The sequence below is a fragment of the Pygocentrus nattereri genome, chromosome 23, assembly GCF_015220715.1.
Source record: "Pygocentrus nattereri isolate fPygNat1 chromosome 23, fPygNat1.pri, whole genome shotgun sequence".
NCBI lineage: Eukaryota > Metazoa > Chordata > Actinopteri > Characiformes > Serrasalmidae > Pygocentrus > Pygocentrus nattereri.
In genome coordinates, this window is record NC_051233.1 from 21,179,140 (window position 1) to 21,240,087 (window position 60,948).

General features: G+C 39.1%; 2 protein-coding genes across 2 annotated transcripts; both read right to left on the bottom strand.

Moving 5' to 3' along the window:
• Nucleotides 1-3,077: 3,077 nt before the first annotated feature.
• LOC108427257 (gamma-crystallin M2-like) lies at nt 3,078-3,905 on the bottom strand. Its single transcript, XM_017697264.1, has 3 exons — nt 3,894-3,905; nt 3,544-3,786; nt 3,078-3,365 (listed from the first exon to the last, which is right to left on the bottom strand). Exons 1-3 carry the CDS (start codon nt 3,903-3,905, stop codon nt 3,078-3,080), a joined length of 543 nt encoding a protein of 180 aa, XP_017552753.1.
• A 38,140-nt stretch (nt 3,906-42,045) lies between these two features.
• enc1 (ectodermal-neural cortex 1) lies at nt 42,046-60,595 on the bottom strand. The gene is made up of 4 exons (XM_017698699.2): nt 60,276-60,595; nt 57,960-58,259; nt 56,269-57,796; nt 42,046-46,365 (listed from the first exon to the last, which is right to left on the bottom strand). The coding sequence occupies exons 2-3, from the start codon at nt 58,251-58,253 to the stop codon at nt 56,315-56,317; spliced, it is 1,776 nt and encodes a 591-aa protein (XP_017554188.1). The 5' UTR covers nt 58,254-58,259; nt 60,276-60,595; the 3' UTR covers nt 42,046-46,365; nt 56,269-56,314.
• Between the last annotated feature and the right edge of the window lie 353 nt (nt 60,596-60,948).

The window sequence follows — 60,948 nt, forward strand, 5'->3', positions numbered from 1 at the left end:
ATCAACTTTATTGATTTTTGTAAATATACACAAATTCCAAATGTGATGCCTGCAACACATTCCAAAAAAGTTGAGACTTGAGCAATATAAGTTTTGGAACTTTTCACAGGTAAATCGGTAACAGGTAATGCTGTCATGATTGGGTTTCTGTGTGTGTGCAGGGTCAAACCAAAAAACAATATTAAATGCTTACTTTCTAATGGAACTGTGGCGTAATTCAGAAAAACTTTTTTCAATAAACACAGTTTGTTGCTTAATGTACAAAGTTAAGACTCTACTATGCAAGGAAGAGGCCATATACTGTAAATTCAACATCCAAAAATTCCACCAACTTTTCTGGGCTAAAGCATACCTGAAATGACTGATGCAAAGTGTATGTGTGTCACGTGAGATGACAAGTTCACCTTTCACCTTTCATTTTTGGAAATAATGGGCATTGTGTTTTTCAGGCTAAAGAGAGAAAAATATGTTCCTGGTTGTTACCAGTGTAAAGTTCATTGACACATTCAAAAACACACTTGATATATGTGTGTTAGTGCCAATAGTATAGAAAGCTTGCACATCTGTGGACATATCATCAATACTGAGAGGTACTTATGCATTTTAAAGTAACATATGCTGCCATCTAGACAACATCATTTTTAGGGACATCCCTGCTTGTAACCAAATTCTTACACAGTGCAGGTTTAAGATGACAAATGATTCCAAATTTTTGAACAGTAGTTTACATTTGTGCCACATTTTTGTCAGTAAAGACTCTCAGCCTGAACTGCAGACTCAAACCAGTCAATACAGACTGCAAAAAATGTTTACATAACCAATTGTGTAATCATGTATTTTTGCAATTATGTTTAAATCACAACTCAAAATGAAAATAATACCTGTACATTTTTAATGGTCCAGAGTAAGTTGTGATTATATCCCACTTTAATTTTTTTTTCTCTCATTCTCAAGCTACTAGCTTTCCAACAGCAACATTTCATGAGGAAATGACACTAATTTCAGTGAAAATCAATAATTCATTAAGGCCATTGTAAGACAGACTTCAGTGGGATAAAAATCTCATGCGAAGCTTCAAGTTCACATTTCTTGAACTTTTACACACAAATTTGCATTGTCAATTAATAGTTTAGTGCTTTGGCCTTATTGACATGAAAGGTACATCCTTTGTATAGCAGCACTGAACATTGAAAATGAGGAAAATTATACCTTTAGCAGCATCCAAGCATAACATTTTCTAAAACATTTTTTTGATCTCATTATGAATTAATATGCCAAAAGGACTCTATATTGTACCTTAGATATTTCTTCTACAGTTGTGTTTTTGTATTGCTTTCTGTATTTGTTTTTACTAGTTGGTAAGTTAGCTAGATAGAACATGTATGATTATTTTCTCAGAGAGATCTGAATGGCAGTTAATTTTTTTTATATGTCAATGTTTGTGAGTAACACAAACCATCAAAATAATGCAATGGTGGGAACGCTCGCTTGTCCATGCTGCAAAACATTGACATAATCATCTCATAAATAGATCATAATAGATTTTGGAAGATTTTAGTTGGAAGTTTGTCATGGAAGTTTTGTCATGAATTGTCATGAAAGATTTTATTTGGTAATATAACAGTATCACCTTACCATTACCGAGAACTGTCAGCACAGATGCCGAAATGTTTGATGTCATGACATTGCTAACAGTAACATAACTCTGTTATAGTACAGCATTGACATGTTTATAGTATTATGTCAATGTTATGCAGTAGGGCTTAAGAAAGAGTTACTGTAATGCCAGTAATTCAGTGTCAGTCTGCTGACCAATAGAAAACCTCAAAAGTCAGCTAAAGTTTGTTGAATGATAGCAATAGCAATGTTATTTCAGATTTGAAAAAGCTACTATAAAACTGAATTTAAATGTCAGCAGACAGCCTTTAGATACCACTTAAAGTGATGCTTAAGTTGAACATCTATCAATCTGCGTTTGCCTTATGGATTGTTCTACCAAACCGGTTCAAAATCAAAACCCATTTTGGACTTCTAACTGACTTAGATTTTAGACTAAAATCATTTTGAGTGACCCTATATGTTTGTTTTATTAAACAAAATAATTGAACATTACATTTTGTCAGTACCAAAACAATCTCAACAGGACAAAAATCTCAAACTTTTTAGTAGTGACAGTTTCTGTAGCTACAATTTTCGCTAATTTTGAGCAGAACTCAGAAACACTAGCCAGTACAAGACAGCAAATGTACACATATAAAATCATAATATTTTTCATTTAAACACAAAGTTAACTTTTTTAATCACAGAATTATTTTGGTATGGACAGTTATTAAGGTCTGACACAACGTTTTTACACACTGATTTTCAGACATTGGGATACATTTACTTCAGAACAATAAATTCTAATGTAATGGTTCATCATGTGGCCATGAGGGACAGGGATGCAGTCCCATTTCTTGCTATAAAATACAGGGGTGTGGCTAAAATAAAGCTTGGCTTATTAAGTAAAACTCTATGTTTCGGTAGTGACATGAAAATGATAGACATTTGTTGTTTTTAGTAGAATTTTTGAAGCTTATTTATTGAAAACATAAACTCATGAGTTATCAAAATCTTTCAGAAAAAAATAAAAAAGACTTACAAACTGATAACAAATGAAACAAAAGGATTATTTTGAAATGTAAGGTTTATGGTTTGTTATAGCCACCTCCCAAATGAATATATACTATAATTTATGAATTTTTATATATTCAGCATATTGCTATCTCAATTAATACCTTTAAAATGATCATAACATGATCCTTGTAAATGTGTAAGATATAGTAATATCTGAAGTAAAGGGTCTCACCAACATCTAAATCATAAATTCACCCAGGATTATTTGTAGTAGTTCAGTTTTTGACTCCATTAAAGATCTTCATCTCTATCATTGACTGGTTCTGCATCCTACACTTTCAGCAATATGTGCTTGGGTAACAAGTCTGTGGTCTTTAGAAAAAAACAAGAACTGCAGTTTATGTATTTTTTTTAAAAAGTTTATTTAAAAGCTGGTTAGTTTCACATCGGTTTAGTTGATTTTAATACCAGGAATCCATGATGCGCCTCATGCTCATGAACCTCATGCCGCTCATGCCACCCATCATATCCCTGAAGCTCCTGTACTCTCCAGGCTTGAAGTACCACATCCTGCCTCTGTAGTTGGGCTGCTCGTACATGAGCCAGTGGCCGTCCATCACGTGGCAGGACATGCAGCCATTGGACCAGTGATAGCGGTCCATGAAGGACTCACAGTCATCGCTCATCTCGTACATCTGGCCCATGAAGTTCTCCCTCTCGTACACCCTCATTCTGTAGGATCCCCTGTGCTGTTTGGGAAATAGAACAGAATATATCACTTTTAGGCCGGTCAGGGTTTGGACAGGCCAGGAATTCTCCTTTGTGTTTACAGTTTTTTTTTAACTGCTAAAATTGAATTGAAGTTCCTAATAAACTGGCAACTGAGTCAAACATGCTGTGATTGAACTGCACAACTAACAGCCGTACCATAGGGATCATGCGGCAAGACCTGATCCAGTTGTTGAATCCCCACATGCTCATGTAATCAGCGTACTCGCCCCTTCTCATGAAGTACTGGTTACCCATGTAGTTGGGGCGGTCATACACCATCCAGCAACCGCTCTCCACCCTACAAGAGTGGCAGCGGCTCATGTAGGAGGACATATCGGAACAATCGCCGCTGCACTCATAAGAGCGGCCCATGAAGTTCCTGTCCTCGTAGAAGGTGACCTGTTTGTGAGAGGATCAAAAAGCAAATTAGGCATGACTGATCCGGCTAATGCTAGCATTATTTTTTCCTCTGAAATATTTGCAGTTCATCTTTTGCTATTGCTTACCTTGCCCATCATTTTGACTGTTGTTGCTTGTCAAAGCAATGCTTGACTGGATGGCTGGATGGTGAGCTGATGTCCTGTCTGGTTGAACCCTGGTATTTATACGAGCCCGGGTCCAAAAGAACATGAGACTCCTATTGTGAAAACTCCTGACTAGCAATCCCTCTGTTACTGACTACAGAGGAAAAGAGAGGCAGGATCCTGCATGCATGTGTGTCAATATGTGCGTGTGCGTGTTTTTCTTTGTCCTGCTTTTTGTTCACTGAACACTGAATGCATAGTAACAGACAAAACTGTCCTTTAGAAGTTACAGAAGACAATCAAAGCTTGGTGTAGTATATTATTTCTGACTCAGAGAAGACAGAAAATTGCAGAAAAATTCATTCAGAAATTCTAAACGCTCCACCAACAGCATATTTGTAAGTAGGAAATGTTTTACACAGATGAATGTTAATTACATATTTAAAATCATTAATGACAGATTTTTTTTATGTAGCAGTTGTTCAGTAAGCTTATTGAGTTAGTAACGTTGGGATTACTGAAGCTTATTAAGCTGCCTGCAAACAAGTAATGTGAGAACTTACTAGTACTTTTGCTGTTAGTTATCTGCTAATTAATCTACTGATTTACTGTTATTAATGTGTTATTACTTTGTTTCAGCAGTAAAATATTAATTTTCAACATTATGTTGTGAACTTACACAACATAATATGAAAAACAAGTAGAGAGCAAATAGCATCTCAATAACTATAGTCTATATATCTACTCATTTTTGTGTTCTTTGAAGTAAAGTGGAAAATAAATACATATTATCAATTAGCATTTATTCCAAATTATTATCCAAAATAATCCAGAAATCTTCAGATATCAAAAGTAATTAAATTTTTTAATGAAATTAAAATATGTCCTTCATGCATGGACCTCATCTAATGAAAGGGATCCAACAGTGGCTTTTCCATTTTATTCCAAGATAATAAGATAATAGTGCATATTTCATTCTATTGCATATATGGAAAGTATCTGCATATCTCTTTGAATGCGCATCCTGTGTTTTAGGCCTAAGTATTATGTCCACTTAAAAAAGATTACTTTAGAAGCAAACCTGCTCTCACATGCCAGTTTTAGCTGTTATATGTCTACCATGCCAATGACTGTGATCCATAGTGTACAGTGGAAGAAAAATGTAGTGTTGGCATTATATTATTTAATGAACAGATAATAAACATCGCAGACACATAAGTACTAGCTAGTTCTTAAATGATTTCTTTATATGAGAGAACACACTCCTAGCAGTTTATTTAGGCAGCAGTTAGCACGCATGTAATGCATAAATAAGCTGTGGACTAAGTACTTAATCAGTGACTAAGTAGTATTTTATACACATAATTAATGGCATAACAAGGCATAATTAATGAATGATTAGTCATATTATTAATAAATGCTTTATTTGTGACCTTTTTGTGGTTACCACCTTTAATTTTAACCGAACAAAAAAAAAATAGTGTCACTACTGAAACACAAGTTTTAGTCCATAGGCAGAGCCTTATTTTAGCAACTCCCCTGTATTTTAGAGCAGGAAGTGAGACTGTAACCCTGTCCCTCATGACCACATGGTGAACATTATTTTGAAACAAATGTGTCTCAAATTCTGAGAATCTGGGCTATAACCTCATCAGTTAAAGGCTGCAATTATGAACATCCAATCACTTTTTCCATATAAGCAGCTAAAACTCAGGGCTTATCCGGATGCTAATAGCAAACTACAAAAACACAACATGTCCTCAGAATTCCATTTTGCAAGGCGAAGCAAAGAGCAAATGTCTAGTGTGACATTAGACAACTGAGTGGCAAGCATCAGGTTATGACATGGAGAGAGTGAGAGTCATACAGACAAACAAAAAGAGAGAGAGGCTTTTTGTCCCTTTTTGCCATGTGGTGGCGACATGCAATGTGACTTTAGACGTTTCGTTGATATTCAAATTGATTTGTATTTGATTTGAATGAAACAGTAAATGCTTAACTTTCAGAAGGCCAGGGAAACATTCCTAGTGCCACTTTGAGTTAATTAATGATGATGTTTAAACTAAGGCTAGCTTTCATTCCCACCATTGCCTAAGCGAAAATAAACACCGTTAAACAAAGTAGTTCTTATCAAAACACACATGTGAGCGAAAGTATTGGAGGTGCTTTGCATTTTACACCTACCTGTTAGAGTTTGAAGTTAGATAAAGGAAAAAAAAATAGTAGTTGCTTTAGGTCTTTGGATGTGCCTGAGAGGAACTGTTCAAACAGTTCTAAACTACAAGATTTAGAGCATTAAAGATCAGAGACCACTATTCACTTTATTAGTTTCCAACCAAAAGTACAATTTTGTTTTTCAGGAGATATTTCTGATGAGATTACATAGAAAAATAGAGAAAACAGGCCTCATAGATACCATACAAGATCTGGTAGACCAGCACAACTGTCTCCATCAGATAAACAGTACATAAAGCTTTCATCTTTGAGAGAGAGGAGAAAATCAAGCTCCACTCTTCAGATCTGAAATAAATCCACAGGTGTTTCTGTCCATCCTTCCACTGTGAGAAGACAAAGGATGTGTAGCCATCAAGAAGTTGTTACTCACAAAAGGAAACAGACAAGGAATATAAATTTGTAAAGCAAAGAATCTGCCAATGTTCTCAGAACAATGGACTGACCACCCCAGAGTCCAGGCCTTAACATCACTGAAGGATTATTTGGATTGTGAGAAGCAGAGAATGCAACCAACTTTCGAAGACTGAACTTTGTGTGAAGAAATATCCTGGTAGATTTCTTTGAAAAGGTTGTGAACTGTAATCTAAAATATATTATATTTTATTGAATATTTTATATTATATTGAAGTTTTTGTATAATTTCTACTTAATGGTCTCAGAGTTTTGCACAGAAAAACTTCATATATATATATGATTTAAATTTTCGCTTATATATATATATATATATATATATATATATATATATATATGTATATATAAAATACACAATAAAAGGTTATAGCTCATAACTGAGATTAAACAAGAAACAGAATGCAGACACTGACAAATATTTCTCTTTACAGACACACAGTACCAGACTTGCGTGTCTGACCTTCTCTTAACAATAAATGTGACCTTGTTTTGATCTTTGAGTAACTTGATCGGACACATATGCTCATTCTGAGATGACGGGCCAGCCAAGGTCAAACTGGGGAGAGACAAGCTGAGCTCTGCAACTCTGCAGATACTTCCTTTCATGGGAAAGTGCATTAATCGTCTTTTAGCCTGTAGAAGTGTGGTGTTTTTTGCTCTCCAAAAGTAATTACAATATTACATGATAGTAACATAGTAATACAATAGTAATACAATGTAATAGTAATATGATAATAGAATTAGTTCCACAATTAAGTGATTTACTTTTGTTTTATATTTTATTTTTTGTTTTTTATTTTCTCTATTCTCTTTTTCGAGTACGTTCTTTAAATGATTTTTTTGTCCTAACATAAGATGAAATGCTAAAACTTTTGAATAAAGTAAAAAGCTATGGTTGAGAAAGGTGACTCAAAATTCCAAGCAGACTTTTTAGTGAAAATGCAACATTATTGTTTCATTTTTGTGAACTTTCACCAGCAGCATGAACTCTGTGACCAATGTCATCTCTACTGTTTGCACGACGCCAGCCAAGATGATGAATTGGCTCAAACAAAGTCCAAACTGGGCTATGGTCATCCAAGTTATAGCCTATGTAGAAGCAAAGTTTCAGCTTGAGAATGAAGCTCTCCATACTACTCTCTATTTTCCCAAATGGAGAGAAGTTGCCTGTGTAGCTGTTTGCCCATTCTGTGAGAAGCAAAGGAGATCTAGACACTGGAGGATATTCTGCCTATTTGTTTTGTGCTTCGTCTTGTGTTGAGTTGCAGCTCCAAAAGCAGTTCTGACTGAGTTGAAGTGTCTCTAAAGGTTTAGCTCCTGAATGAGGCAAAGAAACACCACAGCTTGCCACTTTTATGAAAAGCATAAAGGACCTGTCAACAGATATTTTACCTTTTTTTTCCCCAGCATGACCAACTTGGCACAATTACTAAATACATTATGTCCCACCTGGTGTGTATAATTTTGACATGGAAATATTTTCATGTTATTTCCTCATGCTCAGTGTGTAAAGACCATAGCAGCTTTTATGCTCAAAGTACGTTTTGGTGATTTGTGAAAATAAGGTAACATTCTCTACAGGGAGCAATAAATAGGTCATTTTATACAAATTTTAGTGTACAAGTTATATTTCACATGTTGAGTTTTACATGTTGGAAAAAAATAAACCATATATGAGTGCCAAAACTTTTGCACTGGCCATATTTTGTTATTTTTTTCCCCCAACATGTCAATATTCAGCAAATAAACAGTAATTGTGCATTAAAATGCGCAGAGGTTCTCTGTAGAGGATGTGCTAACTGACTAAATAACACTTTCAATAGGGTTGCCCAAGTTTTTGCAAATGATGTTGTGTGTGTGTGTGTGTGTGTGTGTGTGTGTGTGTGTGTGTGTGTGTGTGTGTGTGTGTGTGTGTGTATGTGTGTGTGTGTGTGTGTGTGTATGTGTGTGTGTGTGTGTGGTAGGGAGGGAATTGATGGAAAGTGGCTGTAGACAGATAAAAGACTGAGGAAGCCTAAAACAGAGACAGAGAGACACAGAAAACACAACAAAGAAGACAAAAACATGGAGCTTTGCTAAAGACTGATAACGTTTCTTAGTGTTACTGTCCGTGGGAAGCATCTATAGCTTGATAGCTTGTCACTGAGCTGCTAGCACAAGGCCGGCAGGATAAGACCAGCAGGAGAGGAATTTCCCTAGAGACAGAGCTGTGGGAGGAGATGGATCCTAATGAGCTGGAATTTCTTAGAGGAACAGCCTTATCTGGTTGGAATGGGCCTCATGCCTGTTAATGGATTTGGGACTGATAATGGATTTGAGTGTGTATGTGTGTGGCGAACACTGCAGCTACACTTGATGAATAGTGGAAAGTCTTAGCTATAGAGAATAGCTATGAGTAACACAGGACCTTCTTTGAATAAGAAATCACAGTGCAACAGTGTGTATTTCGAGACTATGGTGGGGGAAAGGAATTTTCATTTTGAGCAACTTGAAGAAAGCATGCTTACTCCATTAGATGTTTCTAAGACATCTTGGGACAACATGAAATTTGCAATAGTCATTAAAGAGATGATGAAAGTATGGCAAGAACAGGTAGAGCAACTCAAGAAAGCACGATTCTTCAGATAACATGAACATCACCAACACCTATTTATTATTGTTGAAATCTGTGTCCAGCAAATCCAACCAAATGAAGAACTACCAGTTAAACATCACTAGTGGCTGCTAACAGACTCTCTTCAACTGGTTTACACTTTACATTTTCTTTAGAACTGGATTTATTCTGCAGTCACTAGAGTGCCTGAGCAGCTCAGCAGAAATCTGGCTAACAGTCTAACAACCAATGATGAAACTTCAATTTCAAGCCTTCAAAGAAGATTTCAAGAGACATACAACCCCAATTCCAAAAAGCTGGGCTGGAAGTGTTAATAAAACCAAAAGCATTGATTGGTAAACTCTTTTAGACCTGTATTAAATTGAAATCTCCACTATTTTATGCATATGGCTTTTAGAAAGCTTTATAAAATTCAGTTATGTTTTTCAAAATATATGTTCCATTTTCCTAATAAGGTTTTCTACTCTTTCTTCTTTTGTGGAAGAAAAACAAGGACTGAGATTTAAGTTGTGATTAAGCTGTTTTATGTGAAACAATTGAGAAACAAAAGTCAGTGTGCAGAATTGTGTTTGTTCTTTCAGCTTTGGCAAAAAAGGTCAAGACCCTGATATGAAGGAAAGCCAAGCCTAGAAAAAAATAGTCAAGCATAAGTTTTTAACTTCAGAGTTTTCAGTGCAGAAAATGCACGTCATGTGTTTTCACATAGTTATTGGTTGAGTACAAAATCCTATTTCAATGAAGCAACCCTGCTCTCCTCCTCTTCCTCTAGTAAACCCTGCCATTTCCACCCCTGTCAATATCCACCACTTTAGCTCTGCCCATTCATTGTGATTTTATAAAAAGTGTTTAAGCCCAAACTACTTTTTCAATGAGGTTTTTTTTTCAGTACAATGTAGCCAATCAGAACAGAACTTGGTTATGTACTTCAGTACTTAGTGTGTGTTGTGCTGGTACAAGTGGTTCAGACACAGCAGTGCTGCTGTAGTTTTTAAACACTATGTGCCCTCACTGTCCACTCAATTAGACATTCGTACCTTCAGTCCAGCTTGTAGATGTAAAGTCAGAGATGATAGCTCATCTGCTGCTGCACAGTTCGTGCTGGTCATCCTCTAATATTTCATCAGTGGTCACAGGACGCTGTTGGCTGGATATTTTTGGTTGGTGGACTGTTCTCAGTTCAGCAGTGACACTGAGGTGTTTAAAAACTCCAGCAGCACTGCTGTGTCTGATCCACTCAGACCAGCGCAACACACTCTACCACATAACCACCACATCAGTGTTACTGCAGTGCTGCGAATGATCCACCACCCAAATAGTACCTGCTTTGTGAGGGTTCATCGGGGGCCTGACCACTGAAAAACAGGGTAAAAGGCGGCTAACAAAGTATGCAGAGGAACAGATGGACTACAGCCTGTAACTGTTGAACTACAAAGTGCACCTATATAGTGAGTGGAGCTGATAAAATGGACAATGAGCGTAGAAACAAGGAGTTGGTCATCCAGCTACTGACTGCACTGACAGTACTGACTACAGAGTCATAGCTTCTCGTGTTTTACTCTAGTGCACAGTATTTTTTTCTTAGAAAGCCATTCTGGTCTAAAATTACCATTTAATTTGTTGCATAAACATTCTGTAGTATGCATCCCTCAGCCTCGTTGAACAGAACTTATGTCCTTGTATCCTTATGTTTTCATCCGGTAGCATTTTCTCACCGCTGCATACATTACGCTCATATGTCATACAACCACCCCTGATGAATAAGTTATACAAGCATGCCTTACTCTAGATGTATCAATGCTCACGCTTTTAATTTTGGCCAGAGTGAGCCTTTAAGTTTGTCCAACATTCATCATCTACTGATTTCCAAAAGCAAGTGAACCATGTGCCCATACAATTCCACATTCAACTTGCATAAAGAAAAGCTTACTACTTAACCACCGAACATTTGCAAAGTTACATGTAGTTTGTACACATATTGCTAAAAAATGAATGCTGTAAGAACATGAACTTTACTCACTTTATTTCATGAGTACTCATGCATCTTCTTAGCATTGTTTACATACATGTTTTCTCAGATTTTGCAGCTATCTAGCTTGTATGAAATAAGAAGGTGCTTGTTTTTGTGAAACCAGTAACATCTACAAATGTAATTACATAAAGTTAGACCTGTAAGCTTAACATGTTAACGCTGAACACGTTTAATCACATGCATCAGTTTTATATTCTTTATGTCGAACACTTCAGTGTAATGTCACACAAGATATGATAAAAGCCAATAGCCTGGCAGGTCTATGTTAATCTTTCTGCTTAAGCAATATTGGCTCAGTAATAATCATGAACATATCCAGGACTTCATGGGTGCGTATTAGTTAGTATTAGAACACTTCTCAAGAGTTTTATTATTTTTTAATCTCACATTTTATGTCCTCTTGTCTTATGTAAGCAGGTTCTTCCACATTGTCCAAGATAATTAAGCAGTTATTGCAATACTGTGATAAAGCTTCCATCTGGCCACTCTGCTGAAATAGCCAGTCTCACTGTACACTTTGAGAATATAATTACATAGAAGTAATTAACGTAAATCTTCATTACTGGCCTGATGAATATGCATATTTTGTGCAAACTCCACACATAATGATATGTAAGATATAATCACTATAACTAAATTAGAAGTGTTTGATGTGAAGAGCTAGACTTTAGAGATGGGCCTGCACCCTGGACCGAGACAAAAGCTCTTTTTAGGTCTGAGACACAGGGCGTGATTGGGCCAATTCAAAGAGGAAATGGATTTAATTGGTTCTGAGTCAGTCTATTCAGAAAGCAGGACAATCTGTTTCTCTTTCTCTCTCTCTCTCTCTCTCTCTCTCTCTCTCTCTCTCTCTCTCTCTCCCTCTCATGTTTGCCTAATTAAGTTAGTTCAGGGGGATAAAAAGCCTTTCCATTTATTCCATTTCTCTTTCTCTCACTCTCTCTCTCTTTATCTCTCTCAATTTAGCCAAGCATTCGAATAATTCCAAATATAGAAAAAGTGCTACTAAAGTGGGATACAAACATTTATAGATTTATCTATTGTTCATGAAATTTACACACAATGTAAAGGGCAACAGGCGTTTTTAAATTATGATAAGAACTGAAAAATGTCAAAAATGGAGATACAAGGTTTTGCTCCAACAACAGTGGGGATTATTTACTATAAAAACGTTGTCTGTACTAAAGCCCAGCTAGAAGGAAAGGCTACTCATATAGTTAAGGAGACAAAATATGGTCTAAAGTCCCTGCTGATTTCTTAATGTTTGCTGCATGATACTATGCCTTCAATATGCTGGTTAACAGTGAACCTTCATGTTGCTTTTAGTCTGAGTAGGTAACACAATATAACTTTCATTTTACATCTACTCACTAATATAGCCCTCTATGGAGCCTGTAGCCTAAACTGAGCAGCTACTGGAGTTAGACTAAAGCATGCTGGTTAGGCTAGCAACATTATGAGCAGTCCAAGCAAAAAAAAAGAAATATCATTTTCATTTTACAATCTTAATAAACTTAATAAACTCTCTGCTAGCTACATTTTTGCCATAGGGATGTTATGTGTTAGCTTATAGCCTGTGTGCTGCATACCTGAACATCTCAAGAAGTCTGTTACTCTGGTTCGCTGGGCTGAGCAGCGTCTAGTACAGAGATAAACAGAGCAGGCAGTTCAGTCTATGGCCGAGCCACAGTTGTACTGAGGTCAGCTGAGAACCTCTCACTATTCGCTGTGTACTATCATGGCTTTTTGAATCTCATAAAACCCTGAGGAGCTCAGAGTCCTAATGCTATTACGAACATCACATGCGCTGATTACTGAAGTAATTGCAGACAGCAACAGTTAATAAAGGGTGATTGGAGGGTTGAGAAAATAACGTGGAGCTGGGCAGATTTTGACTGGCCATGATTTAGTGACAGTGCTCAGACCGAACAAATCAAATTTCAGTTGTGAAGTCAACTTCTTGTTCGAATTGTCCTGCCACCAGCCCAGTTACCGGCCGAGCTCTGTAGTTCATCTTGCACGGATTGACTGAAAACTGTAGTGAAATTGTAGTGAAAATTATCGCTGTAGCTATATGAAAATTTATAGGTGCTACAGCTAGCTACATTTCATAAACCTGTAGCGGCTTCAGCTACTAGCTACAGAAAAGTGTAGCTAACTACAAAAAGTAGCGCACTACTTAGCTGCTCCCCCATCCCTGATCTTAGTATGATACTGGACCACCATGAGCCACTAGAATAGCTTCAAAGCTCCTTGGCATAGATTCTCCAAGTCTCTGGAACTGTACTGGAGGAATGGAACACTTTCTTCCAAAAGATTTTCTCTCAGTAGTTGATGGTGGTGAAGACCGCTGTCGAAGCACTTCAGTCCAAAATCTCCCATAAGTGTTCAGTTTGGTTGAAACCTGGTGATTATCAGGATAGAGATGTTTCATCATTGTGTAAAGGTGAACAGAGTAAATTTGTATTGATGTTGATGTTAACCAGATATCCCATTGTTTTCAATGGAGCCATGACATCAAATTCTGCCACCACCAGCAGCAACCTTCTGTCAAGAGCTCAGTTTTCACAAATTTTGAGAACATCCAACCAGATGTAAATTTTTCTGGGAGCCATGATGGCCAAACATCTTGTTGAGTATTGAGTATGAGTATTGAGCATCCTCCTGCCTTTGTCCACTGTCAATGAACAGTACTAACACCACACTGCTAAAGCTCTTTTCTAAGAAATCATTCATTTTCACCAGTAATGCTGTCAAAATGCCAACGTTTGCATGGCTTCTTGCCGCCTTCGGTCATGTGGAATGACATTTTTTAATGCCAACATGTGAATGTAGCATTAAATCTAAGGGAACTGACTCACCAAGCTGACCATCAGACTGTCAGTGAGTGTCGGTGGCCAACCGTTACCCCAAGTTTGTGTAGTCCTGCACCTCTGGTTCTAGTCAATCTTGTCAGCTCTGTTTTCAACAAATAAGCATGTAGAATCAACACAAAAAGAGAAAAAAAAGAAAAGCAGAACAAGCACACATCACTGTCAATTACAGAGAGAATAGAGAATTTCTTAACATCAGTGCATCATTGCAAGTAGCATTTGTATACTGGTGAGCATTTTGACTGATTTCATATGTTGGAATTTTGTTGGAATTTTGAAATGAACAGTACCGTTTTCCCAACAACAAACTGTAATGAATAGGATACTCTGACACTTGTACACTGGCATATAATGTTGAACATGTGTCAATGCATTTTATTCCATGGTTTAATATACAAATATTCACGTTTAAATAGTCTTTTTACCCACCCAGCACATAGATTGTGCCTGTAGAAGCAGCTAAAGTGTTTTACTTCCACTTTCACACTTTAGGCTTTGCTTAAACATGAAACTTTGAATCTCATAAGACATTAGAACAGTCTATTCTTTACTTTGTATGCTGTTTTACACACTGCCAGTTCCTGCTATACAGAGTTTCACGCAGATGTATTAAATATGCATGTGTTGGCCTTCAGCTGTAGTCGTTTCGACATGTATAAGTGCCAATTTTTATAGAAGACGAGAGGTAATGGACAGCTGATGGCAGGCAAGCATCAATGTTCCCTACCTGGCACTAGTTCTTCCCCGTCTGCTTAACTTGGTATGGAGATTTATTTTGGTTTTCCTTCATTCAATACTCTGAATTCAATTCGCAAAGCCCTTGCCAACTGTTGATTTGAATCGGGTGTGTTTAACCCCTTAAAATCCCAGGCTTATTACATTCTAAGGCTTATTATTCACTAACTGCAGGCATTTCGGTGCAAACTGGCAAAGTTACTCTTAGGATATCAAAGTGTGTAACAAAACTTTGGGCCATTTAAGGGGTTAATGAGGAAGAACACTGAAGTCTCCAGTATTTTAGGGGCCATTTGGAGTATGACACATGCTCTACGGGACCAAACCATGCCAGCAAAATGCCTCCCTACAACATAGCAGCGCCTCCAGTCCCCCTTACTATAGAAGAGCAACATTCAGGCCTGTATCACTCTCTTGATGTATGTTGCACATGTACTCTCCCACTTGTGGAAAATATAATGGCTTTTTTGAGCATATCACATTTTTCTACAGCTCTGTTGAGCAGTTTCTGTGCTTTTTACACAACCGTAATGTCAAATGTACCCTAATATCCCTCTCTGTGTGGATGGACAGTCCTGCATTGACATTTTCAGTCAAACAAGGAACAGTTGCTATTCTGTTTTTCCTTAGCTCAATCACTAAATGTTCACTTTCAACCAGTCATTTTTTACTGAAGTCTTTCTCATAGACCTAAATGCAGAAGTCATTTTAGTCACTGCTTCAATTGAAACATTGGCCAGTTGAGCCATCTTGATGAACCCTCTTTCAAAATTGGCTAGATTTTGTCACCTTCATCCCAAATTGAGATCAGCTGGGCCTCAGCATTTTTATACATGCTACAAAGCATGATAGGATGACTTGTTGTTTAATTGTATCATGCAGTTGGCCTGTCTGGAAGCATCTGCTCTTGTCATGTTTCTTGACTTTAGTCATTTGTAAATATACAAGCATGGCCATTCTTTGTTGCTGCATTATCAATGGATTATCTTGTTGTGTTTTGTTACTATTTGTACTATCAAACTAATTACTTGATATTCTATTAAACATTTAATGTGATTATTAGGGTTGACTAATTAGATGTTGTCAATTGTTGAGTTGTGGTTTAAGATCATGCCAGAAGCATAGCCTTGTCATAACAGGCATGTTAAAATAAAGGCTTAATTCTAAGGTGTTGCCATGGATACTGGAAGCCTGTGCTAGCATTTCCTCTGCGGTGTTGCTATCAGTGTGTGAAGAGTGGGGGAAGAGGCTTGCATTCACAATCCAACACAATGGGCAGCACTTTGAACACATTTTATAGTGGTCAGAAACTTGTAAATAACTCAAGAAAGAATAAGGTTACATTAAAACCAAGCACACCATTGTTTTTCTTGTGAAATTCTCAGTAAGTTTGATGTGTCACATGACCCTCTTCCCATTGAAAAAACTAAAGTTGGATCCAAAATGGCCAACTTCATAATGTTCACCACCCATCTTGAAAAGTTTTCCCCCTCCCAAATACTAATGTGCCACAAACAGGAATTTAATATCACCAACCATTCCCATTTTATTAGGGTGTATCCATATAAATGACCCACCCTGTATTTATCTTTTTTCTAGTCTTTTTATGTGTTAAAACCAAAAAAAAAAAAAAAAAACTCCAATACTGGAACCACTCCCCAAATTTGAAAGCTTCTTTTTGGATTTGCATCAAATGTATGATAATCTTCTCATTATGTTGGCTTGAAAAAGCCGACTTACTGTTCTTCGTAATCTTCTTATTATTATTATACGCTGCGCTAAATATAAAATGCTACAGTTTTCCAGCTAGAACCATGGAACTTTGCAGGATTGTAGGACCTATCCCTGCGGACTGTGCTTGTGCCTTTCTAAGCGACCTGATGGATGATTTTCGGGAAAATGTTTGTTCAAAGACGATCATTTTTCCCAAAGGGAATGACTGGGCAGAATGTTGGCGACGTGCCACACATGATGTCACAATGGACTCTTCTCACACACACATGCTCACGCACGGTACACAAAGTCTCACATGCTTACAGCCTAATACGCATCAGTATCAGCACAAATAATGACTTTTTAAGAGGGAACTGCTTTTAAGGTGGAATTGCACTTAGGTAACACAAAATGTAAGGTGGAACTCTCTTTAAGGTAGCACCAAATTTAAGGTAACTCAGAATTTTAAGGTAGAACTTCAAAATTATAGATGGAAGAAAATTTAAGGTGGAACTCTTTTTAAGGTAGCACGAAAATTTAGGTGGCATAGACTTTAAGGTGGAACTTCAATTAACATAGCATTAAATTTAAGATGCAACTCTTCTTAAGGTGGCACTAAATTTAAAGTGGCACAGAATTTAAGGTGGAATTCTCTTCAATGTAGCATTAATTAAGTTGGCACAGAATTTAAGGTGGAACTTCATTCACGGTAGCACCTAGCAAATAATTACCACCCACAATAGATACTTTAGCTTCTGCTTAGCAATATTTTGCGAGCATTTTAACAACTATCAACAGTCTTCAACCATTTTAATGTTTTAACATTATTAACTGGCTTTTTCAAGCCAACTTAAAGTTCGTTCATGAACTTTCCCCTTCTGGTTTACTCTTGTTGCTTTTTGAGATTTTTGATGCTGCTTGAGCTGAACTGTCTATCACAATGTTTTAGACTTACAAAAAGGACAAGGGTAAACAACCAATTAGGAGAAAAATCTGTCTCTTCTTCTGACAGAATTCAGAGCTCTGTGGATAGTATTGACAGGTTGCATACTTCAAAGCCTGTACTTAACTTTGCACAAAGCTAAGCAATAGTGGTCTTTCATATTGTGCAGTAAAGATCAGTGGACTGCTTCTGAAGTATTGATACACTGCAATTCTCATATTTCCTTTTGAGAATCCTTTATTGTGTAAACATTTATATACATATGATACCACCAAAACATGCTTGGCATCCAAAGTTTGCTTCTTCACTCTCAGAAAAAAAGGTACTAAATTGTCACTGGGGCAGTACCCCTCTTGTCACTGGGGTGGTAGTCAGGGAGCATAATTGTACCATAATCCATTGAAATGATATTTTCTAAGATGTACTAAATCCACACGACCCGTCTCATCTCCAAGCTTTTTATTATTCTATTTTACAAATGTAGGTTATGCAAAGGTACAAATATGTAATTTTACAATGATATAAACTTATTTAAACTTATTTCACTATTGGTCCTTAAACTCCTGTTGTACCTTTGAGGGAACATTAACATTATTTGTGCCTTGATGAATGAGAAATGTACCTGCACAGTACCTTAATGTCTAACAATGTTTAGTTTTGCCCTGGAGATGCAAGTTTAATATTAACTTGTTATGGAAGCCTTTTAGCATCCTGCAAATTCATCCCTCTGTCATCACACATTTGCTTCAAATTGCTTCAAGTCATTAAATAATCTCAAAAGGTCTTGCTTATATAGTTTCTAATAATGTTTCATATCTATTAAGATGGACAGAAACACACCCAATAGATAAAAACAGTAGTTTTAAGCCTTAATTTTGTCCACAATTCTGGCCATTTCTATAGATGACAGTGTGACAAGAAACCACATAGGCAACTCAATGGGATTTAAGGAAAGTGTTTGATGTATGCAGTCTGCATGACGGTAATTGATGGAAGTAACTAGTCTCCTGGCTCCACTGCAAACCTAAAAAACAAACCTAGAACACCAAACATGTTTTTGCTGATTGAATACATTTGGTATGGAAATGGATGGAAATGTTTCTCTGCGTTCTGGCAAACTTTTATACTAATGCAAAGACTCAAGTATATTTTATTGATATCTGTGTTTACTCATTTTTACTTTAAGAATCAGAAATATTGGCCTTTTTATGGGCACAAGAAGACTTTACAAATTTCACACCAGCCAAAATAAACTATTCTCAAATGATACAGCTGTCAGATGAGGAGAACAACAAGCTAAACAGAACCTGCTGTTACCTAGAGCTGCCTAGAGTTGGAATTGTGTATAGATGCTACCAAGCTGGGAGAGTGAAGGCTTGAAGTCACATTTGGTTGGTATAGTGTAGTGGGTAAAACATCTGCCTTCTATGCTGTAGACTGGGATTCAATCACCCTACGCTATACCAATAAGAGTCCTTGGGCAAGACTCCTAACACTGCCTTCACCTACCTGTGTAAAATGAACAAATGGTAAGCTGTTCTGGATAAGAGTGTCTGCCAAATGCCATAAATGTATTGTAAATGTAAATGTACATCAGGACAGCCACCACATCTTTTCTGACTGACTAGCACTGTGGTAATGGCAGAGAGACAGGACCATTCTTCTCAGTTGGAGAGGATGAGGCTTATGCTTTTATTTATATATATATATGTATATATATATATATATATATATATATATATATATATATATATATATATATATATAATGTTAGATTTCATAAAGCATTATAATAACAGTTCATATGAGCACTGAATGAATGTAATGCACTATAAAAGTATAAATGACTACAATACACTATTACACTGTTATATGGTATATTTTCTGCGCTTCAGCTGAGCAGGACATACATGCAGGGAAGAATTTGGGTAATAATACTCTTGCCTTTAACAGCTATGGGAGAAGATATGTATGTGAGATGTTGTGCTTGTTTATTTACATTTTTTTCTTACAACAAACTATGTACGACTGAATACAGAAATTAGCACGTTGTTCTGTATTACCAGTTAAATCTAATTATCTCACTTCAAATAGAGGCTGTAAACAGCACCTATAATGCTCTACAACATATTCTGTATTAAAATAAAAAAAAGCTTAACATTTAAAAAATGTTTTTAAAAAAAACTTACTTTACTTATAGCCTATAACAGCCTGGCATAATGTTTTATAATGTATTATTAGTGTCTACAGTGTTCTTATGAACTCATATTATAATGTGTTATGGAACCTGACTTTATAAAGACATTTACTCTTGCTTTATTAAGTGTTATGCATGTAAAAATAATAACTAGGAGTAACTATGCAAGCTTATGCCTGGTACTATAAGGTATTATATATGCCACATAATGCCTCATAAGTATATTTATAATGCAGTAGGAATACAGGATTCATAGGAAATGTTACTGAAATTTTCTGTATCTTAACAACATTCTTTCCAATAGTAACCATGTTTTGCCATTTATCAACAAATGTTTTTGGAAATGTTGAAAATAAATACCATTAAATACTGAGAAGATGCTCTTATCCAGAGAGATAAAAAGGTAGAAGAATAAAGCATCCAAGGCATTCCTGCTTAGATAGGGAATCAAACCTAAGCATTTTTTACATAGATCAATGCTACTATCCACTACACTAGCCAACTGCTTTCACCTATCATTTTTACGCAGCTTGGAATGCAGTGCCCTTTAAATGGATTAAATTGATGATGACAAAAAATGTATCTTGTTCAGTGACCAGTTGAGCAAAGTACTATGTGTTTATTAGGCTTTACATCCTTCTATAACATAAGAGTAATTCAGCCAGTTTCTATTGTATTCCATGTAGTCACTAATTAGTAAGCCTTAATGTATAATAAGCCTGGGCTTTTAAGGGGTTAAATGCTGGTTTCACATCATGCACAGTATTTCTATCAATATTTTAGCTTCTGCATTACTTGCTGTTAAATGAAAAGTAAAATTAGTATTCCACACTTATTCCTAGTGTGAAGCACTGTTTGCCAGTGCAGTCTAATCAGCTGTAACTACTCTGAATGGAGGCAGATTTTACTGCTTCTGCTGGTCATGAAGACGTTTAGGAACGCTTCTTTGTACCACAGTCAAAGGAGTCTCTCAAGAGTAGAACTGAGACTCAAAGAGAAAAAGGACAAAGGAGTACAGAGAGAGAGGAAGCAAGATTGATGGAGGAAGAGGCAGAAATATTCCATTCCATTCATTTGTTCCATAGAGACTCAGCTAGTGCTTATTAGCCATTAGCATTATCACATTCTGTCACACACACTGCTGTACTCTTCCAGATTTATTGAATTTTAACAGGGCTATATCCTGTGCTTTTATGATATGGCCTTCACGGGTAAAACACCAAGCTTCTGTTTACCATCCAGCTCTGAACTGCACTGGTGCACTGAGATAAGTGGTTTAAAAGGTTGAGTCATAATTGCCAACACCTGTGAGTAGATATGGTTTCATATAACGCTGAGAGATAACAGAGAAAAAAAAAAAAAAACTTATGTTTGCTCAGTAATCTTAATGGAACACTGTAGGGACAGGTGGAGTGTAAGAGTGTTTTCCTGGGTGAGTGTGTGTACATGTGGAGAGAAAGTTAAGGGAACCTTCCCAGAGAATGCAGTCTCGATTTCCGGAATTTTCAATGCGTAACAGTGGTGAAGTGGATGTCTGGATAGGAGGGTATGTAAGGAATCCGCAGCTCACTTTATTATTAAAGAATCTAGACCCAGTCTAAAAACTTGTGTATAATAAAAGGGTTCACATACATTGGCCTATGCAAGGCTGTATTCTAGTCAGTAAATTTAGCAGAATGGCTAAAGTGAAGTGTCACTTTCATGTGGTCACAAATCAAAAAAGAGAAAAGGGCTGTGCAGTACGACAGTTTTGCTCACATTCCAATTTATCACTGAGGTTAAAAAACCTCAAATGGATGATGAGTTCTCCTTGTCGCCATAATCTGGTGAGGAATTTACATTCATTTTGCGTCTCTTTGCTGGTTGTGGTGTTCAAGGCCATTTTTAACATTACTAATGTTCACATGAGCTGATAAGGTCTTCAAAAAAGAAGCACAGTAAGTCATAGTTTCTTGAATCTGTCGATTTAGTAAGAGGTATGATATGGTGTTGAATGTCCCGCCCATAAATATCTAGAAAAACATATTTTTAATTATGCTGCAAAAGTAAACAAATGTAACATTAGGAGTCTTGCTCAAGGACTCTTATTGGAGGGGTGTTGTGCGCTTGCCAAAGCAGAGAAATCAAACCATGATCTGCTGCATGGAGGGCAGTGGTATTACCCACAAAGGTATAGCTAAAAACAACTATGTATAAGGTAAATTTATTTATTTTACAAAAGTGTATCTGCTCATGTGTCAAATGTCTTAAAATTGATTTATTGGACTGTTATGTGGAAGTTAATGTTATTATAGTCATCAAATGCAACTTTGCATTTTTCCATCCATCCATCCATTTTCTAAGCCGATTCTCCGTCAGGGTCACGGGGGGGTGCTGGTGCCTATCCCAGCAGTCTTCGGGCGGAAGGCAGGATACACCCTGGACAGGTTGCCAGTCCATCGCAGGGCAGACAGACAGACACAGACAGTCACACCCAGGGGTAATTTAGCATGTCCAATTGGGCTGACTGCATGTCTTTGGACTGTGGGAGGAAACCGGAGAACCCATTGGAAACCCACGCAGACACGGGGAGAACATACAAACTCCACACAGAGAGGACCCTGGTCGCCCGGCTGGGGAATCGAACCCAGACCCCCCTTGCTGCGAGGCGACAGCGCTACCCACCACACCTCTGTGCCGCCCATGGTCTGAAAATATATATGTTCACTTTACTGCCATACTAGCTGGATGACATTATAATAGCAAGTTTTATACATTACATTATAGTAGCAAGGACTCTAAACATGAAACATCATAACACATACTACTGTGTAACACATGGAATGTTCTAGTTATTCAGCTCATAGCAGGATGAAGTCTTTGATATTGCAGGTCATGGTCAACGTTAAGGACACGGTGTATAGGCCCCACTACCCTAGTGGAGTATAGCATTAGCAGCGGGCGATACTGATCAAGTTGAATATGTTGCTGTTTTCTGAACATAACATGATATCAGACAACATTTCAGTTAGCATTCAGAAAGTTAATGGTACCACTTCAACTGAAGCCTGCTACATAACAGTAACATAACCATGCTATACTCTTGTCATGGCAAAGGTCATAGGGTTTCTTGTTATAACCGATTTCATTCAGTTACATAAGAGTGTCATTCCACCATTTGCAGTAATCATCATAAAGTTTAATGATCATGATAGCTCATTAGGTTACACTTAACAAGAATGATTATGTGATATAAGCTGTCATGACATCCAACATTATGACATCTGTCAAGACAATCAGTAATGATACAATGATACTATAACAATGGACAAAACTTCACAGTATAGCTTAACACATTTAATCCATCCCTCCATCCATCCATCTATTTTCTAAGCCACTTCTCCGTCAGGGTAGGGGGTGCTGGAGCCTATCCCAGCAGTCTTCGGGCGGAAGGCAGGATACACCCTGGACAGGTCGCCAGTCGATCGCCACACCCAGGGGCAATTTAGCATGTCCATTTGGCCTGACTGCATGTCTTTGGACTGTGGGAGGAAACCGCAGAACCCGGAGGAAACCCACGCAGACACGGCAAGAACATGCAAACTCCACACAGAGAGGACCCTGATCACCCAGCAGGGGAATCGAACCCAGGCCCTCCTCACTGTGAGGCAACAGCGCTACCCACCACACCACCGTGCCGCCCCCTTAACACATTTAATGATAAACAAAAAGACAAAAATTTTCTGTTATTTATGAACAGAATCAAGTGACCTAAGAGAAGTTTTGGGGATGTATTTACAAAAAAAGATTTCTGGGACTGTTGTTCGTTTGTTTGGCCTCTAATTTAAAGCTAAAGTAGCCAAAATTGCACTTCAAACATGCCTTGGCTGATTATGTCTGAAATAAGTGGAAAATAGTGATGATTAGATGTTTTTCACCAACCATTAAACCTTTAAAGTCTGAATTTAACCTTTACTTTTCATAGACAAAGAGGCAATGTACTGTCCATAAGCTTCCATTATGAGTTAGCCTTATAGCTCTAGTGCAGAAGTAAATAAGCAAACTTCAGAAAACAAACATCTTATGTGACTGACTACGTTTAGAATAAGGGGTACAGTCTGTATACATTTGAGTTTTGCTCCAAATTGTCACTTTAAGTGTTTTGATGGTGCTCTTCTATCCACTCGTACAACCAGAGTATATAATAAAAGACAAAATGCTATTTAATCATCTTTAACTAGAGTTATCACCGAATGAATGTCATTAAATGTCATGTACTTGATATCTTAATAAAACTTTTGTTGATGTTTTTTTATTTTCTTTCTTGCAACATTTTGTTGGCTAATTTTACAGTTTAGTTGTGGGAAGAATTATGATTAATTCCACGCTTTGTGTGGGGAAAAATATGAAAATTAATTGGCTGTGATTTGTCAGCTATGCTGCGGCACTGTTACAAATGCAACAGGCATAATTAGTTTTTAAATGAATGCAGCAAACATACATCTGCTGATGCAATGAAGTGTATGCACACTAACACACACACTCACCCACACACACACACCCACCCACACACAAACACACACACACCCACAGACCCTTTGCCCTGCCCTTCCCAAATACACAGCCCACCATTAGGTGGGTAGAAATGTTTCTATATAGCACCACAAAGGATTCCACTATTGATACCAGTCAAAGAAACAGTACCAGATTTTTTTCAGCACTATATAGAACCCTAGAGGGTACAATTATTTTTGGGTAACATGATGGTACGTTCTGAGACAGAGAAACGCATGAGGCTCTAGATATTAAATGTCGAAACTCCAAAGGAACTCCAAAGTTCTGTGTCATTATTTTTGGTAAAAAATATAATGTTACTGCTGTAATAAAAGGAAAAACAATCACATGAAATGCCAAAAATTTGGTTTTATTTTTTGTTTATTTTTTGTTAATATTTTTAACTTGTACTCAGTGCTCAATAGCCATCTTGGCTGGAAATGAAATCAATGAAGGGTAGTCTCTGAGTTTTGCACAGCACTGTAACTTAAATGTAGATTCAATTCATTGCTAAACTAACTGCAATGTAATTAATAATGTAATTACACTATTTCATGTGAATGTTAACGTGATGTATGTTAGATATAGCACAAATTGAGGATAACAAAGTTTTATATAGTCTTCATTGCCATAAGACCTTTCCATGTTCTCTCTCTCCTCCTCCTCTCTCTCTCTCTCTCTCTCTCTCTCTCTTTCTCCTCCTTCACGCAATCCTAACTGTAAAGCAGTCCCTCACTGGGGGCCAAAAATTACCCGCTGCAGCACTGCGGCCAAACGCACTTCAGAGCGTCCCTAAAGGATTGACCCAAATCAGTCCTGCCACGCCGGCTAATTTCTGCAAACACGAAAAAGGGATTAAGAGGTGAGATTAGGCTGGAACTGCCTGAGGAGTGACCGTCCTCCGCCAATTATAATCCCACTCAAAATCCCCCACCACATCATCTCCTCTTCCCTCCACCCACCTTTACTTTAGTCAGTTCAAACTGAGTGTCATTATAAGTAGAATAACATGCCAAACCCAATTTGTCAACGATATTGTTGGTCATGTTACATATTGCATCATCTGATTATCTGTGTCGTAATAAGTTTATGACCCCTTAAGACGATCATTTTAGCAAATAAATCGAATTTTGACAATTTCCTCAGTACACTAAATATAGTTGATTGGCAAAGGCATGTTTGGTGTCTGAGGTTTGCCTCTTTAGTTTTGTTAATGTAGCTAATACATGATGAAAGCTTATACTCTGCCTGTTAGCAATATGCAAACTGCATGCCTAAAACATATCTAGTACTCCAGTCTGGTAATCGCAAACATTGTTTAGTTAAACCACATTGCCCAGAAGCCAGAGCATGCAGGAATAAAGAAGTAAGGAGGAGTTTTAGTAAAGTAGGGATTGGAGAGCCAAAGAGTTTTAATATGTGCTTTTAACAATCATTTGGGAAAGACAACTGTCAGATGATTATTTGTCATTTTTTATATACTGTCAGGAGTAAAGGTAGTAAATTGTCACTGGGGCTTTATCCCTCTTGTCACTGGGGTGGTACCATCAAGGATACATCTCAGTACCTTTGTCTGGGAACATAATTGTACCATAATCCATTGATACTTTCTAAGTTGTATTGACTCCACACACCCCGCCCTGTCGCCAGGCTTTTATTGTATTGCTCTGTTTTATGGAAAGATATAAATATATACAAAGAAAAACTTAAGCTACACAATTGGACCTTTAAATCACTGTTGTACTTTTGAGGGTACATTTGCATTGCTTGTACCTTGATGAACGAAAAATGCACCTGCACAGTACCTTTATTTCTAACAGTACAGGGCAAAATATACCCTAAATCTTAGAAGATGGCAGTTAAAACATCATGTTTCTGGTCTGTATTTTATTGCTACCATCACATTAAAAAATTATGTGCCATGCATGGTAGCTGTTTACAAGTGTGTTTGAAAATCTCTCTTTTAATTCTGAACTGTTGTGAAAATAAAACTCTTCCTCACTCCTCACCAAACTGTGAGACTGAAACTAAAACATGAGATGTTCTACATATATAAGTCGCGCTGTTAGAAATGCTTCTACCTTAGAAAAAAGTAGATTCTCTTTGTCTGTAAAACAGGAAGTCTCCCTTTAGCTCCCTACAGCTGCACTGCTGTAACAGGTAAGTTGGCATGTTTACAACAGATGTGGCGCTGGTTAAATCTTTCATGTTTCCTGGAGTGTCCCATTTAACTACTCTTGTAGTTCGAGAATGAATTTGCTCCATAGTAAATATTAATCCTTTGATTAAGATGATGCTTCACTAACAGAGGAACATCCTGTATTATTTTGGGCACCAGAAATGCAATAGATTCACATATTTACAGGCTGATAAAAAAAAAATCATGAGGTATTTCATTGATGCAATTGCTTTAAAAAATAGGGTTTCCCCCATAAAACCCGACTATTTTCACCTCTGACTACACCAGTAAATAATCAATGCTGTAAACCTGGCAAAATAATTGAGATAATCAGTTTCCTTCATATATTTTTCCCTTAAGATTGTTTTCTTGGCTGGCATAGTGCAGAGGATATAATCATTTTAGCTAATACTTACATACAGAGGTGTCACCTAAAATCTTTGTCTTGAAGACAGTGGTATATTAACATTAGTGATCTTAGACAGATACAGTATATAACATGTGGATAAATGACCCTTCTTCTTTCTTACATCTCCAACATAGATTTAGTACATATGCATGTAATTTCCTAGGCGTATAATAATATATTCTGTGTAGTATCTTCACTGATATCTTTAGCAAAGTTTCCTTACTCAGTTCAATTCATGAATTTTAACTTTGACGCTTAAGTGATCTGGTCTACTATGTGAACGGATAGCAGCAGATCTCAGTTCCAGTATTTTGTGATGCATCCTTTTCTCTGTAGGAAGTATGGCGTGTTTAGTGTGTCTGCAACTTCCACCTCCAAACACACACACATACTTCTGTCAGCTTCATGTCCCAGTTGGCTGTCTGGCTTTTTAAAAGGGAAACCAGACTAGTCTTTGATGTGGCACGTTATCACACGCACACATGCTTTCATCCTCAAAGAGGCTTCCCTTCATGTGTGTGTGCTCATGCGTTTGCATGTCTTTGTGTATGTGTGGGGGGTGTTATTTTATGCTTGCCACGTGCCTTTTCCTGTATGTGTGTGGTCTCAAACTTAAAGTCAGGCTGATCTGTGGTCTGTTTCTGTGTGTATTTGGTTTAGAGTTAGTCTTTATTAGAACTCATTATCACTTACATTAATAATCCAGAGATCAAGACGTGAAGAGTGATTTAGTTTTAAAAATGGCAAATAACAACGAACTTTACTGAACAACACAGGCTTTCACAGACTTTTTCTATAGATATATAATAAAGAAAACTGTAAAATGACTTCATCCATCCATCCATCCATCCATTTCCTACGCCGCTTCTCCGTCAGGGTCGCGGGGGGGTGCTGGAGCCTATCCCAGCAGTCTTCGGGCGAAAGGCACGATACACCCTGGACAGGTCACCAGTCCATCGCAGGGCTAAAATGACTTCATGAAAACAAATATTGAAACAATGCTGATTGATCCAGAATGTAATGAATAAATGAGAATGAGAAAGCGAATGTAATTGAGGATCAATTACTTCCAAGTTACTTCCACATACACTGGCAGTAAAAAGTCCATTGCATCATATTTTAGCCTCAATGCAGAGTAAGACACAGGGCAGGCCATGATTTCCACCACAAGAGATGCTCTTTATTACCAGGAAACCAGGAAAAAACAGCACATGCAAAGCACTGAAATTGTGGGGGGTGGGGGTTTAGGGGTCACCAACAGCCACAAACTTCACCCTGATTGTAAACACTAACCCACACTAACTAAACCCACTCCCCAATACAGAACACAACTCATAAACATATACTTTTAACTGGCAAAAACATAAACAGTATTTAAGTCCTTTTTCCAGAGGTCATGCACCTCCCATGAGCCTCTACAGTCTGGTGCCAGCCAGTAGTGGGTTGCTACAATATTAATAATTGCTGTTATTTTACAACTCAGTGTGGGTGGAAATATTTTAAGCTACACCAGAAAGTGTTTGACAAGGGTTTTATGCAATATTTCAAGTCATTTGGGAGCAACAAGAAACTATTAAATGATATACTGAATCTCGCAACCAAACAAAAAAATTTTGAACAATGAAAATGCTTCATTGTTTTATTTGCCCTCTGCTTAGGCAATATGAACTTACTGACCAATCATTTTAATCTCTGGTGTTGACATGGCAACAACCAAGATAACTAATCAACTAATCAGATGTGTGTGAGAGCCCTCATAAAGGCCCAACCTCTAAATGAGGTGATGAAACAGTCTACGCTTATTTTTTTTACTTTTTCACTGAAATGGAACCCAAAATGTCACTGCTTGCAAATTATGTGTTTTTGCGCTTAAAAACACCCAGCTTGTTTGTTGTTGTTTTTTTTGTTTTGTTTTTTTGCTCCATGAATAACCACTCACAGACGAATTTTAATGATGCTTACGGGAGGAATGTGTCACAACACCTGCTGCATGTGGGGCTGCATAGATCGGTCAATGGCACATGTCAAGGGATATTAGATGGTAAGTGAACAGTCAGTTCTCACATTAGACATGTTGGATGCAGGAGGAATGGGCAGATATGAAGACCTGAAATTGTTATGACCAGATGATTGGATCAGAGCATCTCCAAAATGGTAAGGCTTTTGCGGTGCTCCCTGTCAGCAGTGGTGAGTACCTACTGACAGTGGTCCAATTGTGAAGTTTGACATTTGCATTTCATTTTATCTTCATTTCTTTCCATTAGCCGGCTGCACAATTACACAGAAACAAACAGCTTTGCACTCCACTTACAAATTCCCTAAAAAGAGAACCTCACTGAAACTACTACTCTGAATACTGAGTTTAATCTAAAGCCAATGCCAGATTTCTGGATAGCAGCTCTGGCATATATGCAGGTGTAATGAGTGAGTGAGATATTTATAACTTCCAGCACATGACAAACACATGCCCTGTATTTATTGTTATTTGAGGAAAAGGCTCTGTTGGAGAGGAAGGAGTTTCACTCCAGTCCCTTCTACATGTTACAAGGTTCTGGAGAGACTAACTTACAGTTCATTCATTACTTCATCTGTTGTTTTGTGTGCTTTGAATGAAGTGAGAATTATGTGACAACCATTGTTAAGGCCTTATCAGTTGTGTTTGCCAGTTAGCTTCACTTTCACAGAAGTGGTTCAGTTCACTGCTGTGGTGTAATATTAGTTTGTAGCTCCTGTGATTAGTGTTTAGCTGTTGGTATTTCAGTTGTGTGCTTCTAGAGCTGGTTAGAAGTCTGTTGAAATTAAAGTTAGGTAAAATTTGCTGTATATTTGAATTTCTCTCTTAAATTTCTTATGAACCAAATGTGCAAAAATGATCAGATCTATATTGCCTCACTTCTGAGAACAAAAAAGAACAAAGTACAACCAATTATGTTTCAAAAGTATCCTTAGGTAAAATTTGCTAAGCACTCCAGGCATCAAAACATAGACGTTTTACATTGCATGCACAAGCTGTACTACTGTGTATGATGACATTTTAACACACTGAAGGTTGACTAAATGGATGATGTTACTGTGCTGAATGAACTCTGTTGCACATTAGTGAGCATTTTGTTGTTCACTGTTGTTTACTGCCTCAGAGTGTCTCACAAATGCATATGTGGCCTCATATAGACCACCATGCGCTTTTGAACAGATTCAGTACTACTCAGTATATCTAGCATGTCATCACATCATAAACATGTTTTATGATTTGAGGGAGACTGATTTCATAAGGCTAAATGTCTTGCATTTGTATCATGGCAACATGTATAGGGAGTGAGAGGGGCTACGTAGTATGCGGTTACATGTTTAAAAGTGTATGGTATTGTAAGATGTTTGGAATCACTGTTTGGGAATCACTAGGGCAACAAAGACAATCCCGTCTGGTCCGAACAGACAGAAAAGCTACTATGACACAAGTTACAGAAAATTTTAATGATGCTTACAGGAGGAATGTGTCACAACACCTCCTGCCTGTGAGTTTGCATAGCCTCAGATCAGTCAAAGTGCCCATGCTAACCCCTGTCCACCATCAAAACCACCTACAATAGACACATGTGCATTGGAACTTAACCTTGGAGCAATGGAAGAAGATTTCCCAATCTGATGAGTCCTGTGTTCTTTTAAATCACTTGAGCAGCTGAGAATGTGTGTGCCATTCACCTGAAGAAGTGAAGGGACTGTGATGCTCTGGCAATGTTCTGCAGGCAAACCATGGGTCTGGGCATTCATGTGGATGGCAATTTGACATGGGCCACCTACATTGTTGCAGACCAGGTACACCACCTCATGACAATGGAATTTCACAATGGCAGTGGTCCCCTTTTGCAGGATGCAGCATCTTGCCTGACTGTTATCCGGGAATGGTTTGATGAGCATCACAAAGAGTCCAAGGTGTTGCTCTGGCCTCCCCAGATCTCAATCCAACTGCATCATTGGGATGTGCTGGAACAACAAGTTTGATCCATGTAAGCTCCACCTTGCACTTAGAGGATTTGAAGGATCTGTAGTGAATGTCTTGGTGCCAGATACTGCGGGTCACCTTTAAAGGTTTTGAGTTATTGCTGTGTAGTTTTGATGAGAAGAAACAAATATCTGAATATTTCACATTTTTGTGACATTTATTCTTGATGCATTCAGTGTGTAACAGCCTTAAAAGTGATGATAAATATTTGTTCAGCACATGTTTGAGGTTTGTACCTCCAGCTGCCTCGAGTTGGCAAAACTTTAGTAAATGAAGTGGAATATGCATTCAGTCGCACTGTAATATCTTCTCCCATTTTTGCGCAACCCTTGTCAAACGCATAGGCATGAGGAAGAGAAACACATTCAGTGTTTTAACCAGGCATATGACCCATACACTGCATTTAGGCTCACGTGCCGGTTTTGTACCATAACACGTGGGCTGCATGCGTCCAATTTGTGCTTGAAACTGTCACAAATGCCTCACTACATCTCTCTCTCATGCACTGTTGGTCGAGCCGGGTAAAAAAAACATTAAAATCCCAAACAGCTGTTGGACGTCCTGCCTCTCTTTGCTAATTACAAACTCTGTGGGCTTCTTCTTCCCCGCACACATACATGCACACATACACACACCAACCATCTGCTCATGTGCTGTTTAATTAAGGAGCAGCTCCTTTAAGTGATGAAAGGCTCCTAAACTTCTGACCACAGTCCAACCGAAGGATCCAAAGCTTGCGGTGTCTTAGCCTGTTAAGAATCCAAACTGCTCCCTCAGAAGTTCTGTGTGTGTGCATGTGTGTTTTATTATTACCTAATTAACGGCAGCTTTGCCGGCTATATACGTCATTACCACGTGAATCTCTTGTAGTCACACATACCCTAAACTCACAATTTCACATACGTCATCTGCCACCCAGTCGTAGCAGTTATATAGTGAGTTTAGGTCAAAAATTATTTTCATCAGCACCATCTTGGAGACAGCATCTTGAGTGTTTTATTATTGTCTCATTAGCGTCTGCAATGCTTGCTCCATATGCTATCAGCACGTTCCTCTGCTGTTATCTCTCTCCCCAGGTGCACACAAAGGTTCAGTTTTTGGAAAAATGACAAAATGATAAGCCATGACAAAAACAGTCCAACTTTAATTAGCCCACGTTAGCACTAGCAGGTGTTAGCAATCTTCATACTTCTACATATCTACATATTTGAAAAAATCCATGTCTTTTAATTTGTGCCATTATTCTACAGTTACTTTTCAGCCACATTCCACTATAGAACTCCTCAAGGAAAAAACAGCCACTGCTAAAAAGTGTGGAGTAACTTCAGTGAGTTTCTTAGCTGTCTTAGCTTTGAATTAGCACCTAGTTGGTAGTTAAATTCTTCAAAACACTGGATGTGTCGATAAACTGCCCAGGTCCCAATGGGTCGATATCAGCAGTCTCCAGGCTGCTCCCTGCTTTGGTAATTACTCTTCCGCTTCGTTAGAGAGGGACGTTTTGATGCGAAATGGCTGAGGTTGTTAGGAGGGAAGCCGCTAGCAGCCAGCCGAAGCGTGGGCCCATTCTTTTTCCTTTAATTAAAGGCTTCTAAACCTGATAGATTTTTTTGGTCTTTTTGGTTCCATGACTTGACTTGAGCTTATAAGGTTAGACAGTGCAATTCAGAATGGGGTGGAATTCAAAGCTTATACTTACACCCCTAACACACACCTAAACGTTAATCTAACATAACCTAACTTTAATCTTAAGGAAACCACTGGTTCTTTCAGTTGTATAAAAAAGCACACCTATGTTGGTAAAAGACTCCATACTGGGGCAGAAAAAAAATAATCCATTACTAAAAATTACTTCTCTCAAACTGTAGTAAGACTACTTCACACATTACATCACTATGCATTATTTTATATTTTTCTACAGCGTCCTCTACAAATATTGGCATCCCTGGTAAACATGAGCAAAACAGGTAAAATCTCTAGCAAATCTTAAATCTCATCAGGAAATAAAATTTCTGCATGGCTATCTTTGTGTCCACGCCAAACTCACCTCTGCTGTTTGTTTCCAAAAAACTCTATTTTGGTTTAATCTGACCATAAAATATGGTCCCACTGAAAGTTCCAGTTGCGGGAGTTTGGGTGACGTTCTGACCCCAAGACTCAATTAATATCTGTAGTTCCCTAACTGGGGTCCTTGGAAATTCTTTGTCCACTGACTCCAAGCATGTTGAGATGTCCAAATGATGTTCCATTAGTGGTAGTTCAAAACATGACGTGGCTTGCTTTACATCTCATTTTACCTTCACCCTTTCAGCTTTGCATTGTATGACATCAAATGGATGGAGCTGACCATGACTAAACTGGAGAGAAATCTGGAAAAAAAATAACTAACAAAAAAACAGCTGCGCCAATAATAAAGTTTTGCACTAATTATGGAGAGTCTATAAGCAAGAACCAGTGTAGAACAGTAGTACCAGGTTTCTAATTATTTATTTACTATTTTTACTAATTGTTTGATATTGTCATTTTCTTCTTTAATAGTTTATTTTGGTAAACTTCTTTTTCACTCATGGTTTTTCATACCCTTTTCAAAATGCTGGTGCATTTTGTCCTTTCCAACTTGTTTGCAAACTTTTGAAAAGCTACATGAGACATCTCACATATCCTCCTGCAAGAAAGGAAGGATGAAACTGAGAGCAAAAATAAGGGCAAAGAAAATGCCTTGCAGTTGTCAGAAAGCCTGTGGAATCTCTTTGATTCCATACTTTCAGACCAGACTATGTTCTATATACGGGGAAGATGAATAGATACGAGGCTTTAGAAATAGCATTTAAGCACTTAATGATGACGTTAAGCACTTTTTATCTCGGGGAGTGGCATTATCGTGCAGGTGTTGCGCTTAATAGGAAGGTGATAGTGTGTTTAGATATGTAATGAGGTGTTTCCACTTTATGATGGAGGTTAAAGGAAGGCTGTAATCTGTGTGTTTGAAGAGGGTTGGTGGGTAGGTAGGTAGGTGTGGGTGTATACATGAATTGCTATCTTATATTTTCAGACTGGTATTCTAAAGTTTCAAATTCAATGAAGGAAAGCTGTTAAATAGATATCTCAACCTCTCAGCTCACAATAATTCAATTTAATAGTTATTCGTTAGATGCACTTAGAGTTGGCACCAATCCAATACTCTGTATCAGTGTTGAGTCGATACCTGCAGAATACGTTGGATTAGATATCGGGGGGGACCAAAGCATGTGTGAAGTTCAAAAACTGTCTAAAAGATAAAGAAAAAATGGGTTTCCTAGCAACCATGAAAGATCTGATAGACCATCAAAACTGTCAACATTAAAGAAAAGCAAGCACTGCTTCAGATCTGAAATAAATCTGAAAAAAGGACATGTTGCTGGCAAGAAGCTGTTACTGAGAAATGAAAATAGACAGAAGAACAATGTTTGCAAGTCAAACAAAAAAGCTACTGGTGTTCTTAGGTCAATGGACTGACCACCCCAGAATCCAGGGCTCAACATCACTGTTGGATTGGGAGAAGCAGAAAATGCAACTTCTAAGACTGAACTTTGGAGGTTTTAAAAAAATACTCCTGCAGATTTCTTTAAAAGACTGAAAGCAAGTACCTAGGAAAGTATCTAAACAATAATGGAACCTGTAATAAAAGTCAAAGGGTGGACACACTAAATATTGATGTTGTTGAAACTTCTTTGTAATTTTCTGTTAAATATATAAATGACTTCTATTTTATGACCATTTTGGCTGATAATGGCCTAAATAAAGAGTGGTTTTCATCATCTTCACTGATATTGGAGTTATTAATGCACTAAGAAGCCCTTAGCTGCTTGAACAATGTGAGAAAAAAATGAAGGTGTCAAAACTTGTGATGACCTCAGAACCAGATTTTGAAAGGGCTCAGGAGAAACACTAAGAGAAAAAGTTCTGAGGGCCATGTGTGTGGTCTAAATCACAAGCCCCTCAAGACTCACCTCTTTCTCACTGCCCTTTTTCTCTGTTCTCTTGCTCTCTGCTTCCATTCTTCTCTCTGTTTACATGGCGTTTTTTTTTCTTCCCTTGCTTTCTCTTATCTTCTAATGTACTACAGGTGTGCTCAATCACAAACAGGCACTGCAGAAGGCAGTGAGGCCTGTGTGTGGTCTGGGTGACTTATATGAATTATGTGGAAGTACATTACTACAAAGTATTTTTCTTCCATAAATTCTGTGTAACGAAGCATACGTGTGATGTTTTGGTACTAATGCCCCATCCAGACATATCTGGTTATTTTTTCCTCTGCTTTTTGGCTCCCGTCCACAAGAAAAGGCTGTTTTTTGTCGCTGAAAACTGAGCTTTTTGAAAATGCTTCCTAGGATGAAGATATTTAAAAACTAAGCACAGGGCCTTTAAAGTGCTGTGATCATGCTGTTAAATTGTGCATGCCTGCTGCGTTCATTTTTTTGAGCAGGCAGAACTACCTAAAATGAGGCTGATGAATGGGTTGGTTGTTTTTTATCGCTCTGCAGTTTTGTGGGTAGATAATATGATTGCAACTGAATTAAGCTTCATCTTTTTCAATAAACCACAGTGCAAAGGTTTCAGAATCTACAGGGCACATTTCTTTTGAATGACATGGCAACTTGACTGCAGATATTAAAATACTTCTGTGATTCTAAGGATATTCAACTTATTGACATTATTGAAGCAGCACTATGTAGGTTAGGGGGATTTGGAGACCTCTCTGGTGGAAATGTGTAATTGCACGCAATAGTTTGCACTTCTAACCCAGAGCATTCAAAGAGAACTTATTAAAAGGAAATTTCATGAAGACTAGTATCACGCTTCCCTCCCTCCCTGCTGTCATCACTTCTCAGCCTCTGGACTCGCCCAGGCAGGTCACATGACCCCATACCTACCTCACATGACTCCCCACTGCTTTGCGTTATTGCATTATTGATGCAGGTCACCTGTTTACACACTACTTAAACCCCTTCAATGTGTCAGTTCTTTGTGAAGTATTATTTTCATCTCACAAATTTTTACTGAGCATTCCAATATGTTAAAACGTCTGTCCATTTATGACCTTTGCATTATTTCCCTTGATCCCGCCTTAGCCTAGCCCTTTGTGTATAGCTTGCATTTCTGTTTGGGGCTTTCTCTTCTGGTTTATTGCCTCTGTTTTTGTGGAATGCCCCTATGATTACTGTTTTCTCAAACTGGCTTTTGACCTTGGACTATTCGACTTTGATTCTAGATTCCCATTTTGTTAATAGATCTGTTTTACTTCAGTCTCATCTGCAAGGGTCTGAGTTCTTTCCGGGTCTTTCCAACTAGACTCTGAGGATGTTAGTGAACTATTGTCATCATATCTTCATCAGCACAATGTTGATTTTGCATTTGAGACCTAAACATCAAACAAGACCTTCTGTGTGTGTGATATAAATACATAAACACATATGATGAGATCTGAAAAACTCCTGCACATTTTTTTGAGCTTTTATTTTCTGGCAGGAATTGGACATTGAATTTATGTGAGATATTGAGTCATAGAAGTCTGAGAACCTGAAGTCAAAGCTGACCAAGTTTCTAACAAACCACTTTGTTAGATGATCTGTGCTTCAGCACTGCATCATGCTGTATGTTTTGCACAATATTCATGCCCATGTTGCTCTTTTTGAGGCGATTAAAATTTACTTTTATAATACATTATCACTGGTATGTGGCTGGAATGCTCATATGAGCATTTTCAAGTCATTTTTAATCTTCTTTTGTGGACAGAGAGAACGCACAAGGAAGCAATGTTTTAAAAAACGATCTGGAATTGTGCACAAGGACTGAGTACTGTCAACTCTAAACACTTATAACAGAAGCCAAATGGACAGGTGCTTCTATTTTAGGTTTTCCACTGCAAATGTATTTTGAATCAAAAGTTTTTCTGTTCCTCCTGTTCACTAAGTGAAAGTGAATTATTATCTTTAGCTGCAATTTTTTTTTTTTTTATATCTCACAGTCATTGTTTTTAGTATAAATGGCAAAATCGCAGGCTGTTAAATTAACTTTGGCAGGGCATTTATAATATATTTAAAATGAACATGAATATGCAATTGTTTTAAAAATCTAATTCAAAATACACTGTCTGTATGGTATTGAATATGAATCTGAAAAGATTATGTCTACTTGGCTTTTTTTGTGAACCCAAGGACATCTGGATTGGACATGCCACAATTATGGCCATGTGCTCTTTAGCTAACTTAGGTCTCCATTTAAAGCTGTTTTTTTTGGCTTTGAAAAAAAAAATATTTTAGGTCATTTGGTCAACGTGGTAAGCACATACAAATGTGGGATAGACACATTTATAGAGAAAAAAATACATAAATGACTGTCCAACAATAACAATTATTTTACTGAGTGATTTAATATTTATACAGTTTCAATGGAAAATATGTAATGATGTAGTATACAGTAAGTTATTTATATGCATTTACAGATTGAAATCATAAGACATGAATGAAACTGGTATTTTGACCTAAAATATGCAACATAAATTATGCAAACAACAGTACATTTAACAACCTTTCTGTATGTGAAAATGTGTGCAGAAATCCACTGCCAGGACTCTGTATTCATGAATATGTAGGCATATATACAGAGTAGGTGCACTGTGGGTTTCCAGTCACTTACTGTATCCCATTTGTTGCTTGAGTTCGTCAGCCCCCCTCTACCCTATTTATCAATGGAAAGGGACTACTATAGGACCACTGTTGATTTGATATTATATCTGTTGCCCACCCTTCTCAGGATGGCATGTTAGTGTGCCTGGGGCTGGTTTGAGCGTGTCATTCACAGTGTTGCTGGGGTTCTTACACACCTGAGTGTCACTGCTGAATTTAGAATAGTCCTTTAGCCAACAGTGGCCCTGTGTTCATTATCTGACCACCGATGAAATGCTAGAGGATGACTGACTCAAATTTGTATGACCAGTGTGTGTATATTGTAGCTGCACCTGATAAAATGGACAATAACTGTAGGTGTAACATTAGTGTATCTATTAAATAGGCACCACAGTGGACATTGTCACTTGACTGCAAAGAACAAATGAGGTGGTTGGGGCTTCTAGCAACCCAAGGTATGCATGTAAGGGAATGAAATGCTGTTAGGATTAAAAATGCTGGTGAGGACCTGAAAGGTTATAAATAAATACCATTATAAAGCTTCTTTGAAGGCTTGCGTAAGAGAGTAAGAAGAGCCATGAGCATGTTCGATTAAGTGATGGTATGCTATCCATTCACTGACTGCTTTGACATCTCTTTAACACAGACGCGCCTGCTGTGATTGGCTGAGTTGGAGCGAAACGTCCCCCTGTGATTGGCTCGGTGACAGCACAAGAATTCAGGGTAGCTGAGGGATCGCACTGAGCGTGTGCCAACCTCAGTGGAGCCACCACACACGTTGCCTGGCAACAGGAGCTTGTGGTATATTGTGTCACTTTAATGTGTAGGTTTGGTGTGTGTGTGTGTGTGTGTGGGTGTGTGTGTGTGTGTGTGTGTGTGTGTGTGGGTGTGTGTGTGTGTGTGTGTGTGTGTGTGTGTGTGTGTGTGTGTGTGTGTGTGTGTGTGTGTGTGCGCGTGCATATTTACTGGCTTTAAGCAGTGTTTTTCATCTTCACAGCCTTTTCAAAGAGACCTACTCACAAAGTCGGTCCTATTCCAGTCTGAAATACATTCTGAAATTCATAGTCATTTAAAGGAAGATTTGCAGTTCAGTTCAGTTCAGTTCACTTTCAATTAATCCAGGGCTGTTATAACGATTCGATTTAAAAGGATGTACAATGCAAAACAGGGTAAAATCCCAAGAGTGGCTTACTGCTTTTAATAAACAGAGAAACTTTTGCACCTTTATACATATCATTTATGCATGCAGTCAAATGTGTATATTGAATATTTTATAATGACTTCGAAAAAGTGTCCCAGCCTTGTTTTAAAACTGAAACTATCCGTTCAATAATTACAGATTCAGAGCTTATGAAGAGATGAAAAAACACTAGCATGTGTCAAAACAGCATCAGAAATTCATATGTTCTGTCTTTGGTCCATTTAGACATTTTTGGTCTGTATTGCCGTCATGCTCATAGTGTTTGTTTGGTGTTTGAATGACAGCGTTCTCACTTTCTCTAACAAACTGCAGCAATTGCACCAGGATTCGTTTTAGTTTTTTTTTTTTTTTTTTTTAAGTGACCCTTATTAGTCCCACAACAGGGAAATTTCACCTCTACCTTTAACCCATCCATGCAGTGAAACACCACATACACACACTAGTGAACACACACTAGGGGGCTGTAAGCACACTTGCCTGGAGCAGTGGGCAGCCCTATCCATAGCGCCTGGGAAGCAGTTGGTGTCTTGCTCAAGGGCAATTCAATCACATACTGTTGGCTCAGGGGATCAAACCAGTGACCAAATCTGAAAAGTCTGAATGTAATCCAAATCACAGAATTCACAGCAGTATCATTCTTTTGTTGACTGTTGAATAGCACTATTTTGAAGCATATAAAGAGTCACTATCTTGCAGCCTCATAGACAAGTCTAAGTTTGGCGTTTGCTAGGAGTGCAATTTGGTGGAGGGGGGATAATGGTCTGGGGTTTGTTTTCTGGAATTTGACCTAGGCTGCCTAGTTCCACTGAAGAATAATGTCAATGCTACAGCATACAAAGACATTTTAGTCGGTTATATCCTTCCAGCTTTATGTCTGCAGTTTGGAGAAGTATTTAGGTTGAAAAACTCACCTGGTTTAAACAGCATTGAAACTGTGTTTTGGGTTGATTTAGCAGACTTTTTAGTGACTGTTACACCTTGCCTTGCTGTGCTGCTGTCTATGTTTTAATTTGTAGCAGAGATGTGCAGGTTGCTTGTGTAAAAAAATATATATATCTTACAAAAACCAAAATGTCATCCCAGCTGTGGCCCTATTCAAGCAAACTATTTTCACATTTACTGTTCTTCAAACACAGTAATGTCCACAATAGCTGGTCTATTATCTGCTGGTTTCTATTCTTGGACCCTGAAAGGCAGAAGAACCTGCGGCTCTAATCACTAGTTCACTACATCACCCCACGTTGTGAACTCTGGATGCTTCATGTGAAATGAATCATTTTCTTCCCATGAAATGTGCATGTTTGCTTTGCAACGTGTAGCATGCGTGTTTGTGGAGCCAGTCAAACTGGTGTATCAGAACCTGTTGAAAGGGAGTTGTTTTAACGCAGGAATGTAAACAGTCATCTCCTCAGGAAGCACACTTCCTTCTGCCTGTGTTTGAGAGTTTGTTCACACATTTTCAGGACAAAAATTAAAACCACAGGCCCAATTTACATTTTCAAACCTCTCCTGAATTTGTAAAGTTCTATTAAAGCTACAGTGCTCTCTGTTATGTCTGAGACAAAGACATTTTTTCCTCCATGGTTTTAATTCACAGTTCAGATGGGATTTTAACAACACACATATCATATTTTAGGTTATTTTCTACATTTCAGTTTTAGCATGTAGAAAGTACAGCACTTTTTATGCATAGTGTCATTGATGTTTGGGACATAGGACTTCTTAGGTCTTTGTGTTGTGTTTGATGAAGATGTGTTTGATTGCTTCATTTGTGCAGGTATAAGAGAGCTTTCAACATGTAGTCATGATTCTAGCCTTTCATGTCATGAGGTTGTGCCTCATTGTATAAAGAGTGCTGTAATTTCTACATGCTCTCTCAGTAAGTACATGAAGAAAGTGCTATAAAGAGAGATATTTCAAGAATATACAGGGAGAGAAAGATATGCGCATTACAAAGAGAGAAAGAGACTGAGCGAGATACAGTAGTGAGCTACAGAGACGAGTAGAGGGAAAAAATTAAGATGAGAGTAGTAAGTCAGCAGGAGCGAGAAAAAGAAAGACAGGAAGGAGTGAATGAGCATGACTGAAGGAGGTTTTTAAATGCTCCTGTTCCAAATCAGCCCCCACAGTTTAGAGATAAAGGGAGGAGTTGCCACGGCAACGGCAGTGTAAAAGGGAAAGTATCTGATGGGCCGTGTAGGGGTGTTTCATCCTATGCCACACACACAGACATGCACACAGAGATAAGATGATGGGAGCCTCTCCTACACATTTAAGCAAAGACTTTAAGAGCACGCCTCTTCTAAGGCTTTGTGTAGACAGTTGAGCTCCCGGCCAGAGGAAAGCCAAGCAGATATATGAGAAATGCTCCAATGAGTTTGGCTCTATTAGGCTATACTGGAATGAACAACTGTTGTGCTTTTCATGCTTTAGGGTTTTTTGGATGCACGTGTAGGGTGGCATGGCAATAAAATAGATCACAATAATCCCGTTTCACACATCCATATTAGTACAGTGGGAATTATAGTAGTGGCTGTGTTTCTGAATGAGAACGTAGAGAAAATCCTCCTTGATGATTTCTCTGATGTAGAGGACTCTTAACGTCCTTATTAAGGAATTTGCTTAATTTTTCCCCAAAGCATGATTTTACTTCCTTAAACTCTACTTGCCCATCCAGTGCCGAAGCAACAGTAGCCTCCTTTAATGTAAATCTTGTCAACCTCTCTGAAAATGAAAACTGCTCCAACACATGAACAATGTATTTCATAGAAAAATACATTAATAGAAATGTAAAAAGGTTCTCTGCATTCTCATTTGCAAATGGTGCTACTACTGTAATGTTTTCCCTAAGATGACTTCCAATGTGTCGATTATGGCAGTGTGAAAAGGATCTGTTATGGCTGGCTTGTTCCTGCTGATTAGCTGTCTAAATTACATGCCAAAAGCATGTTATTACCATGACTTTGTGCAATCACATTGCTTTATGATTAGTATGTAATCTATAGCAGTCAGTAAATACATCCACACCCACAAACTCATTTCTGGTTTTAGACACACTCACTTTTGGTTAGTAGTTTAAAAGAAGGTATTGAAAAAAGTATCACTAAGGAATCAAAGTCAGAATATTGCTCTGGTACCTTTTGAATGGCCCTGCTTGCTTCAAGACATTTTCATGATGCATGATAAGCATCACAATACTTAGTTTTCTTGTGCTTTGATATGTTGGAACTGACAAGTAAAAAGCCAGTAATGCCACATGTAAAATTTGGTACACATTCATGAGCTGACAGCATTCAAGCTGTCAGCTCATGAATGTGTACCAAAATTATTGAACATAACAAAACTGCCCCATTTGCCTTATGAAGCTTGAATGAATGCTCAATAAGCTGCAGAATTTGTAACAATTAAGAGGAAAAAACTCTTATGTTTATTTTGCCATGAATTTCACATTGTGAAAAAAATCACTTGTACAAAATAACATTAACCGCCATGGTTGAAATAGAGCAACAACAGAACAACGTAACATAGTAAGACATACAGGATAGAACAGTACAGCCCAACATTGACAGCGTCCGATCAATGCGTCCATTGACAAAGGCATATGATGGTTACGGCCAGAAACATCCCAGGCAAGAATGCAAACACAAACGACAACTCTCAGCCATAGCACTGCAAGTGAATGGTCCCCTTGTACATCCTTAACGTGCAATCCTATGTGACTTTGGGGGTCGTAAACTCAAAAGGGGTGATGTAAATATATAATTTGTCCGGATCTGTTATTATTCCAATAGCTACAAAATCAATCCGTCTCAAGAGTTGCGGAGTCTTATACCGCTTTACCTGATACAAACCGCACTTTTGGCGGAAGCAAAAAACTTTTTTGTCCAACCTGTGCCTGTATTTTATTTGATATAGCACACCCTTGCTGCAACGTTCTGAATGCAGATTGTGCTTGTGCTGCATTATGAATTTTCATGTAGTATCCAACAACGTTAAATTGATTTTACTGGCTAGAACCATTCACGTTTACATGCTTGCACATGGTATGTCCAGCCTAAGATCTGACGCCACGCGCAAAGCCCACTGCCCACCTCCTGGTTGCTCTTCAGCTTGGGGGTCAGTGAGGGGGAAAAAAGGGAGAGGGGGAGAGAAGAAAAACAAAACACTTGACGACTACCAGTTTAAATGAAGGGGGTTGGGACGGGTGACTGTTGACCATCGCCCGGGCAACAGCACATGAGAAGGGGTGAGAAGGGGCTATCTGATTGGCCGGCTGGGGGTTTGGTGTGTGCAGTGTTCTGGAAAAAGGTCCTGGGGGAGGGAGGCCTTTAAAGTTTCAGGAGTGGATATGAGAACCTCAAAGGCAGTAGGGTAAAAGCAGGAATTCCCTTAAACTACTCTGTTGAAGAAAGGTGTAGGTGGAAGGGGAGGAGGGTCTGGGAAGGAATGTGAAGCTTGACCCCTCACAGCCTTCTCTCTTTCTTGCTTGCTCTCTCTTTCAGTGTGCATATTGGCTAATGCTCATGCTAAGTCCATTCCGCAAGGAACTAGATGCAAAAGTTTGCCATTGCTTTTACAGAGATCTGCTATGGAGCTGGAACTAGCTTGACTAATAATAAAGCACACATAATACCATTCAAGCAATGGGTTTGGAGGTTTCAAGAGCATCTGAGTGATCCACTAAAGCACAAGCAATAGCTAGTTGTTTGCGCTTAGCTGAAGCACAGTGTTGTCAGAGGAATCACACGTAGCAAATTGTGCTAGCAACATTGTTTGACAGACTTGTGGGTGTTCCTTGTTCAGCAACCTTATCCTAATATCAAACTCACAAGACGCCTAGCTATACCATTGGTTCTCACATGCAGTTCTTCTCCCTGGGTTTTCCCTTGCTTTTTACTCAATAGCTCATGAGCTGAGTCAAGAGTGCAGTGCATGGGTACTGCAGAGTTGGAACTGAGAACCATTGCACTATACAGACAATGTCCTTGGCACTGGTTAAAAAGCACTATGGTGTCTGCCCTTGCTTAGACATTGCCTTTAAAAAGTCCTTTTAAGAAACTTTGGGATTAAGCATCATCAACATTGCCTTTATCATTGTATATGTGATCCATACAACACCACAGTTGGCTGCCTTCAATGGATAGCATTTAAAATGCTTGTGGAAAAAATCTTCCATTCGTTTTAGACTGGCAGAATAGAACACCCTGGGAGGACGCAACGTTACAGTCCAACTTCTGTGGACAGGCCAATCATTCTGCTTGCAGGTGTTGGTGACAGAGCTCCTGATCTGAGGCCAGTTTGTGTAGAGCGCGCTAACAACACTTAACACCCCTGCGCTGTGCTGCAAGTCACACCTACGACACAGTGACAGTTCCAGCTGTTCTGGGAGCAGCTGCAGATGCAGATTTCTCACAGAGTGCCTCAAGGCCTTTACCACTCATGCTGACCCTGGGTCAGGCCGTGTTTGAGCACTGCTGAAGGGATTGACCTAGCAGGGTCAGCAAGATGCCGCGCTGGCCCTGTTTAGCATTCGGGTGGCATGCTGTGGCTGTCAGCTAAGGTTTGTCAGCTACAGGTGTTAAATGGATAGTTCAACCAAACAGAAGTGCTAAAGTGGCTAACAAGGGATGATGCTGATTAGCATGACTGCTTGTTTGAACTATCTCTTTATTCTGTTTGGGGACTTGCACTGCAGTCCAACTTGATTAGCATTAGCATTGGAATTATTGCAGCTAAGGGGTGTTTTAATAGATGCAGTTTGATGTCAAGTAAGTTTTACATTACTAGTAAGTTCAGCTTCCAAAATAAAGGGCTAGGTGTAGCTTAAAAATTTAGCATAACATTTGTGTTATAGGTCTGTCCTTACTGGACATAATAGGAACCTTTCTGAACAGCTCACTACATCAATTCCAAACATCTGATCCTTCCTTCTTGCAACCCCCCCACCCCGAACCCCATACCCCCGCTGACCTGTCCCTTTGCACTCTGGGTAATCTGATCCCATGACGTCATCCCTCCCATTGTTATCCAGGCAATGACCTACGACCCCAGGCCCGCGACCCTTTTCAGGTCAGACGAGCCAGAGGTCCAAGCGGTTGCTGACTCCTACGAATTCCGCCCTGGCACAACCAAAACGGCATGACGTAGCTAGATATGTGCAAAAGAGCAGTTTTTAGGTTACACAGAGCAAATATGGGCCATGCGTAGCACAAAACACTCGCCAACATCTGTACATCCGGATATGTATGCAAGCAGATTATCAATAAATACAAAAAATATAACACACAGTTCAAATAAACAACAAAACTAACAATAAAAAAAAACAACTGTAAAAAAAATCTCATAAATTAAGACTATGAGTTGACACTGAAAGGTCTTAAGACAGCCAGTTTCTTTTTTTTCCAGGAAAAGAAAAAAAAAATCAAGTTTTTTTTTTTTTACTTTTTTTTTTTTAAGTTCAGGTTGCTCATTGTTGTTGCCATGGAGACTACATTCCCTCTCCAGCTGACAGAATGACTCTCACCTCTCTCTCTTTATCGCCCTGTCTTTCACGTTTTTACTCAGGCCATATGTGTTAGAATAGAACTGCTCGACACCTTATAACAAGGCTAAGCGTCTATCATAAGCAGCCTAACTTTTCACCGGTGGAACAGTCTATTCTCCAATGTTCTCTGCGTGGAGGTCATTAGGAGCCGTCTGTTTGTTGGTCATCCAGTTATCCCTTCATTAAGTCCACAGTGGGCATGCTCCATCCTTTGTTTTTGGTGTCTTTTTGGAAGAAGAATGGACATTAGAGTATTGTCAGCTGGATTCTCACTCAGGAGAACATGCTGGGACATGCTGACCTTCTCCACACACACACACACACACACACACACACACACACACACACGCTCATACACAAACACACAGCTGGTGTGTGCCTCGCCTCAGGATGCATTCTGACAGCCAGTTTCACACCAGGCTGCCAGGGTCTGTTTGTCGGGAACAGGCCAGCATCAGCCCGTTCCTGTTCAAACAGAGGCAATAAGGGACAAACAAGTTGTTTGTCTCTTTGCTTTCATCCTTTACGGATGGGAAAAGAGGACAATTTTTGTTTTCGTGGGTGTAATAAGCCTCTTCTCTTCTCTTCTCTTCTTTCCCCTATCTCCGTCCTTTAACTCTGAGCAAGAGAGACTTCGTCTGGTAATTGTAGGAAAAGGAAACATTAGAGGAGGAGAAGTTTTGGTCCCTTCATCCTAAGGTTCCTCCTCTTTTCAGGTTCACTGGTTGCTCTTTAAAGCGAGGCTTGTTTTCAGATAGAGTCTATATTTAGCTTACACACCATTGTCTTCATATAAAAACAAAACAAAAAAAATCAAACAACACGCACCAACACAACAGACGGGACACTGAAACATGCTGGTTGCTAAGTGGTCTTTTCAGATGTGCGGGGATTGGTTTGTTTGGTTGCCACTGCAAACACGTCGTTCCAAGACTCCACAAAGATGAAAGAATGACATTGCAACGTCTACGCAAATGTCTATCCCAAAGCAGGAAGTTCTCTGAAGTACTAACTCACAGCGCAAAAAGAAGAGCTTTGTGGCTGGATGTCTTAAACATCAAAGTTCAGCTTTTAATGGAAAAAAATGTCTTTCGATGAAATTGCACAGAATGGCAAAAATCTTCACAGTTGGAATCCAGTAGACATTAACAATTATGGAAAATGGGGAATCTGCAAAGAGAAGAAACAACAATGTTAATCTTTTTGACAATTGTAAGCTTTTGTATTTGAGCATGCAGACTGCCCAACTTCCCTTTATCCCTTTATTATTAGAATTAAACAGGCTGTTTTTGAAACTGAAATATGGAAATGAGCTCTGTTCTGATTGTGCCTCATTGAAAAAGCAACCCATGCTGAAACACTCCTCATAACCTCAATGAAAATGGGTGGGGCTATACTGCTATAGGCTGTATGGGTGCATATATGTAAATGCATTGGTTTCTGTGACATCACAAAAACACTGATGTCAGAGCAGGCTCTGTTGGCATTTTATTTCCTTGTATGGACTGTATGGGCTGGGAATTAGATGGTACATTTTAAAACTTTAACAAAGCTTATATGCTACAACAAACTTACTTTAAAAAGCGAGGAAAAATTAGTTTTCCATAATAAGTCATTTTGAACTTGCTGCTTTTTTCCTATTAAGGCATGAAAGCTGCCGTGCCAATCACATTTGTGCTAACACATCTCGTAAACAATGTGGAGCAGACACGTTTTCTCAAAAATGCTTCCATTTCAGACACATACACACACACACGTGCGCATATGCACACACCCGACCCACGCTCCAGGAAAGAATAACAAGTCTGCAAGATCAAATCCAGGCGCCTGCTCCTTCAGCCTGGCCATTTGTTCTCCCTCTTTTCCTGTCATCCTCGAGGAAAAACAGATGGAGTGGGACAGGTCGTGTGCTAGCACCTGTTCGCCGGCCGACGCGAGGCGAAGCCACGACCCAGGCAACAGCAGGGTGCACGTCCTCACTGTCCGCACCCTGTAACCTCAGTAGCAGCTGGGAAACTGTATTCCTCTCCACAGAAATGCCCAAAACAGACTATTTTTAATGCAGCCATGCTTTGCCATGACCTACATTGCTAGGTCACATAGTGGACCTTCGGTGACCCAAGAAAGGATAGCGGGTCACTGTTGTCCCATTAATGGCAAAGCCAGTAAGCCACTCAGCCTTTTCTAGGTGAGTGTTAGACAAAATGCCACTTATTTGCATCATTTTCACTCACAATCCTTTTTAGTAATTTTTCCTTGATTTCATTCTTTTGTTATACTTTGTAAATTCGTTTAGTAAATCATTGTAATTTAACGCAGTGTCAGAAACAACATTTTAACAGCTTAAAAGCCATTTCAGGCCTAGACTTTCATTTTTTCCTCTTGTAATATTTGTCTTAATTTATTTTCCAAACTAAAAGGCTATATGCATTCAAAATCTGTTTGAGGAGAATAAAAATTTATTAGACCTTGTATGCATGCAGTCAGCATGGTACTGGGACTCTGCAATGATTTCTGTGCCAGGAAGCTGGCAGCAAGCTAAGTTTGCTGAACTAGCAATCAATACCGACACAGAAACTAAAAGGTAAATCAGTATGTTTACTACTCGTGTTGCTAGCAAACCAAATGCTTTGTATGGCTGGGATGCTGTTTCAGCAATACCTGATAACAATTTGATTTACTGTTCAATATTTGACAGGACATTGGCATTCGAGGGTATGATTTATGTTTTCTCTCTTTTCATTTGACTCAGGAAATCATTCTTTATGATTTGATCATTTGAGCTCTAGGGCTCTATTTGGGCTTTTGACTGTAAGGGCCAGCAGTCAGCAGTCCATCGGTTTTTCCACTCTCAGTCTCTCTCGTTCTTTGTCTCTTGTGGCTGGACGTATGGGAAGGCTTGACAATAATAAGCTAACTCTCTCTCTCTCTCTCTTTCTCTCTCATATGCACTTGTGATTTTCCATTACCACCACAGCTAGTGGTGACCTGTGGTCACAGCCTAGCTTTTAGTAATGAGCATGCACACTAATAAGAGCCTAAGAAGAAAGACAAAGGGGAAAGTAGACTCAAGCCATCCATCCAACCATCCATCCAGCCTTCCATCCATCCATCACTCCAATGAGTCACTCATTGTCCAGCTCGGTATGCAGGGTGGAGCTTCTCCAGAGGTTGCTTTGGACACAAAGCGCTCTCTGAAGCATGAGTCCTGCTTTAAGACAGCATGGAGCTCCTAGTCAATGGTGCAGGTCTTGGACTAATGACCTCGGCTGCATGCCTGGCATACACTCACTCGCACGTACATACACACACACTAGATTATAGAAAAACACATACTCAAATGTGCTACTGACTTTAGAATTTGTCATTTGTTTGCTTATTTGTGTGACAGCACTTTCAAATGTTTGTCCAGCAAATGTGGCAAACAGTATTCGCTAATAATAGGTGGAATTCATTTATGTTCTGACAGGATGTCATAAGCTGATAAGGAGAAGCTGTAGAGGAAGTTGATTGGTTTGTGCACTCATCTGCACATCATGGGGCCTCCTTCATATGTGCTGAGGATTCAGGGCTTGTGCCCCGTGGCTGTAGGTCAACACAGCTAATTACACCAAGAGTGTTATGTAGGTACTTTGGTATTTTGAGTAAAACAAAACACGATCCTTGGCTCTCTAGCTTTCCACAGTAAAGACAGGAGAGAAAGCTTTTAGTTTTTGTACATATTGAGGACTAAGTGCTCTGCTAACCTGCAAATGTCAGGACCAATAAAATGCTGGGTCCTCCTACATTAATGCACATTCAAGCTATTTTTTTTTGTTCTCCTAAACAGTCACTATGTGTGACCCTTTGTATTGACAGTGTATAAACACAGACGTGTGCGCCTGTATGAATTATGCACTGCAGCAGGAAACTGAGGATGCCTGCAGCTAAACGAGTTCCCATGGGAGAGAGAGAGTGTGAGAAAACGCAGCAATGAGGGGGAAAAAACACAAGAGAGAAATCTTTGTTTATCCTCCCTCCTCCAATTCTCTCCTTCTCATCTTCCTTTCCACCTCCTCCGTCTCTCTCTCTCTCTCTCTCTCTCTCTCTCTCTCCTCCCACTCCTCTGGCCAGCGGTGAGCCATCTCATTGTTACAAAAGGAAAAAGGGTGGGGGGTCAGCTGCTAAGAACACTTCACAGCCATTTAAATGCATAGGAATGTCCCAATGGACAAAAGAAAAGGACCTCTACTTTGAAATTAACTGCCCGTTCGAGGTGGGCGGCATTCCAGACCCACGCGCACGCATGCTAACGGACTTGGTCACCGAGCCTTTAAGAAGCAAAGATGAATGTTTGGCCTTCAGGGGGTCACGAATTCTCATTTGGCATTCTTTTCTTCTTTTTTAATCTTAGAAGTTGAGTTTTGTTTTTGCCACATGATGGAAATTAGTGATGTGCTGCAATGAAGCCGTACGGAAACAGTCGACATTAAGCTTAAATCCGCAACTCAAAACCTAAACAAACAAACAAATAAATAAATAAATGTTCGACACAGCCAACATTTTCACTGTTGATCTGCTGCCGCTCAAACTGAGCGTGGCTGTTTTTCAATCCCCTTTTCTCATTTTCATTTCCATTAAAACGATTCTTAGATTTTCCTGCTTCATTGTAGTCATTTAATCTTTTTTGTTTTTCCAATGATCAAATTTTTGGTTAACACTTTTGGCCCTTTTTCTCTTTGGAAGTGTCACTTTTGGCTGAATATTTCTGATTGTGGAATATTTCAGCAGCCGATACATATGCAATTACATATTTAATTACAAAGCGAGTTAAACAATGAATTACATTCACAATCTTCTTCTGCTTTAAATCTGCAGTGTTGATTATGTAACAACAAAAATGTGGCAAAAAAGTAGTAAAAGATGTTTTTTCTTTCCGCAATATAAGCCTACATGCAACAACTTTTCATCATATTCAAATCATAATAAAATATCTCTTCTACTTACAAACATAAATGCGGTATAGACTGAAAGACTAGACACAAGTTCTCTGCATTTTCAGTCATCTACAAGTAAGAAACTCATATCAAATTTCACTCTCCTTTTGTTACGGCAAAATGAGAACCGTGACTTCTGAGTGTTAGCAAAGTTGAGTCAGTCATACTCTCTGTTATCACTCCAGACCAGTAAAGTCAGAGCGAGTTTGTTTTGTCTGCTGGCCTTACTGCTCCCTAGACATTGAAGTCTGCTTCACTATATGACTCGTCCACTTTGTTACAACCACACAACACATGCAGAAAGACTACGAACTCAAAGAAATGAAAGAAATAAAAAATGCACTTTTATGCAAAGACGGATTACACCTTTCAATTTTTATTCAGTAAATATGAGAATCTCAGATCCCCAGTACAAGAAAATTACATATGAATGGATCCTGGGGAGGACAATATGATAAAATGTACTGTTAATGTGAGAAATTACATCACAGTATGCTGTTCTGAGCATCGTGAATTTCGTCAGTACTTAAAAAATACTGCTCCTTTAATTAAAAAGGGAGCTGAGTTTAGTGCAGCACAGTACATGAAATGGTGAATAAAAATCACTGTACTTCTTACATATCCTACATATTGTGTATTGTGAAACTAACTTCAAGTATTGTGGTATAATCTTTTTGTCATATTGGTCAACCCTTATACAACATCATATCCCTTACTTGTTCACTCGCTAATACTATTTCTCAGACAAGAGCACTAATGGTCAGCTAGCGGCTGAAGGACAATAGAACCTCATAATTAATGCACATAAAATAAAATACAATAAAAGTAAGTAGTGATTTAAAAGATACAAGATTGCCCCTGTACAATTTCTTCACCTGCACTGCTGGGAGTTAAAACACTGGAAGTGTCTTAACAAAAAATTGAAAAATCCTGTAAAAAGATTTGACCGTTGACATTTTAGTCTTTGTCAAACTTTAAAATGTGCACATTTTATTCAGTTAATAATAGTAAGGATTATTATTCAGTAACTACTAAGCATTATTTGGTACGTAATATAAAACTAATATGTAGGTTAAGCCGTTACAGGACTATGGATGTATGGATGTAGGCCTAAATACAGGTGCTTCAGTTTAAGGGGTTAACTACAAACCAAATTCCAACTCCAGCCTTCCCTTACGCCAATTCACAGGCATGAGAGACTGTTCATATGCTTGGGTGTGTGTGCTCCCAGATGTTTCCCCCAAGAACATGTCTTGCTGAAATGCATTGGAAGTGAACCACCTAGAGAATGTTTTGCTGAATAAGAGTGAATGCCTTGTCTATCTTGTTCCCTCACATCTCCTGCTCTTTAATCTTATTCCCCTCCTTTTATATTAGCAGCAGATGGACCTGCCACATCCAGGCTTTGAATATGTAGCCTGATAAAGAATCTGCTTCCCAGCTTCTAGTGTTATTCGAGGATACCACAGTCTTAGGAGGAGCATGTTTGAACTAAAGGACTGTTTTATAAGATTCCAGCTGCTCAAGTTTTAAATTAAAATCTGCCCAGGGTTCTTATATAAATGTTTGGGTTAAAAAGAATAAATGTGACTAAATATATTTGGCCTTTGTTAGCATGTTTCTAGCAAATTCTTTGTAGCCAACATGTTTCTAGCAAATTCTTTGTAGCCAACATGTTCTTCTGGACATGCTTAAATTCTTATTCTTGATATTTGTGATTTACTTGATATTCTTATACTTTTTTCTTGCCACACTGACTTTCTCTCATGAGCTGCGGTCATTCATTCACTCATTTTAGCTAGCTCTGACACCAGGTTAACTAATCAGTGTGTGTGAATTACACATCTTGCTAGCATGCTAGTTCAACCACAACCACATGCACAGATAGCATTTTGCAGGCTTCGAATACTCCTTGATGTCTTCATTATTTAAACACTAGTTCTTGAAAACAAAAAGCCTGAAAGGGTTTTGTTTTCGGTCTGATGGAAAGAAAATGCACTTCCTTTTTAATCAATGTTCCACCCACACAAGTTTTGTTAGCTGGCAACCAGTGGTGGACAGTAACTAAGTAAATGTAATTCATTACTGTACTTAAGTAGTTTTTTCATGTATCTGTACTTTACTGAAGTTTTTCCATTTTGGGCGACTTTTTACTTTCACTCCACTACATTTCAGAGTCTAATATCTGACTTTTTACTCCACTACATTTTGTGAAATCTGTCGTTCCTTTTGGTTTCTGTGTGTATAAAAACGTAACATGTCAAAACAAAAGAAGTGCAAAGCAAGAAAACCAATCAGGGCACAGCGGTCACTTTGTTCTGAGTTTGTTTTGACCTGTTGGTCATACCGACCCAGTGCAGCAGCGTAAAACTTTGGGAGCACATACGTCACCTAAATGATGAACTAACCTAACTTTGTGTAAATAGACCACAATATAGAATTATGTACACACATGCAGTCATGACTGACACATTTCTTTTTATCTGAATTCATACAAACACTTTCATTTTAGTCAATTAGTTTTGGTTAGTTTATGTTTATGAACAGAGGCCTACAGATCAATACAGTAAAGGAAAACTCATTTGTGATCCTGAGTTTAAAGCCAGTTTTTATTCAACTTGTAACTAAGTTACAAAGTAATCTTAAACTTTGCTTGTGTGTATAAAGTGATTTCAGAGCCACTCGGTTCTCCCTGATGGAAACTGTTTACCTTCAGTGTTTTGTGCTTATGATCATTTTAATAGACGTCAGCGTCACTAATTAATGACGTTCTATTAAAAGACTGGTTTACCAAGAGAGACGCTGGAGGATTTTCACCTAAAATGAGTTCAGGAAGCGAGTCTTGTTATAAAAATGATAACACAGAGTCATAATTAATCTTTTAGTACTTTTACTTTTGATACTTAAGTATATTTGAAGGTAAATACTTTTGTACCTTTACTCAAGTTGAGGTCTAGAGTAAGGACTTCTACTTTTACTGGAGTAATATTTTACCTTGGGTATCTCTACTTTAACTCAAGTACATGATTTGTGTACTTCGTCCACCTCTGCTGCAACACTGGCTATGTCCAAGGTTTGTCAAAACAGGTGCACAGCTGAAACGTAAATGCCAGATCACAGTCAGATCACAGACTATAATTTTGTATAGTGTTCTAAACTATTCTTAAAACAAATTCAAAAAACGTGATGATCTTGGTGGCCTCGTTGTAGAAGAGCAGCTCCTGCGCTGTACTAACAGTATGTGGTCTTGATACAGTGCTAAAGACTTCTTTAAATATCTGTTTAACTAGAAAACCTCTGTATCTGTAAACTAAATCTGTAAACTAGAAAAACTAGGGAGAAATAGCTAATATTCCCTTCTGAAGGGCTAAAGTCAGAAGCTGAGAGAGCTGGCATATATTCTGACATATCTGAGATGATTTATTCAACTTATTGTCTGAAAATTGAAAGTGCTCCCAAACATTTGATTTCTTCTGAAGCATATTGCAGGTTGTTACCTTAAGAGAGGTGACATGAATACCTTGAATTACCAAAACCTGCTATAATTTATTTATTTTGAACATTTTCCATATATTACACTAATTGTTCCACACAGTTAAAATTTCCATTGTAAATGTTTTTTTCAGGCTGCAGCTTTTTTGAATTTAAAAAAGCAAAACATGCCCGAATACTATACAGACCTAGCAAACAAACAAAAAAACTCGAGTAGTCAAATTATTGAGGCCTGCCCTAATGCTAGTGCATCATCATGCATATTGTTGATCTAATTACCCCCTGTATCCATCTCTCTCTCTCCTTGCTGTGTTCTCTTTGCCCTCCTTTCTTGTTCTTGCTCGGTCTCTTCCCTCCTCTCTCCACCCTTAGACAAATTCCCCCCTCAGGGACAATAAAAGTCTTCTATTCTGTTTCAATTACCCTTGGTGCTACGCCCCACGCCGCACACTCATAACTCAGCCAGACATCCTGGGAGACATCTCCCAAAACACACATGCGCATCTCTCTCAATCTGCATTTCCCAAGTGAGAATGTACAGTAAGTGGCCCGCGCACAAACTGAAATTCAATTGTGCCGCTGTTTTTGCTGTCTGTCATGGCAGAAAGAGCTAAATCTTAGGTTCTGTGAGCTCCAAGAAGCTTTAGATATCACTCATCTCTGTGTGTCTCTCTCTCTCTCTCAATTGCGCTGTCGGCTTTCAAAGCTGGAGGGAGATCAGATACAGCGCAGTTGCTGTATCAGCCAGCCCATACAGCCCCAGCCGCACAAAAGGCACACAGACACAAAGTCACTAGTCTGCATCACTGGGCATACCACTGCTGAGGAATATATGCTGGCAGGCTGAGTCCCTTTTCCCACGACAACTCTGCAATGACCTAGGCACTGAAGCTCTAAGCTCAGCCTCAGAGCACTGTAGCATGTATTAAACTGACCCATGGAGACTATAACATTTACAACAACGATTACTAAAGGGGCCACATACTAGATTTTTCCCTCTGAGGCCCCTTTATGTTTGTGTGTTTTTATGTATGGAAAAAACAGCTGTTATGTGCATAACCATTGTCCAACCTCTCTTTATCCCTTAGAATTAAACAGGTTGTGCCTTTAACACTGATATATGTAAATGAGCTCTCTGCTCTCTAGATCAAAAATCAGTCCAGGCTGAAGCACCCCTTATAACTTCAATATGAATGGGTGGGGCTAAACTGTAATAGGCTGAAGGTTGGTGATGTGGCAAAAATACAACATTGCAGTACAAAAAGACGTGTGTATCAGTTTTTAGATTTTCTGAATTAAAACAAAAAAAAAAAACAAAAAGGTGAACTAAATCCAATTAAGCGGGATTATCTCTCTTTGTAATAAAACATGCAATTGGTCAGTGTTAATTACTTCAACAATCCAACATTGTTCAAGATATGTTTAGAAAAGCATAGTATGATGTAATTTATCAATTCAAACTCAAGCTGATATCACAGTGATCCCTTTTTACCTTGCTAGGTTATGTCCCTGGACATAGTAAGCATCATATATATAATTTAAAAAAGAAATCTTCAGTAAAAATTTAATGACTTCTGCCTCGTCTCTAAAACATCTGATATTTGATTACATCACCCTGCGCTAGTGGGCTGGAAAAGACAGCATTGACCAATATTGTAACGTTTCAGCCCACTACCCCCTTCACTGAGCGGAAACAGACAGCTAGCTTAAAAACCCTCCCTGGTACCCTTTTCCTTCTGAAATACATCATGGTATAGAATGTTGACTATGCTAGACCTTATAACGCTTTTCAGTTAAAACATACAAACCATATCTAAGGTTAGCTGATAGCAGCTAACACAATCAAGCCATTGACTGAACGAAAACAGATAATAAGATGTCGAGGTGGAAGGGCAGAGGAACAAAATTGATGTGTAAACTGTACAAACTGGTTGATATTCTGAGCATGCGGCGCCTTCTCACTAAATCACGGAGGAATCTAATTACTCTATCAATACTCAATTTGCCCCTGATTTAATTAGGATCTCTGTCCTTGTACACACAGAAGCCAGAGGGAGATCAGGGAATGGATGTCATTTTTTTTTTATCTAAAGCAAATTATGGTTGAATGTAAACAACAGTCACTGTTACACGCTAGGCCTATATTTTTCATTCACCTCTGGAACTTTTCCGCAAGGTAAGACAAAACAGGCTAGCCTTTAGGCCTTTATAATGAGCACAGGGTTTTGTGCAAACATGCAATTTACCAGCCAGAAGCTAAAAATTAAGCCACAAAAACAATCCATTATCAGACATTATCCTAACAGGTTTGTGACCTTAATTGGCAGTAGCTTGACATGCCTCATTAAATCTCCCTCCTGGAATTCCCTCATGTTTCCCTCAAGAAATTCTTTCAAGACTGTTTTTGCTCCATTCATAAAAGCTCTACATGGGGCTGAGCTGCACAGTACCTTTGATGTTAACCTGATTATATACTACCACTAAATCCATCAAGCTGCTCATGAATATAGCCTTGATATGAAAGCACTTCCATTTTGGATGGATGTTTGTACCTCTGCTGTGAAAAATTGCCAGTCAAATCACCTTTTAGGGCTAGCAAACCTACCTCACAGGATGAAAGAAGGTCAAGGGACAGGCAAGGCATGCAGTTGTCAGGCTGGGAGGTGCTTCCAGGTGCTTACGAAGGCAGTAGGGATTAGAGAATAGGGTACAGTGGTTATGCTGTTCCAGGCATCCAACGTAGGATCATAGCAGTCTAGTGTTTTGCAGCGCTGTGTTCCAAAATAGCCTCCAACCACGTACAGTTTGTTCCCCGAGGCTACTGCCTGGCAGCTCATTCGCTTAGCTGTAACATCACCTACTTTAGTCCACTGGTAGGTTTCGCTGCTGAACTTGTAGGCGGAACAGGCAGAGAACTCAGTATCGCCACCCATTACGAAGATCTGGTTCCCTAAAACAGCAGCTGCAGTGTAGCGCCATGGCTGTGGGCAAGACGCTGGGACGGTCCAGTGGTTCTCCACCGGATCATAGCACTGGACCTTGGGGAGCTTGTCATGGGCCACGCTTGTTCCTCCAAAAGCAAACAGCTTCAGCTTGACACTGACAACGGCTGCATTGCTGACACCTTCACGTAGAGGTGCCACCATGCTCCACTTGTTGGCAATAGGGTCATACTGCTCCACCTGTTTCAAGGAGACTGATGGAGAGGCTGGAAGGCAACCAGTCGCAGCTGTGTGACCACCTACGACATACAGGCAGTGGCGCAGTTCGGCCGAGCCATGGCCAAATCGAGCTATGAGCATGGGAGCTGCTTTGGACCACTCTTCATGCAAGGTATCATACACCCAAACGTCTTTGGACACACCATTCTCTGAGCCCCGGCCACCTGTCACATAAACTTTGCAGCCAATTGCGCAGGCGCTGAACTCTTTCCGTGGACTGGGAATGTCTGCCTTTGGGATGATCTCCTTGGCCTTCTGGTCCACCAAGTAGAGCTTGTCACACATAAAGGTGGGACCACCTAGCAGGAAAAGGGCATGGCTGGTCTTGCGTGGCCTGGCACAAGGGCTGTTGACCACACCGTCATTCTGCAGGATGCGTAGCTTGCAACGGATGGCCTCATCCACCAGCTCCTTGCTCTTGGCCTGAGTGTTGATGAGCTCCTCCGTGGAGACATTCTCCATAAGGAAGATGGCAGGCAGGAGGGCAAGCCGTACAGTGCGCAACAGCTCAGGCAAGTGGCAGTGACGTCGTTCCAGGTCATAGTTCACCCAGTTGAGTGCTGACTCATAAACTAGCCTCTCATCCTCTGTCTCAAGCTCCTCGTGTGAAAGCAGCTGGACTAGCATGTCCTTGGGCAGCTGCAGAAACTCCTCCGTCTTGCAGATGGCAGGGAAGTTACTGAGACACATGCTCCAGGAGAGCTGGGACAGTTGGGTGCATTGGTGGGCATCAGACAGAAGCAACATGCCCAGGCAGTTGGATGGATGAAGGTTCTTCTCAAGGAACTCGGCACAGGCATCACGGATGTCCTGGAACTCCAGCATGTCGCCTGCCTCCAGCAGAGACTCAGCATTCTCCTCATTGATGACTACACGGGATGAGTAAGCGTAATCCAGAAGAAGCTCTAACACCTGGGTGACACAAAGTGGTACTGATGTTAGTCTTTAAAATACTTTCCAGCTAAGCATGTATTTCATTTTTGTATAACTTAAGCTAAAGATTTTAAGTCTAAAAGTTAAAAAAAAAAAAGAAATGAATAAAAGATGCTTAAATCTGTAATGAAAGCCCCCGTACCTCTGGATGAATGGAGTCTCTGAAGTCCACCTCCTTGGCTTGGCTTTCTCTCAGCCCACCACTGAACATTGCCTCAAAGTACCGGCTGCAGGCAGCCAGCACTGCCCGGTGGCACGGGAAGGAACGGCTGCCCGCATGTAGCAAGACATCAGTGAAGAGCCTCTGCTGCCGGAGTACATTCAGGTGCATCAGGACGCTGTCAGCATATGAAGACTTGTGGAAAAGGTAGATGTTCATGGAGCCCGTGCTGGCCCGCGACTTGCGGTTCTCGTGGACGCAGACAGACATTTTCATTGAATCCTAGGAGAGGGGTAGCACCAAATCAGTCAGAATAGGGCTTTATTTTCACACTTTCAGTCTTGTTCTGTTGGTGGGGATAGGGACCAGATGTCTGAAGAGTTTCTTTCCTCTAAAAGCTAACTGTTATGAATGAATAACATGTCATGCTCCCTGATGCCTTAGACACTATTCTGATAGCTCTGAGAAGGTTTTGACCTGAAACATACTTTCAAAATCCAGCCATGGAGGTTTTCAGATTTACCGGAATTTTACCATTAATCTATAAAACTCAGAGGACACATGTAGGTTCACTGATGGTTTTGGACTGTAACTAAAATGGCTATATTTGTGTTGCAGACACCTCAACAATCTCTAGTTTCTATCAGCACCATTGTAAAGCATTCTGAGTCTGCACGTTTCCCTACAATGAATCACTTCACATCAAACCACTCTGACTGACTGCTTACATCTCAACCACTGAATTATGCATTTAGAAAAATCAGTGGAGTTCTCCTTTAACACAGCAGTAGTTCGTTTAATTGATGAGTGAGTAGGAATGGAGATGCAAAGCACTAGACTCTCAGGTAGCGTTCACAAGCTTGTTAAATGCGTGCACATCTCACTGAATAAGGTACTTTTGAAACAATTTGACCCACAGTAAACTGCACAACTTCAGCAACTTGCCCTCTGTTGTGGTCTTCTACAATCTTGGTTTGTAGATACTTACAAGATAGGTTTAGGGTTAGTCACATGTCACTAACTCGACCGATCAATATCAGCAAAATCCACAGAGAGCAAAGCTATACCGAGAAGAGACGACAGAACATGATGTCATTCTGTAAACACACACACACACACAAAACCCACTGGATCTGTCTCTGATGTCTAGCCGCCTGGAATGCGTGCGAGTTTAATCATTACCAGGTGTTCAAAGGCGGACAGAAAGAGGAGAAAAGAGGAAGGGAAAAGAGGAGGAAAGAACTTTTAAAAGTAAACACCGCAACCACTCTACACAGTCAAGGCAAAACCAACAAAGAGACAAGCACTGGGCGCAAAGTCAACATTAAGTGTGTCAGTGTCACCAGCTACCATCTGGTTGCCTATATGGTGCGCATTCAAATCCAATCAGTCGTAATTTCCATGTAACCGATACACGTCCCTCGGTCCCTGCTGGATGTCGACGTCCCTGCGGGGCGTATTTAATTGGGTTTCCCCTAATGCTGTGCAGACCAAAATGTAGTGCTTACCCACACTAAACGCATTAAAGCAAGCAAAGGTGATACATGGCACCTGATGCCGACTGACAATTCCTTTAAATCGGTCACAGCTGTGAAAGACCAAAGACAAAAACCATCGTGTCGACACACTACCAATCATTCTGCTTCACTGTTCTTTACTGCAGCCTCGTACAAGGCTTCTACAGAGTCTGATCAATTTCAATTCCCAGTAACAAGAGAATAAGCAATATACCAGTTGCCAGTTCTGTGAATGAACCTTATCAACTTGTATTAAGATTATATGTATATTCTTTACCTATAGACATATTCTATATATTCTAACTTCATATAGCTATTTCAAGCAATATATACAGGTATAACCATATGAATATGAAATAGCCATAGGAAATATATAGCAGAGTATATTAGTAGAAGTAATGATAGTAATATCGTACATATATAATATATATATATATATATATATATATATATATGGCCTACTATAGCCTGCTCTAATATAGATACAGCATATACAACATAGAGCCTGGACTGTCTCATATGAGAACTACAATAGCCTCATTATAGCAATATTAATAATAATAATAAAAAATAATATTACTTGGATACATACATGAAAACAGACTTTAAAACTGAACTTTTTAGCCAACAAGGTTCCAAGAATATAAATAGCAGCTTTCCATTAAAACGCAGCTAACTCGTGCAGTTAATGACATTTATTCATGCAGCCTAATGAATGATGTCTGTCAGTTCTGTGAATGAACCTTACAGAGACAGTAAGACCTTAATGCAGGCTTTATACCTCTTTGTATGAAAGCAGGAGTTCAATTCTGTCCGCTTTAGTCCTCGAACATGCCAGACCGAGGGAGAGGCACGATGCGCCGCGTAATCCCGTAACGCGCCGCTCCAGCGCCTGCAGTCTGAAGACGCTTCACCGCGATCAAAAGTTTCTGAGCTCGCTCCTTGCGCCAGGCTCGTGCTCTCGGACACCTTCTGGTCGTGCCAGTCGCTCGTGTGAGTGTACGCTGGCCCCGGCTGAAGGGGTGTGTTTTAATGAGTGGGGGAAGAAGAAGGGGCGGGGCCGAGGTGGGAGGGAAGCTCAAGAATGAAGAAGAACGAGGAACCAGTGGAGATGCAGCAGCCTTTGTGAAACGGTTTGCGTGCATGAGGCTTGGAGATTCAGGGCTCTGATGTGTAGATGTTTAGGGCTGGCACGATTACTCGATTAAAAAAAATAGATTAATCAGCCTCTCGATGAATCGCCAGCGAATTTGCACGGTTCAAATGATCTTACACACTTGAAAAGGATGGCCCTTCAAGGGCTCTTTGGGACAGGGAACGATTCTGTATAGCACTAGAAAGAGTTCTGCTATTGTTACGATGTTTTTTCCAGAAAGGTTCCACATATAACCCGTTCTCCGTTGACCCGAAGAACCATTTTACCAGGCAAAGAACCATTTAACCGTGACATGGTT

What these genes read in the sequence shown, in the direction of transcription:
- enc1 (XM_017698699.2), bottom strand. Translation starts at nt 58,253, where the DNA reads ATGAAAATGTCTGTCTGCGTCCACGAGAACCGCAAGTCGCGGGCCAGC. An exon ending in GAGACTCCATTCATCCAGAG is followed by an intron (nt 57,797 to 57,959) that starts GTACGGGGGCTT and finishes TGTGTCACCCAG; the next exon opens with GTGTTAGAGCTTCTTCTGGA.
- LOC108427257 (XM_017697264.1), bottom strand. An exon ending in CTTGCCGCATGATCCCTATG is followed by an intron (nt 3,366 to 3,543) that starts GTACGGCTGTTA and finishes TTTCCCAAACAG; the next exon opens with CACAGGGGATCCTACAGAAT.